Source organism: Dasypus novemcinctus, chromosome 15, assembly GCF_030445035.2.
Source record: "Dasypus novemcinctus isolate mDasNov1 chromosome 15, mDasNov1.1.hap2, whole genome shotgun sequence".
Classification (NCBI taxonomy): Eukaryota; Metazoa; Chordata; class Mammalia; order Cingulata; family Dasypodidae; genus Dasypus; species Dasypus novemcinctus.
The window spans coordinates 18,735,700-18,796,552 of NC_080687.1; the positions used below are offsets into that span (position 1 = coordinate 18,735,700).

Here is a 60,853-nt window from a genome sequence, read left to right on the forward strand (position 1 = left end):
TGCAATGCTGTTACTTTCTAGATTTAAAGGGCTGTTTGTATCCACACGAGAATTCTTTAAATTCTCACTTTCTGTGCTCCAGTTTTAATATCTAATGGGCACACACCGCCAAACTACAAATTAGCTACGTGAGAAAAGATGACTATTTTTTGAGGGAATTCTGACATCTTTATCTTCGCCTTATGAAATACTGTGGCAGATTGCTTCTTTTTTTCTTTACTAAGTCACATCGAGCCAAAGCGGAAAACAAAGAGCACAAAACCAAACGAAAACAAACGAAAGCACCGCCAAAAGAGAAGGTAAGCAGCCAAAAATCGCCTCTATAAAAGTATTAGTCTCTAGCTTGCGAGTTTTCAGTCTCTACACTTTCGGCTTTGCGAGGAACAAGGAAACCTATTTCTCGCGTCTAGGTGGTACCTCAGCTCTGAAGAGTGCTGATTGTTTTAGCCAGGCGACTTTACGGTTTATTCCCAGGGACGGTTTCCCTGGGGCACAGCGGCCCAGGCGGGAGGTGCCGCGCAGTCGCGCCTTGGGTAACGACCGCCTCTGGCGTGTCGCCGGGAGTTGTAGTTGCATGATCTGAACGGCACATGCGCTCCAGCGAGGCAGGGAGCGCTGTGAACTACATGTCCGAAGAGGCCTCGGGCCGGGGCGGGCTAGGGGCAGGGCTCTGGCCGGAGGAGGCGGCCGAGGCGGCTGGTTCGTAAATGCGGCGGGACGCGGCGGCGCTAGAGTGTGGTTCGAGCGGCCGCTGCGGCGAGCCGGTCTCGAACCGGAGGCTTGCGGTAATTTTGTGGGCTTGGCGGGCGAGCGGGCAGGCGGGGCGGAGGAGCTGTTCTGGTGGGCCATCTCCGCACCGAGGGGGCCGACCGGCGCGGCAGAGTCGGCCCTCGGTCTCTTAGGGACAGCTTCGGCGCCGGGAGCTGGGCGACCGCGGCCTGCCGCCTCGGGGGGCGGACCGGGCTCTGGGCCCGGGGACACCGGAGCGATGACCAAGTCAGGCTAACTCCTGGGCAGCCTGCCTGCTTCTCGGCTGGGCTTTCCTCTTCGTTGTTTTGGCCCGACTTTAAGCTCGAGCAGGGCGGCGTTGCTTTCCGTCCTCTGTAAGGGCCCATCTCCTCATCTTGTAAGGTGCTTTTTAATTAAATTTTTTTTAATTTTAAATTTTTAAAGAAGCTTTAAAATACATAAATATTACATAAAAAATATAGGGGATTCCCACCACTTCTCCCCCTTCCACACTTTCACACATTAACAAAATCTTTTCATTAGTGTGGTTCATTTGTTACAATCGATGAATACAAATTGAAGGATTGCTAATAAACATGGACTATAGTTTACATTATAGTTTACACTTTGCACCGCACAGTTTTACAGGTTTTGTCAAAATGTGTAATGGCCTTGTCCGTCGTTGCAGTGTCATGCAGAACGATTCCTATGTCCCCCAAATGCCCGACGTTAACACCTTTTCTAAGGTGCTTCTGTTTTAAGCTTAGCCTTGGATTCGTGACATTTGACAGGGCGATAAAGGCTATCAAGGAAGTGGTTTTATTTTGCGGAACTGATTAGTCATTTCCCAAAACAACTAGTTACTTTTCAGGGTATAAGAGTGGCTTTCAATTAAGTTTTTATTTCTTTTATTGTGCGACGTAAATGAAACTTTCAGTTTTAACCATTTTTAAAGGTACAACTCAATGGGAATGGCATTAATCAATTTACAGTGTTGTGGCTTTGCGTTTGTTCTCTGTATTCACTTTTTCCTTTCACGATGCAGGAAATTTATCTTTCCAGTTCATTAAAGAACGTTTAAATAGCGCTCTTTAGAGGTTTTGAGTCTGTCAGTTTGTTTCAGATGTTTGATATCTGTAAAATCTGAAGTCCTCATACTAATCTTGTCCAGACGTTTTTTTGCAGTAAATACTTCTTTTACCAAGTGCTTAGATCAGGAATATCAGAATAGCAGATTCAGGTGAATTAGTACTTTTATACTTCGTGCTGATATTGAATACACGTATAGGATAATAGTTATGAAATTGAAGTGAAGATAGATTTTTTTTTAAAGTGGAGGAAAGATGCAGATTCCTGAGTGCTGCTTCACCATGTCACAGCACATGTAAAAAATGTACTACATTTTTGTAGTCTTTGATGTTATAAAATGACCTTGTGACTGGTTTCCTTTCTAAATTTGGATTTTAAAAGGTTTCCTGCCAAGGTCATTGAAGTTACCTGTTTGATTTTGATGAAAAATTGTTAAGCCAAAAAGCACTTTTAAATTATTTACAGTCAATTTGTATGGCGCTTTTTATTACAATGAATATCTTCTGTATATTGATTTCTGTTAGAAAAATGTATAAAATTGTGACTGTGGATTTCTCTTAAAAACTTTTTCAATTTTAATAATTTTTGTACGTGTCCAGTCAGGTCCCAAATAAGCTTTTTGTTTCCTTGGAGCTTCAAATTTAAATCATTCATATGCAATGTGGTAACTGAGCAAACGTAAATCATACTGCCATTTTTTTCATTGATTAATAGTGGCAAGAATTCCTTTCGTTTTAAAAGTCTTTAATTTGAAGTACTAGTATGGTAAAACTCAAGTCAATCAAGGAGTGTTGGCAAAGAACAGAATATTATTAAGTTTACTGTCTTTTTTGTTGGACAGTTTTATAGACTGGCATTTCATAGAATTTTGCACAAGGGTAATGAACAATTATAACAAGTATGTTCATGTCACTATTTGTGGATTCTGTTTTAGAAAACTGAGCACAAGTATTTTCAATGCGTATCATACAGTGGAATGAAAGCAAGAAGAGAATCAGCATTCTTGTTTTTAAATTCCATTAAATCCAGATTTTTGAACTTAACGTATATATCATGATAGAACCTTTTTTTTTTCATCTCTCGCAGGAATTCTTTGACAGATATAAAAAGGTTAGAAAATATCTGTCCACAAGTTTGATTTTTTTTAGGCTATGAATTGGTAGTATTTCTTTGTAAATCTGGGTTATCTTTGACATAAAACGTACCTAAATTAACAATAAGTCAGTGTCTTTTATATTGTTCCACTCATCTGACGCTAAATAAAGGTACTTGCAATTTTTCAAATTTTGAATCATTAGTAGAAGGGTTTTGTATTCTGTGGACACTTGTCTGGTGATCTAATTAAACATCTTTCACTTCTTGTAAAGTATCTTCCTTAATAATTTCCTCATAATTTTCTAACATAATTTTCAGAACTGAAATAATTTACTTACCTCCTCTCCATCTTAAAATGGTATTATTTGCGTATGTATGTGTATATCCATGTGTGTGCAAGAATCCAAGCTCTTTTATAGCTTGTCAAAGTTACAGATCATTCAATTATGATATAGGTGACAAATTTCATTTTTTATTATTGAGAATAAACATATCAAAGTTAATTTGATTTTGCTGAAATTGTCTCTGTTACCCACTTACTATCTTAATTTTTTTTTTACACATCGAACAGCTTTTTAAAATTTGCTCCTCCACAGCAAGTTGCAGTTGCCATTTGATTTGTTACATAACTTTTACCAAGTCTTTTTTGCTTCACTGTTTTGTTTGTAGTACTAGCTTCTGCATCTTTACTTGATTCTTCAGTAGTATGTCTTTGTTTTAAATTGAAAACTTTATCCACAATTGTTTTTTGTTTTTTAAAGATTTATTTTATGTCTTTATTTTTCCCCCCTTCCCTTCCTCCCACCCTGCTGTTTTGCTGTTTGTTTTGTCCTCTCTTCTCATTTTTTCTCCTCTAGAATTCACCAGGATCCTGGAGACCCCTCATGTGGAGAGACGGTCCCTGTTAATTGCGCACCTCGGTTCCTGGTTTCTGCTGCCCTTCATCTTGACTCTCCCTTTGTCTCTCTTTTGATGCATCATCATCTTGCTGTGTGACTCACTTGCACAGACACTGGCTTGCCATGCAGGTGCTCACGTGGGCACTGGCTCGCCATGTGGGCACTTGTGCTCACCACATGGGCACTTGGCGCGGGCACTGGCTGACCGCATGGTCATGCTTACTCTTCTTTTTCACCAGGAGGCCCTGGGGATTGAACCTGGCTCCTCCCATATGGTTGGCAGAAGCGCTATCACTTGAGCCATATCTCCTTCTCAACACATTTGTTTTTTAAACTAGAAAAATAATTGAACTATATCATAATTAAAATAAAAATAAGTATTTCATTTAATTACTATTTGCAGTTTATACAGGGATCACTAACTCATACTATTAGTATATACTATTCAAATAAACACATGACATCCATGTGTTTCAAAAAAATCATTCAAACAATCAGTTTGTTGACAATGACTAAATTGGTGACATGTTTCTGTGAATAGGAGAAAGGATTCACAAGACACACACTTTAATACAACAATAATGTTGTGAAGTACTTTAATACAAAAATATTGTATGCAATGCAATGGTTAGAGATGTAGTCTTAACCAAAAGAATAAAGTTGTATTTAATAGAAATATATTTTGTACTAATTCAGTTTTAAAATTCAGTTTAAACTTCAAATTAAATTGAAATTCATCCCCTCTGTCAGGTTAGATACATTTCAAGTGCTCAATAGCCATATGTGATTAGTGGCTACTGTTTTGGGCAGCACAGGTCTATGTAACTCTTCCAGCCTCCTTTCCTTCTTTTTTTAATGATGTATGCTGCTCTGTACTTTGCCAGTTAACAGTATATCTTGGATATATATTCAGTGCTTCCATATTAGTACTCAAAAAGCTTACTTGTTCTCTAACAATTATATGATATGAATATATCATGATTGGCTAGTCCCCTGTGTTAATGGACATTTATTTTCATTTAATTGCAAATGTGAACTCATAATAATATAACTCGGGCAAAATGCCTAGATGTGAAACTGCTGTGTCAGAGTTTCTGTACATTTACATTTTGGATAGTTATTGTCAAATTGCCCTCTGAAAGAGTGTACTACTTTATATTCCTAAGTAACATTTTATGAAAGAGTTCTTTTCCACGTTGGATGTTAATGATTTTTAGTTTTTGCCAATCCAATATGTGAAAAAATGATATGTCATTACTGTTTTTTTTTTTTTAAGATTTATTTTATTTATTTCTCTCCCCTTCCCCCTGCTCCATTGTCTTCTCTGTGTCCATTCATTGTGTGTCCTTTTGTGTCCACTTGCATTCTCTGCGACACTGGGAATCTGTGTCTCTTTTCATTGCATCATCTTGCTGCACCACTCAGGACACCCCTGTGTGTCATAGCACTCCTTGCGTACCGCAGCGCTGCATGTGGACCAGCTCACCCCACGAGTCAGGAGGCCCTGGGGATTGAACCCTGGACCCTCCATATGGTAGACAGAAGCTCTGTCAGTTGAGCCACATCCGCTTCCCTCATTACTGTTTTAAGTTCTGTTTTTTCGAGCATATTTTAATGTTGGACATCTGTATTTCTTTCCTTTTACATCCTTTGTGTATTTTGTTTTATAGACACAGATATGAAGCAAAATGCTTTTGTTTCCAAATTTCCATTTTTCATTTTCCTTTGGTTACATAGATTTGCTCTATTATATTGATAAAGGATAGAATTATGCCTGAAAGAGAGTGTGGGTGTCATTTCAAAAAGCTACTAGATCCCCTCTCCTTCAAAGCCATAGCTAACAATTCTTCCTTCTCTCCATTCTCATCAGCCTACAAACATGCTGTAATTTCTCCCCAAAAAAATCCCTCTTCACTCTATATTTCTGTGCAGCTACTGTCCCATTTATTGCCTTCCCTCTATAGCAAAACTGGAAAGCATTATTTATGCTCCCTCTCTCCAGTTCCTTATTCTTTCATGTATATCCTCCATTCAGGCTTTTGCCCATGCCCAGTCTGCTACAGCGCTCATTGAAGTCATCATGACTTCTGCTTTGCTAGATTCAAAACTCCTTTCTCAGTTCTCTTTATACATTCATTGATTAATAGCATTTAACAGAACTAATCCCTATTTCTTCCTTGAAACACTTTATTCACTTGGCTTCAAGGACACTGCAGTTATTACCTATTCTCTTCTTTGTCTGTCCGCAGTCCCTTAGTGAAATCACTCAGTGTCAAGATTTTAAATACCATCTGTATGCTGAGGACACCCAAGTTAATGGTTCACAGCCTTGACCTCTTCCATAATTCCACTCTTGTGCATACAGCTGCCCATACAACATCACTACTTAGATATCTTATAGGCATAGTCACAAGTCCTAAATTCAGTTTTTGATTACTGACTCCCCCAAACCTGTTGCATCCCCAGTCTTGCCTATTTCTCCATTTCAATTAATAGCAACTCCATTCTTTCAGTTGCTCAGCCAGACATTTTTGAGGAATTAAGAGGAGGAGCCCAGTGACCTCTGGAGGTTGGTAGACATTAAAGGAGGGGTCATAGGTTATATAGTCTGATCAAATGAGATTCCAAATGGGATGTTTTGTTTGTTTGTTTGGTTTTGGTTTTAATGGTAGAGGAAGGGGGAATTGTCTTAAACCAGAGAAGAGGATGATGAACACATTCTACCCGTAAGCCACTAGGCTTATGGGGTGTGGACTTCCTGGGAAGAAGTGTTCTCAGGAATGTGAAGGGAATGCTCAGAGAAGAGGTTAAGTATAACAGGATTTTAATGATGGCAGATGTTGAATGTTTTGGATTTGGGGAGGCTTGTGAGATGGAGAGAGGATAAGTCATGTGTAGAGCTGCATGGGGATCAGAGTATAAAAGATAAAGGGTGACTTGGGAGTCTTGGGCTTCTTGTGGTGACATTAATAGATTTAAACCTTCAATGAGATTGTTCTTGGAGAACTCAAGGTTGATATTGGGGGTGGACTGAGAACTAGTGGGTGTCTGGAGGGATGGGGTATGGGTGGGAGGGCAGGTGTATTCTCCTTGATTCCTGCAGATGGAGGTTAGGAAGTCTGGTATGGCTGGGTATTATTCTACCCCTGCAATCTGTGCAGCTTGCTCCATCATCTCCCCTGTGTTTTTGTGTGTGTGTGTGTGTGTGTGTGTTTTTAATTTCTCTCCCTTTCCCCACCCCACCCCACCCCCCAGTTGTCTGCTCTCTGTGTCCATTTGCTGTGTGTTCTTCTGTGTCCGCTTGTATTCTTGTTAGTGGCACCCGGAATCTATGTCTTGTTTTGTTGCGTCATCTTGCTGTGTCAGCTCTGCATGTGTGTGGCGCCATTCCTGGGCAGGCTGCACTCTTTTTTTGCGCTGGGCAGCTCTCCTTATAGGGCGCACTCCTTGTGTGTGGGGCTCCCCTATGCAGGGGACACCCCTGCATGGCATAGCACTCCTTGCGCGTATCAGAACTGCGCGTGGGCCAGCTTATCACATGGATCAGGAGGCCTGGGGTTTGAACCTTGGACCTCCCAAGTGGTAGGTGGATGCCCTATCCGTTGGGCCAAATTCACTTCCCTCCCCTGTGTTTTTAATTTTACTTTTCAGTGAATCCTCCCAGCCACCCGATCCAAACAGACCTAACTAGTCACTGTCTCCTCCAACTTGGCCTTTACTTTCTCCTTAGCATTTTTTTTTTAAAGATTTATTTTATTTATTTCCCCTACTCCCCTTGTTCCCCCTTTGTCTGCTCTCCGTGTCCACTCGTGTATTCTCTGTCTGCTTGTATTCTCATTAGGCGGCTCCAGGAACCGATCCTGGGACCTTCTGAAGTGGGAGAGAGGCGATTACTCTCATGTGCCACCTCAGCTCCCTGTTATACTTCGTCTTTGTATTTTCTTTCCTCTGTGTCTTTTGTTGAGTCATCTTCTTGTGCTAGCTTTCCATGTCGGCTGACACTCCTGTGTGGGGCAGCTTTACTACACTGGGCAGCCTTCCCGTGCAGGGCTGCACTCCTGCATGGGGCTACATTCCCTCTTGGGCCGGCACTCCATGTAGGCCAGCTCACCATGTGGGCAGGCTTGCCCTCACCAGGAGGCCCTGGGCATTGAACCCTGGACCTCCTGTACGGTAGACCGGAGCCCAATTGGTTGAGCCACATCTGTTTCCCATACTTAGCATTCTTTGTTGTGTAACATACTGCATACTTTACTTACTTGTGTGTATATCTTTTACTCATTGAACTCTTGATTTATTACCTGCTATATACCCAGGACCTAGAATAGTATCTGGCATAGTGTAAGCGTAATAAATATTAGTTGAGTAAAACCACAGTCATACAAAGGGAGAAAAACTTATCTTCTCCCTTTTTAAGTCCAATTTAAGTATATGTATTGTACAATGACAAAATTACATTAGGAATTTGTTAAAAAAAACCTTTATTTTTATTAGAGAAATTGTAACAATCATGTAGAAAACATAGAGTTCTCATATACCCCTTCTCACACACAGTTTTTCCTATTATTAGTTTGGTACCTTTGTTACAATTGATCAAATAATATTATAATTGTACTATTAATTACAGTCCAGAGTTTACATTAGGGTTCACTGCTTATGTTAAACAGTCCTAAGGCTTGTTTTTGTTGTTTTTTAAATTTTTATTCTAGTAACAGGTACTATCTAAAAATTCCCCTTTTAATCACATTCAAATATATAATTCATTTAATTCAGTTAATGTTAATTACATTCATAAAGTTGTGCTACCATCATCACCATCCATTACCAGAACTTTCCATCACTCCAAACAGAAATTCTGTACTAATTAAGTATTAACTTCCCATTTCATACTCCCATTCCAGTCCCTGGTAATCTGTATTCTAATTTCTGACCATATGAATTTGCTTATTCTAATTATTTCGTATCAGTGAGATCATACAATACTTATCCTTTTGTGTTTGGCTTATTTCACATTTCTCTCAACATGATGTCTTTCAGGTTCATCCATGGTCATTGTATGTGTTGGAACTTCAAGGAATTTGGTTGAAGTATGATAATTCATACAGAGTAGCTATTTGAGTCAATATAATTTCTATTGGACATTGAGCACAAGTAATATATTATAATTCTGAATTTGTATCCAGTATAACTTTAGTTCTGATTTAATTTTAACTTAATTTTAGAAAGTATTTGTCAAGTTCCTCCTATCTGCCAGGCATGATGCTAGGCAGTAGAGAACAGATATCTTGAAGAAAGTCACAGTTTGGTGGGGTATGAACATGGAGAAAGTCACAGTTTGGTGGGGTATGAACATGGAAAGCAAAATACCTCTAATGATAAGATAAGTGCTAAAATAGGACTGCCTAGTGTGGGAAAGTGTGGCAGGGAGTTGGGGGAGTAAGGGAAAGGGGAAACAGTGCCAGTGCCAGGAAAAGCCATGAGATGCGTGTGTGTGACTTGTTCTGAAACTGTGGAGTATGCCAGCTCCCAGTTGGCAAAGAAGCAATGCCAGGTTAGGGACAGAAGCATGAGAGTGCTTAGTGTGGGCAATAGCTGATATTGATAGTGGTTTTTTTGTTGTTATTTCTGTTTTTATAATTTAATAATTTAGAGGGTGTTTTAGTTTCTGTAGTTTAGATCAACTGATCTAGCACTTGTAGAAAATCATCAGTAACTGAATGATTGGATCAGAGGGGATCTCAGGTTATTTGATGTACTCAATTTGGGTATTTTAAGACTTTTTTTTTTAATTTTTTTTAAAGATTTATTTTTATTTTTATTTAATTCCCCTCCCCTCCCCCGGTTGTCTGTTTTCTGTGTCTTTTTGCTGCGTCTTGTTTCTCTGTCCGCTTCTGTTGTCGTCAGCGGCACGGGAAGTGTGGGCGGCGCCATTCCTCGGCAGGCTGCGCCCTCCTTCGCGCTGGGCGGCTCTCCTTATGGGTGCACTCCTTGCGCATGGGGCTCCCCTACGCGGGGGACACCCCTGTGTGGCACGGCACTCCTTGCGCGCATCAGCACTGCGCATGGGCCAGCTCCACACGGGTCAAGGAGGCCCGGGGCTTGAACCGCGGACCTCCCATGTGGTAGACGGACGCCCTAACCACTGGGCCAAAGTCCGTTTCCCTAAGACTTTTAAAACACATGTAGCTTTTTTTTTTTTTCTTTAAAGATTTATTTATTTATTTATCCTCCCTGCCCCCAAGATGGTTCTCTTGTCTGTCTGCTCGTTGTTTGCATGCCTTCTCCAGGAAGCACTGCGAACCGAACCCAGGACCTCCCACATGGGAAGTGAGTGCCCAGGGCCTGAGCCAAATATACTCCCAAAACGTGGCGTAATACATAATTGTTTGTTAGCTAACATCTTTTATATATGAAATATTTAGTAAATTTTTGTGCTGGGTTGAGGTTTGGGCTAGTTTTAGGATTTCTAAGAACTTTTACTGATAATTTTTATTGACTGTCTTCTGTCTGCAGGTATTGGAAATCAATAGTTTTTCTAGTTTTTACATTATTTTAATAGTGTCATTGGACTAAAAATGTTCCTGATGCCAACCTCTTCGGAGTTCAACAGTGGGCAGAATTTCTTAACCCAGTGGATGGCCAATCCTTCTCGTGCTGGGGTCATAATAAATCGTGGATTTCCTATTTTGGAAGCAGAAGGGGAGAATCAAGCAGCTATGAACATTTCTACCAGCTTTCCTACTAAAGCCACTCATTTTTCAAATAGCTTCAGCTTTATAAGTGAAGATTCACTTCATGAAGAACAGAAATTGGAGTCTAACAGCCCTTACAAACTACTATCAGAGAACTCTGAAACACATACAATCTTTCCTTTAACTGAAAAGGGTCCACATGTAGTGGCACATCAGGATGCTCCTGGACATTGGGAAGATAACAAAAATGACTTTATACCCGATCTTGCAAGTGAATTCAAAGAAGCAGCTTGTAAAGACCCACTTTTTAAAAAACTTGAACAGGTAGAACAGGATTTGGCATAATATATATTTGAGTTACTGCAGGTTTCTGTTTATGTAGAAAATTTTGCCCTTTATCTAATGTGAGAAGCAGTAAAACATTTTTAATATATGGCATAAATATAACACTTAAGTAACTTTAAGTTGCTACCTAAGTTGATAAAAACTATTAGAAATGGTTGATCAAATATTAAGGTAAAAAAGTTGGTGATTGTCAATATATTGTACCCACACTAAGAATTAAAGAATTGATATGGCTGTTCTGTTTCTTAGTTGAGATAATTGGTAGTGTATCTTTAATGAAAAATTGGATTTTAGAGTTTCGATGATTTAGGGATCTTTCTTTGAAACTCTTTAATAGGGAAGATATGAGAAGAGAGATGGGAGAGATTAAGATTAAGATAAATTTAAGGAGCTAGGATCCATGAAGAAATCTAAAGTTAAATTAATGAAGCTAATTTTTTGTTTAACAAGCTGAAAGAAGTACAACAGAAGAAGCAGGAACAGCTAAAAAGACAACAATTAGAGCAACTACAAAGACTCATGGAAGAACAAGAAAAGCTGCTTACTCTGGTGTCTGGGCAACATGCCTTCCCAGGTATTTACTTATGTAGGATCTTCAGTTAGTACAATGAAAAGACAGTTACATTCTTATCATTGGTAGTTTGATAGGCTATTTCTACTGTTACTCTCATTTCTTTTCAGGGAGCAGCAGATAAATGTCTGACATGATGGTGGTAATAATATGATTGGGACACAAGGGGGATGTGATGTTCTAGAGGTCTGCGCCCTGTTTAAAGGCATGCATGTTTATTTGAAAATATCTAGAAGCCAGGTTTGACCTAGGTTTACATCCTCTGCCAGATGAATGAAAAACTGCTTGTGGTCATAAAGGTAAATAAGTGTAAAAGCCACTCTGCTCAACTGAAGAACCATATAAAAAAATGTCATCTGTGATAGTAGTTAGCAGTATTCTTCTGTCATATGCTAGATCAGTTAACAAGGAAAAACTTGAAACCTGATCTGGAGCAGTGGCATTAAAAGATATTTTTATTACACTCCATAGTAACAAAGATTTTAAATCATGACTCATAATGACACAGGAGTTTCACAAATCTGTCCTTGTTAGTGTGCCTGGTATGTAGTAAGGACATTTTCTATTTTATTCTTTTCTAAATCATTTTTGAAAATGCCAACTATGACCTATTGCATTGGGTAATAGAATTACTAATGAGTTGTGCCCCACAGTTTGAAAACATTGGCCTAGAGTAATGTATTTGCTTTTTGGTGCTCCCTTTTAAGAGACACACTACTGATTCAGGAAAGTGCCTATTCTTTTCAGAAATTGTGCAGGGCATTGAGAATACAAATGAAGAAAAGACATTAGCAAGTGAGTGTGCACAGTGTGACTGGGTTGGGAGTGGGAGGTGGTAGTTAGAAATTGCAGTATATGAAGAATGGTTTAGGGTATTTGGATATTTACCTTGGAGAAGGTACAGAACATGTGATATGGATCTTGAAGTATTTGAATGGTTCAGGTTTCCCTTATGGAATACATAACAAGAATAAGATTACTTAAATAACAGCTTGTGATGCTTTTTTTTGAGTTAAGAAGTTGTGAGCATAATGTTAAAAATTCCCATACGTCACCCCTCCACCAACACATTGTTATGGAACTTTTGTTACAGATTATGAAAGAACGTCATCAAAACATTGCAACTAACTATGGTCTATAGCTTATATTTGATATATATTTTTTGTATATCCTCCCCAATTATTAACACCATGTATTAGTATTGTACATTTGTTACAGTTTGTGAGAGAACACTCTCATATTTGTACTGTTAACAACATGATTCACCGTGTTAAACAGTCCTATGCCTTGTACAGTCCATCCAAAGTGTACACTCCGTGGCTCTCACTTTCATCACAGAGTTATGCAGTTGTTGCCTCAGTAAAATTTTAATGTTTTCCTTAGTCCAAAAGAAAAAATCCCATTCCTACCTATTAATTGACCCTTAGCATTGATATAGTACCTTCTTTGACATTGAGGCAAGAATATTACAATATTGCTATCAAGTATAATCCATAAGTTACCTTAATTGTACTTTTCCCATCCATCAACATATTTGTGATGCTTTTTAAGGTAGAAATAGCACTATGGCAGAGCAATAGAGAGGCAGATTTCAAAGTTTCAAAATTTAAGAACTAGCCTCATTCAGTCATAGAACAGTTTGTTTTAGGGCAGTTTTCAACCCTTTAAAACACTTAAATTATTGAGGATCCCGAAGAACTTTTGTTAATTGAGCTGTATCTATCAATATTTACTGTATTAGAAATTAAAACTGACAAGCAAAAATTTATTTAAAATAATATACCAATTCTATATTATCATAAATGACATTTTTAATGGAAAAAATTTTCTAAAACAAAATGAGAAGAGTGGCATTGGTTTATATCTTTGAAAAGATGGCTTAAAAAAACTCAACTGAATCTCATATCAACCTCTGCATTGAATCTATTGAGATTTAATGTTGGGTTGAAGACTGGAACAAATCCCATGTTGCATGGGCTTTTAACTGGGAACAGAGAAAAGTATTCTTATAGGCTTTTCAGATATTTGTGGGCATTCTTTGATATTGCACCACAACTCAACTTCTTTTAGCAGTATGGAATTTGAAAACATATTAAAGAACTTTACATTAAAAATATATGGGGATATCTCAGCATTCTGAATGGATCTTTCATCATTTTTGATTTGGTAATGGTCATTTGGAAAGTATTGGTTCATAGAGTTATAAAGTCTTCTAAATGTTGACATATTTCATTATATAATATAAAAATTACATTCATTCCTGTTACACCAATCTCAGCACTAAAGTCTTGAAGTATTATAAAATTTTCAAGCTTATGGTGGTGGATACAAGTTTTCCAAAATTCTAATTTTTATTTGAAAGCTCAATTTTTATCATTGGCAACAAATACTATCAGTTGTTTTCCTTGAACAAACTGGCTCACTTGTTTGATTGTTGAGATAATGTTTGCTTTGTACCCAGGTTTAAATAATCATCATTTGTCTGTTATTCATTCTTTTCCATGAAAATGGTGTTTCTTGGAAAAAGTGACTGGTTGAGCTTACAACTTAATTACACAAGTGTTTTTCCTTAAGACAACCACATTTTGGTATGCAGCAGAAATTTTGTCCCATAGACTATAAAAAGATGTTCTCAAAGGTTTAGACTTAATAAGATGTATATTTTTTGCTACTTCATCAGGGACATTTTTAGTGAACTGTAGTGTTTTGTTTTTCTTAACTGCATTTACATGCAGTGGAGAGTACAGTGACCGCAGTCGACTAAGTGTTGCTTTCCTGATCCGAGTGAAGGTGCAAGCCATTTCATACAGTGCTTTTGTGGCATCAGTGCAAATGTCAGCATGGGGAGAAAGGCAAATTCTATTTTAATATTATTATGAAAATAATTTTGCCCTTGTGGTCACCTTGAAAGAGTCTCAGAGACTTCCAGGGGTCTACAGACTGCATTTTGAGAACTGCTTAGAGTTTTGCTCTTTTAGCAAAGATGTCTCCAGGTTGCAGTGGGATGACCGTTTGTTAAAAATGTTGAGGAGGTGAGAGATAATGCTGTGAAGGAAGAGAGGTTAAACTTGATATTCAGTGACACCCTACTTAATTCTCTAATTTTATTTGTGGACTTGGGCAGAGGTATATGGTATGTGATAGGTGATAGTGGCTCTCTCATAAAACATTGTGTCTTTTTTTTTTTTAAAGATTTATTTATTTATTTAATTCCCCCTCCCCCCCCCGGTTTTCTGTTTTCTGTGTCATTTTGCTGCATCTTGTTTCTTTGTCCGCTTCTGTTGTCGTCAGCGGCACGGGAAGTGTGGGCAGCACCATTCCTGGGCAGGCTGTACTTTCTTTCCTTTCGCGCTGGGCAGCTCTCCTTACGGGTGCACTCCTTGCGCGTGGGGACGCGGGGGACACCCCTGCGTGGCGCGGCACTCCTTGCGCGCATCAGCACTGTGCATGGGCCAGCTCCACATGGGTCAAGGAGGCCCGGGGTTTGAACCGCGGACCTCCCATGTGGTAGCCGATGCCCTAACCACTGGGCCAAGTCCGTTTCCCAACATTGGGACTTAATTTCCAAATTAGATGAGATAAAATGGGGAAACAGAGGGATAGCAGCAAGATTTCAGGGGCCTTGGATGGCAGCAGAATGGCTAGTATGCCATCTGCCCCCTACATAGTGTATCACAACAATGGGCACCATTGTAGAAACTCTTCCCTCTGTTTATTAGGTTATTCCAAAAGCATATACTTAAAAAACAAAGCAAACAAAATGTTATGCAGGAAATTAAAAAATACAGAGAAATACAAAAAAAAGATATCACCTCTAATTCCTACCACCCAGGGATATCATAATGTTAACGGTCTAAAGAGAAGATATTTTATGTGCTATGACATAGAGAATTATTGGTTATTAAGGAACCAGTCGGGTCATTTATAACTGTCTGCCTTGGTGCTCTGTTTCTGGCTATGCCTGTCACAGGGATGCATCATTACACAATTCAGGGCTGCTTCTACCTTGATGGAGTGTGAATATGTCCCTGGGATAAGGCAGTGCTGTAGCTTGGTCTGTGTGTAAATTGCAGTATAAATACTCCTCACCAGAATATGAGTCGTTAACTATTGAAATTTCATGTTTTTGTTGAACAGTTTCCTAGTAAGGAAGAAAAAATACTGTGATATGATTACTTTCCTGTAGCGAAAATCTGTGGGGTGGAGGTCACCACTAGGCAGAAGAGAAAATATTGTAGAAAGTCATAAGTTTTGCTTATTTTTCTTAATTGCAAGGTTCAGCTCTACTGCCTGATGATCAGAGCCAAAAGTATAAATCTCCAGGTGATTCAACCACTGTAGATCAAACTATGCCCTTCTTACCATCATACACCTACCAGAATCAAACCCAAGAGAAAATGCTCGCTTCTAACATGTTACCTGATGAACAAAACAACTTCTGTAGAACTGCTAATCAAGCTTTTGTCTTAACTTCAAAAAGTGGTGCTTCTCCCAATTTGTTTTATGAGGCACATTATCAAGAAGCATTTGTGAACAAAAATGATTTGAAGGAAGAAAACCATGACCACCCTGCAGGTGAGTTACTTATATTTCTCTATTCTGTACTTGACTGATAGTGTGACCAAGTTGTCCTAAGACAGGAGAATCCCTTTCTGCACATTTTCCCTGTCATGGCTTTCATTGTAAGGTCCTTTGTGTTGCACAACACTGACCCTGAGCTGGACCCAGTGCAAGGAGTTGGGTTGGTGACTTCACTAACTTCAAACCTTGCACTGTAGCAGGGCGTCTCCAAAAAGGGAGGTATGTTCTGCATGTGTCATTTTTCTTTGAAAGCTTAGAAATAGTTTGAGGATGCTTTGAAATGTGTGTGTGGTGGTAAGGAGGCCATGATAGAAAATGTGAACTGTGAAAAATGGGGTGATGGGAGTTATTGCTCAGTCTTGGTCTGCTCTTCTTCTGTGCCTCTACATTCCTGGCAACTAGCACCCTCCAGGCATGTGGCTGATACTTGATGTTTGAGGTATCTACAGTTGAATTCTTGGCATTTTTAGTGTATTTTTTTCTAGTCTCTTTTTTTTAGTCTTATTCCTATTTGGGACACACCCTCCTTCTTTTTAAACATTGTTATAATCCACTCCCCCTCCCTTTTTTAACATTGTTGTAATCAAGGAGTGTTGTATAATAATGTGGGTTTTTTCCTTCGCTCAACATGGAAAATAGTTATGAAATACATACAAACATGAATGCGTTCTTTTGAGTAATTTTAAGTTTTAGAAGAATACAAATAATATAACAAAAAATGTCTGTACTCACTACTTAGAATTGGACCCCTTTGTGCCTAATAGCTTATTCCTAATTTAGAGTTAACTTCTTGCTATGGAAAGACAAATGTCTTTTTCATCTTTTTTAAAGAATACACTCCCTTAACCTTTTTTTTTTTTCTTTTTTCTTTTGAGGTACCAGGGTCGGGGATTGAACCTGGGACCTCATATGTGGGATTGACCTCATATGTGGGAAGCTGGCACTCAACCATTAAGCCACATTGGCTTCCCTGAGTTGGTTTTTTCATTTGTTTTGCTTGTTTGTTTTTGTTTTATCAGGAAGCACCCGGAACCAACCCGGAACCTCCCATAAGGGAGGTGGGTGCTCAACTGCTTGAGCCACATCCGCTCCCATGTTTGCTTGTTTTTGTTTTTAGGAGGTACTGGGGATTAAATCTGGGACTTTGTATATGGGATCCAAGCATTCAACCACTTGAGCTACATCTATTCTCCTCCCTTAAGCTTTTATTTTGAAAAGTTTTAAACATCCAGATAAGTTGAAAGATACTGCAATGATAACCCACAACCTAGATTCAACAATTAATATTTTGCCATATTTATGTTTTTTTATGTATGTATGTGTATATCTGTATATTCCTATACCTATATCGCTGTCTACATCTATATACATGCAGTTTGCTGAGCCATTTCATTGAAAGCAATTTTCGGACAATATGTTACTTCATTGCCAAAAACTTCAGTGTGCATCAAATAAAAATTAGGACAGTCCTCTGTGTGACAGATATATCATTATTAGACTTATGAAAGTTAGCAGTTCTTTTTATATCCAGTCTCCATTTTGAAATTTCCCCTGTTTTCCTTCAAATATTTTTATTGCTGTTTTTAAAAAAATCAGGATCCCATTAAATTGATGTATCACGTTTGGTGGTGTAACTCCGTAGTGGTTGTAATCTAGAAAAACCTCTTCCTTTTTTCCCATAACATTAACCTTTTAAAGAATATAAAGTGTCTTAAGTGGAGAATTGTAGTTTTTCTTTTATAAAATAAATCTTTGAGAGTTCTAAAATATTTTGCTTACATTACTTTTATTTATTTATTTATTTATTTATTTACACGCACAAATCGGCCTTTATTGATTACAGCGGGACTAAAGAGAGGAGGCCACTCCCGGCCCTGGGGCGTAGTCCAGAAACCCCGTCGCCGCCCGGGCTACATTACTTTTAAAATTTAGTTGGGAGCTTCTAAGACTTTATTCTTTTTGTACTAAAATATGTTCCTTATTTTTATCCTAGGAGAAGATATTTTACATTGGGAGAAAATGACTGAACAGATTCAGGAAGGCAATGATCTGAATCTGAACTTAAAAAAAACTGGCGATTCCTCAGAAGTGGTTAATATTGAAGAAAGGTATCATTCATGTGGGCAGGAATAAAAAATGTGATGGTTATATATAATAGCTAGTCTTCATTACTGAGCATTTGTTTTGTTTGAAAGCTCATAGTTTTCTTGTTTTCATTTGAATATGGTTATAAGTATAAGGTTGAAGATATAACCTAATATAGACTGGGCAACAGAAAGATGCTGGTGTAATAGATAAGTTAAAGTAGCTTTCACATTGTATTGGAAAGATTGAGGAAAGTTTTTTCACTTAAGAAAAACACCTGGATCAAATGAATTCTCTCTCAAATAGAGAAATCCCCTTTGGAGATGAGAAAAACAAGTATGGGAGCCTCACATTTGGTATCACTTATAAATTATAATTGCACAATTAGTTTAGTTATAAAGTTAAAAAATTTCATGGCAAAGGTAAAATATCTATATTAAGGTTATTTTCTTATATATTTTAATGTGTGTGACGGTATGGGCAAAATGACTTTCTAGATTATTGCTTTACTTGTGTTGTTGAGAATCTTTCTCAGCTTAAAAAAATATACATTTAATGAGCTATTGGAATATATTTTAAAGATACATAATGAATATGTTACTCCAAAAGTTTAATCTACAGTCAATAAGTGGACTTTAGAGGGGTTCTTTAATACTCCCAAATCATGGACAGAGTATATGTATTTTTGTTATTTTTGAGGAGTGGAGTAGGATTGTAACTTTCATTAGATTCTCAATGTCCTTCCCTGACTTAAAAATGTTGGTTCTAATTTGAGTCAGGGTTTTCTATATCAGGAACACTGAGTGTAAAATATTTACCACATCATGATTTGCATTTTAAATAACTTTATTCTTTACCTTTATGATAGACCTATTAAAGCTGTTTTTAGAGAAAGGAAACAGACATATGAAGACTACTTAGAAGAACAAATTCAACTGGAAGAACAAGAAATGAAGCAAAAACAGCTAAGGGTTAGTGTTTCAACTATTTCTATTAAATTATTACAAGACTTTAGAGATTAATTTACAATTTGCTTTAAAAATAATTTTAAGATTACTTGGTTATATCAGGTTTAATTCAAATATTGTTCTTTTATTTTAGGAAGCTGAAGGATCATTGTTAATCAAAACAAAACCAAAACAACCATTCTTAAAACGAGGAGAAGGTTTAGCTAGATTTACTAATGCTAAATCTAAGTGTCAGAAAGGGAAAGAAAGTAAGTTAGTGACTAACCAGAGCATCACAGAGGACCAACCTGTGTTTAAAGTAGATAGACAACAATTCCAGCGGAAAACTGCTCTTATAAATAAAGAACTATGTGTAGAGAACCCTACTGTTAAAAAGAATAATAAAGCTAGAACCAAGAGTGGGTCTGTCATACTTGGTCCGAAGCCAAAAGTGCTTAAGAGTAATAATGGAAAAAGCCTTTCTCCATCAGGATTGAAAATACAGACAGGGAAGAAATGTGATGGACTGTTTAGAGATCAAATCAAATTAGAAAAGAAAGTTGAATTTAATAATAAAGAAAATGTACTAGAGTGTATGAAACCTTGTGATACTGGTTGCAAAGTCTGGACTAAGACACAAGGTAAAGGAAAACTTCCTCTTTTGACAGGCATGGCTTCAAAGGGCCTAGTAGGTGAAACTGTGAAAGAGGCAGAATCTTCTCTTGACATTTCTCTTCAGAAAAAGTTAGAAAATTGGGAACGAGAAAAGGAAAAGGAAAATTTGGAGTTAGATGAATTTTTGTTTTTAGAAAAAGCTGCTGATGAAATATCATTTTCCAGTAATTCCTCATTTGTACTGAAAATCTTAGAAAGGGATCAACAGATTTGCAAAGGTCACAGGATGTCTTCTACCCCTGTCAAAGCTGTGCAGCAGAAGACAAATACAGTGGATCTCATTAGTCAGTATAACCAGAATGAGAATCCAGACAATATTGAACATGAAAATAAGAGTGAGTGTGAGGTCACACCCAAACAAATTGACTCAGTATCATTACCCAGTGGGTTGAAGGAGCAATCTTGTAAAATCACTAGGAAAGCATTTCAAATGAGTGCTTCAGAAAACCAAAATAGATGGAATGCAAGTGATGATGAAGGTGTTATGAACAGTGATAGTAGCACAGACTCTGAGGAACAACTTGATGCTACCATAAAACCATCAGGTGAAGATAAACAAAAGTGTTTCAGCAGCAGAGAAGATAGTCCACAAGTCTGTGATGGTCAGGGGCCTTTCAGGAACACTGGAACTCAAGAAGAAGATAAAAGTAGGGATGTTGATCTAGATTTGTCTGATAAAGATTATAATAGTGATGAGTCTATAGTAATAGAAAGCATGAAAAATAAAGTTCCTGACTGCTCAAGAAGAACTTCATCTACAAGTATGAGTAACATTGACTTTGATGATGAAAGAACTTGGACTGACCTTGAAGAGAATTCATGTAAACATGATGTTATTCTTGGGCATGAAGCAGTTTATGGGACTCCCCAGACAAGCTACCCTAGTAAGAGTGAAATATGTATACTGGACAAAACAATAAGAAGGAAGATTGCACCAGTCAAAAAGGGAGAAGACTTGAGCAAATCCAGTAGGAGCATGAGTCCTCCCCCTGCATCGGATCTGATGATGAAATTCTTCCCTTCTCTGAGACCAAAACCAAAATCAGGTTCACACTTGGGAAATGAACCCAATCTAAACATAAGTCAAAACCAACAACCTGGTAAGTCTGATCATTATAAACTACGTATCAGAATGTTATAAATTTAGCTTTTATCAATAGGCTGTCAAGAGGTCTTTAAAATCCTGATCTTTCTAGTTGTTCAGTAAAAGTCAAATTGGTGATTTTTAAAAATTCCATTTTATTTTGTGACTCTAAGTAATGTAATAGTCACTAGTATAAGGGATTCACATGAAATTATGCTTCAAATTTTTCATACTTAACCCTGTATCTTGACATTCCCAGGGCCTTACAATTAATTACATGATTTTAAAGGCAGATAACATTTAAGCTTCTTTTACAATGAGGGAGTACCCAGTTTATAGTTTGTGTTACTCTAGGTGGACCTTTGTGTGTTGATGTCAAACTTTAAACTTTTAAAAAATGATTCTTTTTAATCACATTTTTAACCACCTCATACATTAACTTATCAAACATGACCAAAAACGAATTTAGCAAACATTGTTTCTTTTCTTCCCTATACCTTGGCACCCAGCTTCCCTTTCTAAAGGCACCACCCTTACCATTTTATTTGTGTATCCTAAAATTTTTCCATGCATATAAAAGCATATGTGGACTCCTGGAAGATGTCATTGAAATAGGCAGGCAGGGCTCGACTCCCACAAAAACAAGAAAGCCAAAAGCTGTCTGAAGGACTTGCTTTGGGGGTCAGCAGATTGGGTCAGTGCTGCACAACTCCCAGGAGGACAGAGAGATGAAGAATTTGAAACAGCAAGGTGAGTTACCAACCCCATGGGGCAGTTGGGAAGGGCTTCCATCTCCCACCACAAGACATTAAGCTGGGATAAAACCCCTGGCTTATTGTGGCTGATTAAGAGGGGAACAGGTATTCTCCCTCCCTGTGAGCTGTAACAAAGGACAAGGGAAAGGGAGTCGGGGGGCTTCTCTTCAGTGAATTCGGCCAGCAGAGCCTGCTTTGAATCTCAGCTCCGGCCAGACCAGAAATATTGGGAAGCGGTTGTTGAAGGAGATACCTCTGTGGAAAGGTTCGCCGAAAGTGCCATGTGCTGGTCAGTCTGTAAATTGCATGGAGATAAACTGCTTTTAGGGCTCTGTCTTTAGCCTCCTGGGAGAAAATCTGTGCTCCATTAGTAAGTCCCTGGCCAGAGTTTGATAGCTTAAGGTCGGAAATTTAAAAACCCAGTAGGAAAGAGAAATTGACCATCAGACCAACATCAGAAATTGACCAAATATTCAGATGCCTAAACAGAAGGAAAAATTACAAGCCATACTAGGAAATAGGAAGAGATGGCACAGCCAAAGGAACAAACAAAATATTCTGAAGAGACACAGGATTTAAGACAGTCAATCAATGACAATCACACAAATCTAAATAAATTCAAAGAATTGAAAGAAAATATGGCTTAAGAGATGAGGGATATTAAGAAGACACTGGATGAGCATAAAGAACAATTTGAAAGCCTGCAAAGAAAAGTAACAGACCCTATGGGAATGAAAGACATGATGGTTGAGATTAAAACTACATTAGAGGGAGCAGGTGTAGCTCTGTTTTGAGTGCCAGCTTCCTGTGTACGAGGTACTGGGTTCAATCTCTGGTACCTCCTAAAAAGGAAAAAACATTAGTGGCACATAAAAGAAGATTTGGATTGTTTGAAGACACAGTTAATGATTTCAAGGATAAAACATATGAACTGGAAAAGACAGGAGAACAGAAAGAGAAGAGAATGGAAAACATGGAACTGGGTCTCAGAGAATTGAATGACAATGTGAAATGCACAAACATATACAGTTATCAGTATCCCAGAAGGAGAAGAGAATGGAAAAGGGATAGAAAAATATTTGAGGAAATAATGATGAAAAACTTTCCAACCCTTATGAAAGATATAAAAAAAATCAATATCTAAGGACAATGTACCTCAAACAGAATAAATCCAAATAGACCTACCCTGAGACACTACTATTCAGAATGACAAATATCAGACGGGATTCTGAAAGCAAGAGAAAAGCAAAGCATCACATACAAGGGAACCTCAATAAGTTTAAGTGCTGACCTCATCAGAAACCATGAAGGTGAGAAGAAAGTGGTATGATATATTTAAAGTATTGAAAGAGAAAATTGTCAGCCAAGATTTCTTTATCTGGCAAAACTGTTCTTCAAAAATGAGGATGAGCTCAGAGCCTTCACAGACAAACAAAAAGTGATAGAATATGTTATCAAAAGACTAGAATTACAAGAGATACTGTGAATGCTGCAGCCTGAAAGGAAAAAACAAGGGCGAGAGACTTAGAGAAGAGTATAGAAATGAAGATTATTAGGAAGTGTAAATTAAAGGATAAAAAGACAGGCAATAGTACAATATGACAACAGAAAGCCAAAGGACAAAATGGATGAAGTAAGTAATGCCTTTGGAGTAATAACATTAAGGGTTAATGGATTGAACTCCCCAATCAAAAGGCATGGACTGATAGAATGGATTAAAAAAATGAGTATCTATATGCTCTCTACAAGGGACTCACCTCAGACATAAGGACATAACAAGGTTAAAAGTGAAAGGTTGGAAAAAGATAGTCCATGCAAATAGTAACCAAAAAAGAGTTGGAGTGTAGTGATACTAATAATGGACAAAATAGTGCTCGCTCTGGCAGCATGTATACTAAAATTGAAACGATACAGAGAAGATTAGTGTGGCCCCTGTGCAAGGATGACATGCAAATTTGTGAAGCTTTCCATATTTTTGTAACTTTTTTTGTGTGATGTATATATCTTCAAAAAAATACAATTTACAAAAATGATGTGGTGGGGGGTGGGGAGTGGGTTATGTGGGAACCTCTTATGTTTCTTGTTTTTTTATGTTTTTTAAGGTAACATTCCTTGTGATCTATTGACTTTTAAAAAATTAAAAAAAAGACAAAATAGATTTTATTTTTATTTTATTTTTTACTTATTTCTCTCCCCTACCCTGCCCCCCCCTCCAGTTGTCTGCTCTCTGTGTCCATTCCCTGCACATTCCTCTGTGACTGCTTCTGTCCTTATCAGCGGCACTGGGAATCTGTGTTTCTTTTTTTGTTGCGTCATCTTGTTGTGTCAGCTCTCCGTGTGGGCGGCACCATTCTTGGGCAGGCTGCACTTTCTTTCACGCTGGGTGGCTCTCCTTAGGGGCGCACTCCTTGCGCGTGGGGCTCCCCTACGTGGGGGACACCCCTGCATGGCAGGGCACTCCTGCGCGCATTGGAACTGCACATGGGCCAGCTCCACATGGGTCAGGGAGGCCCAGGGTTTGAACCCTGGACCTCCCGTGTGGTAGGCGGATGCCCTATCCATTGGGCCAAGTCAGCTTCCAAAAATAGATTTTAAGTGCAAAACTATTACAAGGGATAAAGAAGGTCATTATTTATAATAAAAGGGACAATTCACCAGGAAGAAATAACTATAATAAATATTTATGTACCTAACCTGGGTGTCCCAAGGTATGTGAGACATACACTGGCAAAACTGAGGGGAGAAATAGATATCTCTACAATAATAGTTGGAGACTTCAGTACACTACTCTCAGGGAAGTGGATGTGGCTCAAGTGATAGGGCCTCTGCCTACCATATGGAGGGACCTGGGTTTGATCCCTGGGGTCTCCTGGTGAAAAAAAAAGAAGAGAAAGCGTGCCTGTGCAGTAAGCCACTGCATGGCGAGCTGAGTGCCTGCATAGTGAGCCAAGTGCCTGTGTGGGTGCCTGTGTGGTGAGCCAAGTACCTATGTGGTGAGCCGAGTGCCTGTGTGAGTGCCCACGTGGCGAACCAGTGTCTGTGTGGCAAGCTGAGTGCCTGCGTGGTGAGCCAGTGCCCACACAAGGGAGTCACACAGCAAGATGATGATGCAGCAAAAGAGAGGCGAAGGGGAGAAGCATAGAGAGACCAGGAACTGAGGTGGTGCAAGTGACAGGGAACCTCTCTCCACATCAGAGGTCCCCAGGATCAAATCCTGGTGAGGGGAGAAAGATGAGAAGAGAAGACAAAAAGAGAAACAGATACAGAAGATCACACAGTGAGTGGACACAACAAAAACAGCAGAGTGGAGGATGGGGAGGGGAAGAAAAAATATATACTACTCTCAGTATTGGATGGAACATCTGGATGGAGGATAAATAAATAGCTTGAAAAATATAAACGAACTAGATCTAACACACTTTATAGAGCATTGCACCTTAAAACATCAGAATATATTTTTATTCATGCGCTCATGGATATTTCTCCAAATAGACCATATGTTGTGTCACAAGATAGGACTCAATAAATTTAAAAAGATTGAAATTATACAAAACATGTTCTCTGATCATAAGGGAATGAAACTGGAAATCAATGGGTGGGGGAAAAGGGAAAAAAATCATACTATATGAAGCTTAACATATATTTTAAAAATTTATTTCTCTCCCCCACCCCTCCCGCCGTTGTCTGCTCTCTGTGTCCATTTGCTGTGCTTCTGTGTCCGCTTGTATTCTTGTCAGTGGCACCAGGAATGTGTGTCTCTTTGTTGTGTTGTCTTGCTCTGCCAGCTCTCCTTGTGTGCAGAGCCACTCCTGGGCAGGCTGCACTTTTTTTGTTCTGGGCGGCTCTCCTTACAGGGTGCACTCCTTGTGTGTGGGGCTCCCCTAAGCGGGGGGACACCCCTGCGTGGCATGGCATCCCATGCATGCATTAGCACTGCATGTGGGCAAGCTCATCACATGTGTCAGAAGGCCCTGAGTTCGAACTCTGGACCTCCCTGTGGTAGGTGGGTGCTCTATCCATTGGGCCAAATCTGCTTCCCAACATATTCTTAAACAGTCAGTGGGTAAAAAAGAGAATTCAGCAAAAATCTTGAGACAAATGAAAATGAGAACACAACATACTGAAATCTATGGGACACTGCAAAGGTGGTGCTGATAGGGAAGTTTATAGCCTTAATACTTACTTTAAAAAAGAAATAGTTAAAATTGAAGATCTAACTGTACCCTTGGAGGAACTAGAAAAAGAACAGCAAACGAATCTCAAACTGAGTCAAAGGAAAGAAATAGTAAAGATCAGAGCAGAAGTAAACTGAGAACAAAAAACCCTGACAAACCTTAGACTGACAAAAAAAGAAGAAAAATCAGAAATTAGAGAGGGGACTTTACTACTGACCTTGCAGAAATAAGAGAGATCATGAGGATATGATGAACAACAACTGTATGCCAGAAAAGACAATGTAGATGAGATGGACAAATGCCTAGAAACACAAACCACCTACACTGACTTGGAGAAAGAGAAGATCTCAACAAACCAATCACAAATGAAGAGATTGAAACAGTCACCAAGCCCCCCCGCCCCCAAAAAGGAAAGCTACCAGTCATTCAAAGATGATCTAATACCAGTCTTGCTTAAGCTCTTCAAGAAAAATTGAACAGTAAAGAATGCTACCAAACTCATTCTATGAAGCCAACACTGTCCTAATACCAAAACTAGATAAAAGTACTAGGAAAAAAGAACATTACAGACCAATAACTAATGAATATAGATGCAGATATCCTTAACAAAATACTTGCAAACGGAATCCAAAAACACATTAAAAGAATTATACACTACAATCAAGTCGGTTTTATTCCAGGTATGCAATGGTGGTTCAACACGGGGACATCAATTAGTGTAATAAACTCCATTAATAAATTGAAGAAGAACAATCAATCCTCTCAATGCAGAAAAGACATTTGACAAAACACAGCATCCTTTCTTGATAAAAAACACTTAAAAAGATAGGAATAGAGGAAAGCTTTTGCAATACGGTAAAGTGCCAATATGAAAAACCTACAGCTAGAATTGTATTCAAGGATGAAAGACTGAAAACTTTCTTGTTGAGATCAGGAACAACACATGGATGCCCATTGTCACCACTGTTCAATATTGTGCTAGAACTTACAGCTAGAGCAATTAGGCAAAAAAAAAAAAAAAAAAAAAAAAAAGGCACCCGAATAGGAAAGAAGTAAAACATTCACTATTTGCTGATGATAGGTTCCTATATCTAGAAAATCCTGAAAAATTCACAACAAAGCTAGAACCAATAGATGAGTTCAGTGAAGTGGTTGATAAAAGATTAATATGCAAAAATCAGTAGTGTTTCTATATACTATAATAAGCAACCTTAGAAGGAGCTCAGAAAAAGTTCCTTTTGAATAAAAATAACAAATATTTAGGAATAAACTTAACCAAGGACATAAAGGACCTATATTCAGAAAACTATAAAACATTGCTTAAAAAAGGCAGATAGATAGATGGAAATTATGTGTTCATAAATCCATCCAAAGGGTATTCAGTGTAATCACATAGTTGTGCATTCATCACTTCAATCATTTTTAGAGCATTTTCATTATTACAGTATTAATAAAAAGCAAAGAAACTCATCACCTTTTAATCTTTCTATGCTACCCCGGCCTAGTAACAGCTGCTATTGTTTGTCTCTAGTCGATTTGTATTTATATTTTGTAAAAACAGTCTTATATATGCAACATCACCCATATTTGTAGTTCACATGAGGTTTTACCATGTTACACAGTCCTATGTTACATTTTTTAGCTTTCCTTTTAGTAATATACATGACCTTAAACTTAACCCTTTCCACCACTGTTATACCCACATAATAGTGCTGCTAGTTACAAACACTATGATATGCTTTCACCTTTTCATTCCCAAAGATTAACAAACAATTTTTTGCCAATTCTGCACAAGTTAAGCCTCAGCTTTCCATTCTCTACCCTCATTATATTTCCTGGTGACCTATATTCTAATTATTATCTCCATGGGTTTACACAATATATTTAGTTCATAATACCACAATCATACAGTATTTGTCCTTTTATGTCTGCCTTGCTTGATTCAACATAATGTCCTCTAGGTTCATCCATGTTTTCATGTTTCACAACTTCATTTCTTCTTACAGCTACATAATATTCTATTGTGTGTATGCACCACAATTTGTTTATCCATTCATCAGTTGATGGAGACCTGGTTTGTTTTCAACTTTTGACTGTCATGAATAATGCCACTATAAACACCAGTGTGCAGATGTCTGTTCATGTCATTGCTGTCTTTCTTCTGGGTACATACATGATAATGGTATTGACAGGTCACATGTCAAGTCTATATTCAGCTTCCCTAGGAATTGCCAAACAGTCCTCCATATTGACTGTACCATTCCACATTCCCACCAACAGTGAATAAGTGTTCCTATCTCTTCACATTCTTTTTACCACTTAACATCTTTCTAACTTTTTACTAGTGGCCAGCCTCAGGTGTGAAATAAACCTCATTGTAGTTTAATTGGCATTTCCCTAATGTTATTGATGTTGAACCTTTTTTCCTGTGTTTTTTTCACCATTTGTATTTCTTCTTTGGACAATTGTTTTTTCAAGTATTTCGCCCATTTTTTAATCCTGTCATTTGTCTTTATTGTTGAGTTGTATCTCTGTATATATCATGGATAGTAAACTCTTACCACGTATGTGATTTCCAAATATTTTCTCCCATTGAGTCGGCTGCATTTTCACTCTTTTGACAGAGTACTCTGATGTGCAAAAGTGTTTAATTTTGAGAAGCTCCGATTTATCTATTTTTTCTTTTGTTGCTCATGCTTTGGATGTGCTTCATTCCTTGTAAGAGCCATATATTCTTTGATGTAATGGACTTTTTTACTTACGTTATTAAGTAAGTGTGTGTGTGTTTTTAAGATATTTTTTCTTTTTTATTTGTTTCTCTCCCCTTCCCCACCCCAGTTGTCTGCTCTCTTGGTGCATTTGCTGCGTGTTCTTCAGTGGGAATCTGTGTCTCTTTTTGTTGTGTCATCTTGCTGTGTCAGCTCGCCATGTGTGCGGTGCCATTCCGGGGCAGGCTGCACTTTTCTCGCACTGGGTGGCTCTCCTTACGGGTGCATCCCCTGCACATGGGGCTCCCCTACAAGGGGGACACCCCTGCGTGGCACAGCACTCCCTGTGTGCTTTAGCACTGCGCAGCACACGGGTCAGGAGGCCCTGGATTTGAACCCTGGACCTCTCCTGTGGCAGGCGGACACCCCATCCATTGGACCAAATTCTCTTCCCTAAATGTGTTTTTTTTTGTTTTGTTTTTTTAAGGTGTTTTATTTATTTCTCTCCCCTCACCCCTGACCCCAGTTGTCTGTTTTCTGTCTCTTTGCTGCGTCTTCTTTGTCCGCTTCTGTTGTTGTCAGCGGCATGGGAATCTCTTTCTTTTTGGTGTGTCATCTTGTTGGGTCAGCTCTCCGTGTGGGCGGTGCCATTCCTGGGCAGGCTGCACTTTCACACTGGGCGGCTCTCCTTACCGGGCGCACTCCTTGCGCTTGGGGCTCCCCTACGCGGGGGACACCCCTGCGTGGCAGGGCACTCCTTGCGCGCATCAGCACTGCTCATGGGCCAGCTTCACACGGGTCAAGGAGGCCCGGGGTTTGAACCACGGACCTCCCATGTGGTAGGCGGACGTTCTAACCACTGCGCCAAGTCCGCTTCCCTAAATGTGTTTTTTATTTTCCATTATTATGTCTCTGAATGCCTAGCAGAGTATAGGTACATTAAAATACAACTTAAGCTATTTAAAAAATATATATTTTGGTAACATATACAACATAAAATTACCCATTTTTTTTTTTTTACCACATTCAAGTATACAATTCATTGGTATTAATTATATTTACAGGGTTGTGCCACCATTCCCAAAACCTTTTCATCACCCCAAACAGAAACTTTGCATTCACTCAATATTATTCCCCTTTAAAAATATATTCTGATTTTACAAGTAATACTGTTTGTAGAAAGTTTGGAAGTTTAAAAGTATTGAAGCAAAAACTTGCTTCATTTAACATAATATCCTCCAGGTTCTTCCATGTTTATAACTAAAGCCAGTTGCAACTATTCTACCATTTTGGGATATTTCCTTCTAGTAATTTTTTTCTATGTATTTTATTATGGTAAAGACATATTTTATAACTTGCATCTTCCTTTTTGACCAAGTATGTTTTGCATGTGTCATTAAAACTCTTTGCATTCTTAAAAATGATTGCACAACTTTGTTATGTGAATGTAGTATAATTTTATTTAACTTTCTTAAATTGTTTTTCATTATTAGAAATAATGCTGCAATGTATTTTTTTTTCTTTCTTTCCCCTTCCCCCTCAGTTGTCTGTTCTCTGTGTCTATTTGCTGTGTGTTCTTCTTTGTCCGCTTCTGTTGTTGTCAGTGGCACAGGAATCTGCGTTTCTTTTTGTTATGTCATCTTGTTGTGTTAGCTCTCTGTGTGTGTGGCGCCATTCTTGGGCAGGCTGCACTTTCTTTCGCACTGGGCGGCTCTCCTTATGGGGCGCACTCCTTGCGCATGGGGCTCCCCTATGCGAGGACACCCCTGCGTGGCACGGCACTCCTTGGCGCGCATCAGCACTGCGCATGGGCCAGCTCCACACGGGTCAAGGAGGCCTGGGGTTTGAACTGCGGATCTCCCATGTGGTAGATGGACGCCCTAACCACTGGGCCAAGTCTGCTTCCCTGCAATGTATTTTTTTGTGCAAAAGTATTTGTATGATTTTGCAAGCTCTTTTAAGTAGATCTTTAGAAATGGTGTGAGTGGGTCAAAGAGGAGTTACTTATATTTTAGTCTTGTGAGATATATATTGGCTTTGTTTTCCAAAGGGGAAGTACCAATGGATAAATTGCTTGTTTCATTTGGCTAATTTACTTTTATAAATAGTGAATTTGATGGGGGAAAAATCTTAATTTGCATTTCTTTGATTAGTAGTTGGGGGAAAATTTGTTTTGGTGTTGATTAACACTTTAGTTGTCTTGTATTCTTAAGACATTTATATATTGGTCTTTTTAAAAAATGGTTTGAATGAGTTCTTTTTATATATAATGTCAGTTCATTGTTAGATTAATACCTTTTAAGATAGATAACTTTATTATTTCTTAAATTTATTATAGATTATTTTCCTCTGGAAAGTTAGGCCCATTAAATTTTTTTTTCTTTTTTTTATATGAAACATGGTTTCTCACATTTTAATGGCACAGATACCTTGTTTTAGGATCCTAATGTTTTGTTGCTGCAAGGCCTTTTGTGAAGCTCAATATTTATGGCCTAATTCTATAGGTGACAGTGCTCGATCCCAGGTTTTGAGAGAGAAAGTTATTGAATTGGAAACAGAAATAGAAAAATTCAAAGCTGAGAACGCATCTTTAGCTAAACTTCGCATTGAACGAGAAAGTGCCTTGGAAAAACTCAGGTAAGTTTGCAGTTATCTTTAAGTGAGGGGAAAAATATCCAAGAAATGTAAATGAAAAGAAGGTGAAATCTATACCACATTATTATCATTATTATTTTAAATAAGATGACCAGTGTGGTCAAAGATATGTTAAAGTCATGACCTGACCTGATTTTACTGGTTAGCAAAACTTAAACTGAACTTATCTGTAGCTATGTATAGCCTTTCCTGATTTTTATTTTACTTATTGTGTATAGTCATATATTTTGTAGCGGAAATACTAATGCATTTTATTATAGGGTATTGTCCTGGACTGTGCTGGGGATATTATAAAATTTATAGTGTACACACTGTATTTCTTCAAATTATTATTTAAGGATTTATTTATTTATTCCCCCCCCTTCCCTTCCTCCCACCCTGATGTTTTTGCTGTCTATGTTGTCTTCTCTTCTCATTTTCTCTCTAGGATTAACTGGGGACCTCTGATGTGAAGAGCGGTTCCTTGTCAATTGTGCCACCTCAGTTCCTGGTTTCTGCTACGCTTCACCTTGACTCTCCCCTTATCTCTGTTTCGTTGGGTCATCATCTGCTGCGTGACTCACTTATGCAGGCACTGGCTTACCACGCAGGCACTTGTGTGGGCACTGGCTCACCATGTGGGTACTTGTGCAGGTACTGGCTCACCACACAGGCACACTTTCTCTTCTTTTTCACCACGAGGCCCCAGGGATCAAACCTGGGTCCTTCCATATGGTAGGTGGAAGCTCTGTCACTTGAGCCACATCTACTTTCCTTTAAATTATTTTTAATTGCAGTGTCATTCAGATAACATTCAACCAACACTTTAAAGTATATAATTGACTAGCATTTAGTGCATTCACAATGTGGTGCAACCACAACCTTTCTGCAGAAGAACTACTGCAAATCCCCTAAGTAATCACTCCCCATTCCCTACTAGCCCCACCCCTGAGCAACCACTAATCTGTTTTCTATCTCTAAGGATTGCCTTTTCTGGATATTTCAGACAATATGTGTGGCTTCTTTCACTTAGCATAGTGTTTTCAAGGTTCATCTATATTGTGCTATGTATCACACCTTTATGCTTTTTATGGTAGAATAATAGTCTGTTGTCTGTATATACCACATTTTGTTTATCCATCCATCTATGGATGGATATTGAGTTATTTCAACTTTTTTGCTATTGTGAATAGTGTTGTTATGAATATTTTTGAACAACTATTTGAGTCCCTGCTCTGAGGAACCCCAAACTTTTATTATTTATTTTTGGAAGGTACTGGGGAAGCAGGTACTCTACCACTGAGCTACACCTGCCCCCCCATCCCAAAATCTTTTTTTTCAATAGTGTTGGTACCATTTTGCATTCCTATCAGCAGTGCATTATGGCTCCTATTTTTCCACATTCTTGCCAACACTTGTTATTTTCTGGTTTTTTATTTTGCTGTATTTTGTTTTTATATTCACCATCCTAGTGGGTGTAAAGTATTTTTTCATTGTTTTGTTTTGCACTTCCCTAATACCAGTGAAGTAGACCATCTCTTCATGTACTTGTTTTCCACTTGAAGATTTTCATTGCAGAAATGTCTATTCAGATCCTTTGCCCATTTTTAAATTGGTTGTTTGTCCTTTTGTTGTTGAATTGTAACATTTCTTTATATAATCTAGATACTAAACCCTTATCAGATAAATGATTTGCAAACATTTTCTTCCAGTTCTTGATAATGTCCTTTGATGCACAAAGGTTTTTCATTTTGGCGAAGTTCTATTTACCTATTTTTTCCTTTTGCTGCATATACTCTTGGTGCCATATCTAAGAATCCATGGCTAGATCTGAGGTTATGAGCACTTCCTCCTAATGGCTTTATAGTTTTAGCGCTAATATTTAGGTTGATCCATTTTCAGTTAATTGTTGTATGTGGTGTGAAGTAGGAGATCAGCTTCATTCTTTTGCCTGGTTATCCAGTTGCCCCACCACCATTTGTTAAAGAGACGGTTGTTACCCCTTTGATTGGTCCTGGCACCCTTGCTGAAAATCAATTGACCATAGATGTTTGGGTTTATTTTGGACTCAAAGTTCTATTCCATTGGTCTGTATGTCTGTCCTTATGCCAATACCACAGTTTTGATGACTGTGCCTTTGTAGTAAGTGTTGAAATTGGGAAGTGTGCCCTTGAAGTTTGTTTTTCTTTTTCAGTATTTGTGTATTCATTGCTCCTTTCAGTTGTATATTAATTTGAGTATTGGCTTTTCTATTTCTGGAAAACAGGCCATTAGAATTTTAAAGTCTTTGTCTATTAAGTCCGCTGTTTGGGTTTTCTCAGGAGTAGTTAATTTTTTCCTGTGAATGGGCCATTCTTTCCTGTTTCTTTGTATGTTTTGTAGCTTTTGTTGAACTGGACATTTTGAATATTATGAAGTAAATCTGTAAACCAGATTCTTCTCCTTCCCAAAGATTCCTGTTGTTGAAGGCTGCAGTTGTTTACTTAGTGACTTTTCCAAATTATTTTTGCAAAAACTACATTCCCTTTTGTGTGTGATCACTGAGCCTTTGTTGCATTATTTTCCTGGTTTGCCAGTGGCCTGACTGGTATTTCCTTAAATGCCTGGATCAAATAAGAAAAGAAATAAAAAGTTGTTCTCTCTCTTTAAACTATTTCTGTAGCCTCTGCTAGAAAGCAGCTTTAGTCCAAAGGGGTCGAAACAGTGGACAGCCTCTGTGCTGGCCCCTCAGTCCACCACCAGGCTGATCCACATACAGAACCATGTATTTTGGAGGACCAGGTCCTTATTACCCACTCTGACATTAACAAGACGCTCCAGGAACCAGGGCTACTATCCCCATAGTTCCCTGTTCTGGGGGTGGGCAGGGAATAGCTGCTATTCAGAATGTCAAAAATTCCCTGATATTTGCCAGTGTGTTTTTTCATCAGGCATTTTCCTGGATGCTATAGTTGTTCAGCTTGACTCTGGAGTTCTGAGATAGTTGATTCTGACTGTTCTTGCCAGCCAGTGGTTGTTTTGATGGAAGGATCAATTCCTGGAACACTTTATTCTGTCATCTTCTAAGATATCACTCCCTTATTTCTTTTCTAAAATCTCAATAATTATGAATTTTAAAACACATCTGGCCCCAGAAATTCCATATAATGATTGTAGACCTGTATCAATCCATTCAAAAAGGAAATTTAATTACTGTATTTATTCTGAGGGAAGTGTGTTTTAAAAGCCACATTCTAAAGAGTAGAAGTTATTATTATTTTTTAAGGAAGTATCTTTTTCTGCTGCTATATATTGGAAATATTTACTTATAAACAAACAGTCGTGAAGGCTAGAAGTGAAAACTTACTGCAGATCCCTCCGCACTTGGTGTTCCCTCTGCTGAGATTTTTTTTGCCCGCATATTCTCATGGCTTGTTTTCTCACTTTCTTTCTATTTATTTATTTATTTATTTATTTATTTATTTATTTATTTATTCCTCCCCCGCCCCCCCGGTTGTTTCTTCTCTGTGTCTATTTGCTGCGTCTTCTTCTTTGCCCACTTCTGTTGTTGTCAGCGGCACGGGAATCTGCGTTTCTTTTTGTTGCATCATCTTGTTGTGTCAGCTCTCTCTGTGTGCGGCACCATTCCTGGGCAGGCTGCACTTTCTTTCGCACTGGGCAGCTCTCCTTACGGGGCGCGCTCCTTGCGCGTGGAGCTCCCCTACGCGGGGGACACCCCTGCGTGGCATGGCACTCCTTGCGCGCATCAGCACTGCGCATGGGCCAGCTGCACACGGGTCAAGGAGGCCCGGGGTTTGAACCGCGGACCTCCCATGTGGTAGATGAACGCTCTAACCACTGGGCCAAGTCCGCGTCCCCCTCACTTTCTTTAGCATTTCCTCAAATGTTATCTCAGCAGGGTGACTACATTAAACATTCAGCTTCCCACTCTGATATTTCCTCACCTCCTTTCTTGCTTAATTTTTCTCAATATTTCGAATAGTTTTTATACGTATTTATCTTGTTTATTGTCTCTCTCTTCCATTAGAATGTAAGAAGCTTCTCCAAGAAGCTTGTTGTTTTTGCTGTGGTTTTTCCAGTACCTAGTATCATGCCAGATTCACAGTATGTGCTAACTAAATGCTTTTGGAATGAATTTGTTGGATGAACTGGCTAGTATGTCTGTTATATGTATTGGAGAATGATTACCAAGACTAACAATTCTTTGATTCCAGGTGTCTCCAGTGTGTTCCATTTTGGTAGCACATGTGGATCACTATTATTGAAATGGTCCGCCTTAGATGGTAACATGATTTTGTCACTTTAGGAATGAAATTGCAGACTTTGAACAACAGAAAGCAAAAGAATTGACTCGAATAGAAGAGTTTAAAAAGGAGGAAATGAGAAAACTACAGAAAGAACGCAAAGTTTTTGAAAAGTACACTACAGCTGCAAGAGCTTTTCCAGATAAAAAGGAGCGTGAAGAAATCCAGGTATGTCAGTTCCTTACATTACACTCATATACATTATTAATGGTAACAATCTTGTAAAAAATCTTATTAGAGTGATTTAAGCATCAAAGAAATACCGAGTATTCCATTAATCATTCAACAAATAATATGTCTGAGATACTGCATCAGGAACATCTTTTGTAGTCTGAGTTTTTAAGAATGAAGTATATAAATTTTGTTTTTACTAAAGGCTTGCTAAAGGCTTCTGTAAAAGACCATGAAAATGACATGGCTAAATTAACAAGCTAGGAGTTGAAAATTTAACACTTAAATGTTGTGTTCATCTTTTTGACCCAGTGCACACCAAATACTGATTATTCTGTTCATTTATAATATAATCATTTAAAACACATATACAAATTGGTTTTTAATTCTAAAACTTATAACCAATCAGCCAAATTATCGGTCCTATTTATCTCAGTTAGAAATGAACACAATCAGTGGATTGGAGTAGTTAAGAAAGAACTAATGTATTCCTAGCTAGAACTATAAAGCTTCTGGAAAAAAAAAAGTAAATACATTTGTCACATTGGTATATGCTAATGAAGTCACAAGAACTAACTATAAAAGAAAAGCTGATACATTGAACTTCATCACAATTAAAACTTCAAATTATCAAAAGAAAAATTTTAAATGGCTCTCCATTGCTTGTAGCATAAAATGCTAACTCATCTGGTTTCCATATTTTACATAGTGTATTTGAGTTCCACCTTTGCCTTCTTTTCTCGTGTAAGCATGCCATCCTTGAGCAAACTCATCTGCACATAGTAGTTATCAATACTATGTCGATTAATCTTTAATTCTGTTTATTTTATGGAGAGAAACGTACCATTTTCTTTGCTTAATGTTCTGTTTATTAGATGTAATAGATTAGACTTTGAATTCTATATTAGTCAGCCAAAGGGGTGCTGATGCAAAGAACCAGAAATCTGTTGGCTTTTATAAAGGGTATTTATTTGGGGTAAATGCTTACAGCTACAAGGCCCTAAAGAGTACAACTCAAGATACCATAAGAGGTCTCACCCAAAGTCTGTTGCCATGTGTTGATTCAAGATGGCTAGCCATGTCTGCAAGGGTTCAGCCTTCCTCTTTCCTTCTAAGGCTCCATGGGCCCAACTTCTCGTGTCTCAGCTGTAGGCTGGCATGGGGCTTAGCTGCTCTGTTCTCTTCAGGTACAAACTATGAGGCAAATGGCTCATTTCTCTTCCTGGGGCTGCAGGATCCTCTTCTGTGTCTATGGAGCTTCCTTCCTCTTGTCTCATGTGTTTTCTTCTGTCTCCTTGATTGTCCATTTATATAGCCCACAAAAGGGGAGGGGACTCAAACTGAGTTGCCTTAATGATGTGATCAAATCAAAACCCTAATCTTAATTTAATCAACGGCATCTCAGCTGAATCTAACATAATCAAAGGGTATCATGCCCAGAGGAACAGACCACTTTACAGACATAATCAAATCTCTTTTTGGAATTCAAAAATATTATCAAACTGCCACAAAAATCAATTAAAACTTTTATTTCAAAAGGTATTGTAGTCCCTTTCATAAGGAACCAAAAAGATGTAAAGTGAAACCTCTCATCTTTTCCCTGGCCACCTAATTTACTTCTCTGGAGACAGCCAATGTTACCAGTGTCTTGTATGTTTCTAGAGAAATTTTATGGATATATAAACAAGTACATATATATATCCCTAGATTTTTTTTTTTACATTAATGGTAGCATACTGAAGTCATTGTATATCTTAACATAAAGAGCATTTTCATTTTGTATAATTGCATGGGATTACATTTTATAGATATGTATAATTTGTTGTATTGAATATATCAGCCTTGTACATACATCACCTCTCACAATCATTCTTCTATTTGTTCATTCAACACATGTTTATTTAGTACTACTATGTGTCAGGCACAGCTTATGTACTGAAAACCCAGTAGTGAACAAATCAAATAAACTTTTGCCCTTAGGTGGTTTACATACTTAAATATACCTTAAGATAAAAGTCCTAGAAGTGAAATTTATATGTTAAAGTGTATGCACACTGATAGATATTGGCCAGAGTATCCCTCCATAAACGTCATGCTAGCTTATAATTGTACTAGCTATCCTAACCATCATAGGGCTATCAGACATTTTGTTTTATGCCTACCTGATAGGTAAAAAGATTAAAAATTGATATTGAAGTTAACTAAAGTTCTTTTAAACAGTCTGGATTGTAGTTACAAATTTAGCATGACTTTTTTGTGACCTTCAAATACTTTAAACAATAGTTAAAGTAAAACCAAATTCAGCTGTTGTTTTAGTTTCCTGACTGCTAAAACAAATACCATACAATGAATGGGTAGGTTTAAATAACAGGAATAAGCTATTGGGTCATGGTTTTAGAGGCTAGACAGCTCACTTCCTCCTGAGGTTGGTATCTTTTGGCTGGCCAGCAATCTTTGGGGTTCGGCTTTTCTGTTGTTCATAGCGACACCTTTCTTTTCTGGGTTCTGTTGATTTCCAGCTTCTAGCTGTTTCCCATGGGTTCTCTCTGACTGAATTTCAATTCTGTTTATAAAGGACTCTGGTAATTGTAATCTGGATTAAAGCCCAACCTGATTCAGTTGTGCCACACATTAACTGAAGTAGTACCATCAAGAGATCCTCTTTATAGCGGGTCCACACCCACAGGGCCAGAAGTTGGAACCTGAACATGCCTTTTGTTTGTTTGTTTGTTTGTTTGTTTTTTGTTTTTTTTTCAAGATTTATTTATTTAATTCCCCACCCCCCGGTTGTCTGTTCTCTGTGTCTATTTGCTGCGTCTTGTTTCTTTGTCCGCTTCTGTTGTCGTCAGCGGCACGGGAAGTGTGGGCGGTGACATTCCTGGGCAGGCTGCACTTTCTTTCGCGCTGGGCGGCTCTCCTTACGGGTTCACTCCTTGCGCGTGGGGCTCCCCACCCCTGCGCGCGCATCAGCACTGCGCATGGGCCAGCTCCACAGGTCAAGGAGGCCGGGGGCTTGAACCGCGGACCTCCCATGTGGTAGACGGACGCCCTAACCACTGGGCCAAGTCCGTTTCCCTGAACATGCCTTTTGATGGGGACATGATTCAGGCTTCAACAGGTATCACAAAACTTTTCACTAAATTTAAAACCATAGCCTATTCTAAAATACCTACCCAATGGGTTTGTCATTTCATTTTTCTTGTTTTTAAATCACCTGAGATTAGAGCGATACTTAACTTTGATACCTTTGTATGTTATGAAAATTTTACCAGACACAAAAGTTTTAAAAAAGTTTCTCAGACCATCCAGGGTTTTAAGATTAAGATTGATTGTTTCTTCCAAGGTGATTCAGTCAGAGCAGATTGAACCTTCTTTCTATAGTTATACCTTATTATGTGCGTCACACATAGGTTTCACTTTCTTACAACCTGGTGCCTTCCTCTGAAATAATGTATTTTCTGAGTATGCTGTCCAGTAGAGTAAGCAGCCATGTGTGGCTGTTTAAATCTAAATTAAAAATACAGAAATTAAAAATTCAGTTGTCTGTGAAAGAGCCCTGTGAGCCTGGCTTGCTTCTCTGCCACCAGAGTGCAACCTGGGCACAATAACCTACTCTGCTGGCTGTGGAGAGACTTAAATGAGAAGGCATGTCAAATTTTACATGTAGGTGTTAATAAGGAGGTGTATGTCTCTCACTGCTGTGAGTCTGCTTTCAGAAAAGCTTTGAGGGAGAGGAGAATGCTACTTTGCTCTGTCTACACTCCCTCCCTCAGCTCTGTCACTCCCCTTAACTCACTGGCTTCTTGTAGGTGACTAGTCTCCTTAATTCTGACATCAATCTTGATTTCTATTTGTATAGCTAGAGATTGCTTTTAGACATTTCTAGCAGTTTCTCACTTATGGTCATTTAGTCTATCTGAACCAATACATTTTCTGAAAACCACTTTCTTCTCATGAATTTCAAATAAAGGGTGTTTTCAGGGCAGCTAGTTTTGACTTAGGCATTTTTCATTCTCCCTCTTAACTCCCCCTTTCCTTTAGTTAGTCATGGATTCCTGTTAATTTTTCTTCACCACAGGTCCCTTATTTAGCCCTTTCTCTTTCATTAACATCTTAGTTTAGACCTTTATTACCTCATGGCAGTATTACGGTAGTGATTTCTGAAGTGAATTCTGAAGTGGTTGTCTCACGGGTTGTCTGCTTTATCTTTTCCAACTTGTGGAATTTTGTTTATGATATGAGGTGAAACTCTCTTAGTTGGTCCCCTGTTCCCTCCTGAAACATGCAGTGTTACTGAAACGTCATTTGTTGATTACCTTTTCTCCTGTCTAGGATGCTTCTTTCGTCATATATAAAATTCTTATGATAGTATCTTTTGTGGCTAGCTTTTGACATCTCTGTTCTTGTGTTACATTATTTAATTTTAAACGCTCTTTTCTTTGTTTTTAAGGCTTTAAAACAACAGATAGCAGATTTACAGGAAGACTTGAAAAGAAAGGAAGCAAAATGGTTAAGCACACATGGCCGTCTTAGAAGCCAGATTGAAATGTTAGTCAGAGAGAACACGGACCTTCGGGAAGAAATAAAAGTGATGGAAAGATTTCGACTAGATGCCTGGAAGAAAGCAGAAGCTATCGAAAGCAATATAAAGGCTGATCAGTGCATAACTACTGTGAAAAAAGATGAATCCCCGGTAAGTATGGAGGGCTAGTGGGTTTTGTCAGGTCAGGGACAAATTTTAAAATAGTTGAGCACTGCTATACAAGTAGTTTTAAAATTCATTTTTATAATTTTCTAAAGGAGGTGTACCTTAATAGGTAAATAATCTCAAAACAGATTCAGGAAGCAGATGTGGCTCAAACAGTTGAGCACCTGCCTCTTGTGGGAGATCTGGGTTTGGCTCCTGGTACCTCTTGATAAAACAAAAACGAGCAAAACAAAAAACCACCTCCGGAAAGCCTGTGTGGCTCACCGGTGGCATGCCGGCTTTCCACATAATGAGGTCCTAGGTTCAATTCCCAGCTCTCGGTACCTAAAAAAAACAAAAACAAAAACAGATCCTGTGAAGTTTTTGTAGAGAGCCACATGCATATGATCCTTTTGAATCAAAAAAGGTCTTTCTGTTACCTATAGGAACAACTGTTATGTGTCAGGTACTGTTTTAGGCACAAGGGATAAGCAGTGAACAAAACAGACAAAATTCCTTGTGCTCACAAAACTGATAATCTAGTGGTCTGAAAGTAGAGACAGGTAAATATTTTTTGTGCGTGAGATTGTGACAAGAGCTAAGGAGAAAATCAAGGCGTGGGAAACTGTTGGGGTGAGTGCTATGGTAAGAGAGGAGGGCCTGGGAGGCCTTGCTGAGGTGCATTTTAGTAATGCCTGGGAAGAGGTGAGCAAGGGAGCTGTGTGCATATCTGCAGATAGAACACCAGGTGTGAAGCCTGGGAAGCTGTAGTCTCCTGGTGGGTCTGAGGAGTAGCGAGGAGGCTGAGCTAGCTGGAGGGGAGAAGGAAGGAAGGACTGCAGGAGAGGAGGTCAGAGAGTAATGGAGGGTGGAAGGGTGCCGATCGTGTCGGGTCTTCACAGACGCTGTAAGCGCTCCGAGATGGGGAGCTTTTGGAGAATGGAGTGGCCTGATCCTTTCTTTTAGCAAGTTCATTCTATATCTTTATAGATATATATTTTATATCTATCTATATATATAGATATATATAATAGACTTGAGAATAGACTTAAAGGGGGTATGGGCAGAACCAGGGACACCAGTTAGGGGGCTCTTTTAAAAATATAGACGCGAGATGGTAGTGGCCTAGGCCAGGGTAGCAGCAGAGGTTTTGAAAAGTGGACAGCGTATGCTGATGAACTGGATGTGGGGAGGAGGAGGAGGTGACAGCAAGGAGTCAAGGAAGGCTTCTAGGTCAGTTTAATTTTTGACCTAAAGGAGATTCCATTTATTATAATGAGTGGCCATAGTGAGAGAGCATGTTATTAGGGGATGTGACTATTGGGAGCTAAAGGCTGGTTTGTGCCTGGCAGGGATCAGGTAGAGATGTTAACCAGGCAGTTGTACAAATATCAGCATAGAGATAAACATTAAGGGGTCATGAGAATATGTGGTAAAGCATGAGACTGTGAGTTTGGAGGAGACAAGGAGCAACCAGAGAGGTCTGAAGAAACTTAGGCGAGTACGGGGTCCTGAAAGTAAGTAAAGTATATCAAGGAGGTGAGAGATACCACAGTGTGTCAAGTGCTGCTAAGTAAGATAAGGACTGAAAACTGGCCATAGGATTTACCAAGCACAAATATTTATGACCTTGATAAGATCCATTTCTTTGGAGTGTTGAAGATGAAAGCTTGATAGGAAGAGGAGAAATCAGAGTATAACAGCTGGTTGGAATAGTTTTGCAGTAAATGAGGGAGTGGCTGGAAAGGGGAAGTATTTTATTTTTTGGATGGGAAAATGGTGAACAGTATGTTTGTGTATTGATAGAATTGATTCTGTAGAGAGGAAAATATTGGTGCAGGAGGAAGTGTGGAGAATTGTTGAAGCAGTGTCCTTGAGTAAGTGAGAGGGAGTGGGAGCTAGTAAATAAATGAAGGGGTTGGTTTTGGCAAGGAGCTCGGAAACGTAATCCCTAGTTATAGAAATTAGATTTCATATGCATAGATTCAGATGCAGTGGCAGCTTTTGGGAAGTTAAAGCAGTTTTGGGAATTGCTTTATTTTTTATTATTATTTATTTATTTCTCTCCCCTTCTTCCCCCACCCCCGGTTGTCTGCTCTCTGTGTCCATTCGCTGTGTGTTCTTCTGTGTCTGCTTGGAGTCTTGTCAGAGGCCACTGGGAATCTGTGTCTCTCTCTTTGTTGCGTCATCTTGCTCCATCAGCTCTCCGTGTGTGTGGTGCCACTCCTGAGCAGGTTATGCTTTTTTCATGGGGAGCAGCTCTCTTTAGGGGGCACACTTCTTTTGTGTGGGGCTCCCCTATGCAGGGGACACCCCTGCGAGGCACGGCATTCCTTACGCACATCAGCACTGTGCGTGGGCCATCTCACCCCACGGGCCAGGAGGCCCTGGGTTTGAACCCTGGACCCCCATGTGGTAGGTCGATGCTCTATCAATTGAGCCAAATCCGCTTCCTGGGAATTGCTTTAGCTTTCTCAGTGACCTAGGAAGCACAGTCATCAGCTGAGAGTAAGGATAGCGTTTGAGGAGATGGGAGAAAGTATGAAAAAGATGGTAAAAAAGCAAATAGACTGGGGAAATGGAATCTGATTCTTGCCTGTGTTAGGAGCCTACCTGAGGTTAGAGATCATAAATTTAATATGAGAATTGCTCACATTGTTTTTCTCTTGTTCAGCTTTTGGATGTTGGCCCAGAAATGGGAGAGTTATATTTTAGCAGGGATGTGATTATCCAAGTGAATACCAGAGTGAGGGAGGGGCATGGAAGGTGACAAAATCCAACAAGAGTACTGCAATGAACCAGGAATTCAAATTGCTTAAGAAAGGCATAAGGATTCAAGGGTTTGAGGGACACAGAAAACAACTGGATCAATGAACTCTAGGATCCGGAGCTGAGGCTGTTAGGTATTGTTGGAGATAGGGTACTAGAGGCTGGGCTAGAATTATAGAGATGGTAGTCATAAAGTGGGATTCTTCCCTTAACCCAAACATTGAAAGAATAGTATGGTGGACACCTGCATACCTATGACATTGATTCAACCAACTTTTAACATTTTGCCATATTTTTGTATGTATTTTGCTAAATCATTTGAAGGGTAATTGCAAAACCCATGACTTCTTGTAAATACTTTGTTTTAATAAATGGCATTGACTTTTTTTTGAGGTACTGGGGCCGGAGATTGAACCCCCGAACTTTTATGTGGGACTACTGACCACATCAGCTCCCCTGAGTTGTTTTTTTCTTTTGTTTACTTGTTGTTTGTTTTTTTGTTTTCAGGAGGCACCAGGTGCTGAACCAGGGACCTTCCATGTGGGAAGCAGGCGCTCAACCATTTGAGCCACATCCGCTCCCCTTGCATTGACTTTTTGAAGGGAATAGACTCTTTATTTTGTATATTGCCCCACACTCTAGATTTTTCTAAATGGAATGTTTTGAAGTTGAGATTTTTGTGGCATTGCAGTTATACATAATGACAAGATGTAGGGTATGCCCACTGGGGTGTAGAGCTGTGTTGGGATAGAGTAGAAAATCATTAGGAGGAGAGTAGGTCAAGAAACTGAAGAGCTAAGGTATCAGAGGTATTATCTTGAGGTAGAAATAATGACAGTAATGGAGTAGGAAGAGAATGACAGAGCAAGCCAGGATTTAAGTATCTGAAAGGAGTGAGGGGAAACTGGGATGATGGGTGAGTATGAATACCTGAGGTACAAAGCTGAGGCAGGGGCACATATAGGGTGAAGGGAAAAAAATTTGGCTGGAAGGGTTGATAGAGAATAAGGAGGACATCTGTTCTACCTTTAGAGTGGTATGAGCTCTATAGGAGAAAAACCTAAACTTCCATTGCTTAAAAGGGATACAGTGGTACTGTATTCTCAGAGGAGAGCTATGGTCCAGTTAAACTGTGTTAGAGCAAGAATATGAAGGAAACGTTCACAGAAGAGGTTGCAGATTAAGGGGGTTTGGCTGATGTGGGCCCATGCGTTCTCTAGAGGCCTGGTGACCGGAAGACCTGGGTCTGTACTTTGGCTATTACCTGTTATGTCCTAACTTGAAGAATGAATATACTTCAAAAGGAGTATGTGTATTTATGTATACGTATATATGTATATATGTGTGTGTGTGTATATATGGAGAGAGAATTCACTCCTAGAAAATAGCTTATTCACTTTGCCCTATGATAGGATTAGAACTTTTGGTAGTATTTAATAGTGATAAATAAAAACATCAATAAACAAACTGAACATGTTTTCATCATTAGCCAAGATCTTTTAAATTTTTATTCAATGTACTAATATGTAAACTAACACTGATTTTATATTCAGAATTTTCTCTCTCACTACAGAACCCATCAGTTCGATTTCAAAAGAGTCAAATTTCTTCAGGAACACAGGTAGAAAAATGCAACAAAAATTATTTGCACACACAAGGTAAGAGGTTGTTCGTGATTTTTTGGATGAAATATTTGAACAATACAAAGAGTAGAAAGTTTACACCCATCTCAAGAAGTAAAACCTTGTAAATATAATTGAAGCTCCCTGTGTATAATATTCTCCTTACAATTAATTTCTACCCTGTAGCATTCCCATGCATATTTTTTATTCTTTTATTTACATTGTGTCCATAAATCAGTATTGTTCCATGCTATATTTTTCTGCAATTTGCCTTTTTTCTCTCAATATTTTAAGATTTACATTAATACAGGTAAATGATAGTTTATTCATTTTTAATAGCCTGATAGATTCCATTGTATGTCATTTTAGTGTTCCTGTTGATGGACATTTTCAGGTTTTCCCAGTTTTTCGCAGTAATGAATAGAGCTGCAGAATATGTCTTTGATCATTTGCGTTTTTTCTAGGATACATAGCTAGAGTAGGATGCTGGGTCATAATAGGTTTGTGCAGCTTTAGAAGGTTTTGCCTTTGTTCTGCCAAGTGAAGTGGTTGTATCAGTTTGTTATAATCAGCAGACTATGCTCCTTGTACTTGCCAATATTTGGTGTGGTCGGTCATTAAAATTTTGGCCAATCAGATGGGTGTGCAGTACTGGATTGGTGCAGTTTTAGTACACATTTTCCTGATCATTGATAAGGTTGTGTGAGCATCTTTTGTATATTTTTATTGTCCATTTGGGTTTCTTCTTTTGTGAATTGCCTGTTCATATCCTTTGCCCATTTAGGATTTTGGAGTATGTATGCGTGTTTTTTCTTACTGAAGTTAATTGTTCTAGATACTGATTCCTTTGTCAGTTACAAGCACTGCCAATATCTTCTCTCAAGTTGGGTTTAGGTTTTCAGTTTGTGTTTTTTTAGTACATGTTTTTCATTTTAGTATTGAATTTATTAATTTTTTCCTTTATTATTTTGCTTTTCATGCCTTTTGCTTTCACATTTACCTGGAATTTTTTAAAAAATTATTTTCATGAAATTAACTTAGTGAGATGTTGATATAATATGCAATTTGACAAATATAAAGCAAATACTTAGGTAATCACCACTTAAAGAAATGGATTACCAGCACTCCAAAACTGCCTGCTCCTCTAATGTCATATTTACATTGCTTCTTTATATTTTAAACTCATAAATCCATCCCTAAAAAAATACTATGTTTACTAGCTTTTAAGCTTATTCTGTGTATTTTTTTTTAAATCAGGAATTTGTTTGCTTTGTGTAAAAACACGGAAGTAGATGGCTGCTGACATCAGCTACTCAACACCATCAGGGACCCAGGTTCTTGACTCATCACCTATTTTTTCTTGTAGCCTTCTCACCTAGACATCCCATCTCTTTAACATTGTCTGGAACAGTTTTTTAAGGTGCCTTGGCTTGTATCTCTGCCTCATATCAAATGGTGATATTCTCTCCTCTCTTTCTGGTTCTGTTATCTCTAGCTTTCTGCTCCTCCCTGAGGAGCTAGCACCTTCTTCTGTCTTCTTTCACTAAATACTGTTTTTGAGATTGTCATTTTGATGAGTGCTACTGTAGCTAGTAATTTTCAATGCAATATAGTATTCCATTTATGAATATATTACAATTTACTACTCTGTTGATAGATTTAGAATCTTTTTTTTTAGTTTTGGGATGTTAAACAATGATGCTATGAACATTCTTGTACTTTTTTGGTCTATACACATTCATTTTATTAGGGCATATACGTAAGAGTAGAATTACTTGGTAATTGGTATGAATTGTCTTTAACACTTAATAGATTTTGCCAAAATATTTTCCAGATTTTACTCTCTTCAGTCATGTAAGTTTTTGCTTTACTCTACACCTTGCCAATATGTGGTATCATCAGATTTGAATTCTTGGCAGCTTGGTAGGGCTGTAATGATATCTTGTAGTTTTGATTTGCATTTACTAAATATGTTGAATGGCTTTGCTTATTGTTTTTATTATTTACATTTCCTCTTTCGAGAAAAGCCTATTCAGACCTTTTGCCATTATTATTCTGTAGGGTTGTCTATCTTCTTTACTGATTTATGAGAGGGTGTCTTCCTCCTACCTCTGCCAAAATAGGCCTTTAAGAATTAAATGTATTGCAAATGTCTTCTCCCATTCTGTGGTTTGTCTTCAAACTATATATTTTTTGATGTACCAGGGGCCAGCCAGGGATTTAACCTGAGACCATGTATGTGGGAAGCTGGTGCTCAACCACAGAGCCACATTGGCTTCTCTGAGTTGGTTTTTTCTTTTGTTTTGCTTGTTATTCTTTTTTTTTCAGGAGTCACTGGGAACTGAACCCGGGACCTCCCATGTAGGAGGCAGGAGGTCAACTGCTTAAGCCACATCCACTTCCCAAAGTATCTTTTTTCAATATTTCTTCTCATATAACTTTTTTTTTTTTAATTTTTTTATTTTTTATTGACTTTGTAATAATATTACATTAAAAATATATATGTGAGGTCCCATTCAACCCCACCCCCCCACCCCCCCTCTCCCCCCCCCCCAACAACACTCGTTCCCATCATCATGACACATCCATTGGATTTGGTAAGTACATCTTTGGGCACCTCTGCACCTCATATACATTGGTTCACATCATGGCCCATACTCTCCTCTATTCCATCAAGTGGGCCCTGTGAGGATTTACAATGTCCGGTGATTACCTCTGAAGCACCATCCAGGGCATAACTTTTCTTTTTAAAATTTTATTTCCCCTCTCCCCTTGCAGGCTTGCTTGCTGTGTGCTCTCTGTGTCCATTCGCTGCATGCTCTTCTGTATTTTTGCTTGTCTCCCTTTTTGTTGTGTCACCTTGCTGAATCAGTTCTCTGTGGTGCTTGTGGGTTGGGCAGTGCTCCACAGCGCTTGCAGGTTGGGCAGCGCTCTGGGGTGTCTGTGGGCTGGGTGGCACTCTGTGGTGCTTGTGGATGGGCAGCGCTCTGCAGCATGCGGGCGAGCCTGCCTTCATAAGGAGGCCCCAGGATGTGAACCCAGGGCCTCCCGTATGGTAGACAGGAGCCCAACTGATTGAGCCACCGCTGCTACCCCCAAAGCATTTTTTTTTTTTTAAGACTTATTTATTTTTCTCCCCTTCCCCCCTACCCCGGTTGTCTGGTTGTCTGTTCTCTATGTCTGTTTGCTGTGTCTTCCTCTTTGTCCGCTTCTGTTGTTCTCAGCAGCACGGGAATCTGTGTTTCTTTTTGTTGTGTCATCTTGTTCTGTCAGCTCTCCGTGTGGGCAGTGCCATTCTTAGGCAGGCTGTACTTTCTTTCGTGTTGGGCAGCTCTCCTTATGGGGTGCACTCCTTGTGTGTGGGGCTCCCCTACGTGGGGACACCCCTGCGTGGCAGGGCACTCCTTGTGCGCATCAGCCCTGCACATGGGCCAGCTGCACACGGGTCAAGGAGGCCTGGGGTTTGAACCGCAGACCTCCCATGTGGTAGATGGATGCCCTAACCACGGGGCCAAGTCCGCTTCCCCTAAAGTATCTTTTGATGCACCAAAATTCTTATTTTAATACAGTTAAATTTTAGTTTTTTCCTTTATGAGTTGTGCTTCTTGTAATTCTTTCCCTATCCCAAGGTCAAAGATATCCTCACGTATTATCTCCTAAAATTTTTAGTCCTTTTGGATGAACTTATGCTTTATTATGTATCAATAAAATTGATGTTAAAAAAAGTTTTGGTCTTGCTTTTGAACTGTCAGGAATTGATTATTTAAAAAAAACATACAACTTGAAGTTGGGATCCATTGTATATATATATTTTTAAGATTTATTCATATCTCCCCACCCCCTTGTTTCGCACTTGCTGTGTCTGTTCGTCTTCCTTCTTTGGGAGGCACCGGTAACCAAACTCAGGGCTTCTGATGTAGGAGGAAGGTGCGTAATTGCTTGAGCCACCTCTACCCCCTGCTTTGTTGTGTCTCTCATTATGTTTTCTTCTTGTGTCTCTTGTTGCATCAGCTTGCTGTGCCTGCCCATTGTGCTAGCTTGCTGTTTTCTTTTTTTTGTTTGTTTGTTTGTTTGTATTTTTTAATAATAATTTACATTGTATATTTTTGTACATGTTGTTATTAGGGTCTGCGGTTTTTTTTTTTTTTTAAATATTTATTTATTATTATTTTTTTAATTACATTAAAAAAAAATATATGAGGTCCCATTCAACCCCACCGCCCCCGCCCCCCACTCCCCCCACAGCAGCACTCTCTCCCATCATCGTGATACATCCATTGCACCTGGTAAGTTCATCTCTGAGCATCACTGCACCCCATAGTCAATGGTCCACATCATAGCCCAGACTCTCTCATGTTCCATCCAGTGGGCCCTGGGGGGATCTACAGTGTCCCATAATTGTCCGTGAAGCACTATCCAGGACAACTCCACGTCCCGAAAACGCCTCCACATCTCATCTCTTCCTCCCGTTCCCCACACCCAGCAGCCCCCATGGCTACCATTCCCACACCCATTCCACATTTTCTCTGTGGACATTGGATTGGTTGTGTCCATTGCACACCTATGTCAAGTGAGGGCTTAGATTCCACATGGGTACTGGATGCACTCTTCCCGCTTCTAGTTGTAGACACTCTAGGCTCCATGTTGTGGTGGTTGACCTTCTTCAACTCCATGTTAGCTGAGTGGAGTAAGTCCAATAAGTCAAAGTGTAGGAGCTGAAGTCTGTTGAGGCTCTGGGCCTGGGTGTCATATTATCAGTCCAGAGATTCAAATCCCCTACATATATCTTAAACCCAGCACCAACTACAATTCCATTAAAGTAGCATGCAAGTCTTGTGAGAAGAGATCCCCTCTGAGTCCATTTCCATCACGCAGAAACACCAGCTCCAAAGAAGGGCCATCTGTCATGGCAGTGAACCCCTTCTGCCATGACCGTAGAACCTGTGGGTCTCTTTATCCCTCAAAAGAACCAATACCTGGGGTTGTATCTACCTTATCTGTCTCTTAGACTCTGTTGAGTTGTACATAGGGGTATTCCTTCTGACAACCTCCAGACTCTTTTTTAGAGACTCACAGCCTTATAATCTCATTTCTCCTTTCCATTTCCCCCTTACATTAGGTCAAACCGCTTCCCGAAGTCATGTTATTATATGTAGACAGGTATATTCTGCTGTTCCGCATTGAATCTTTAATTCAAGGTCATTTTCTAGTTGCTTCTTCAGCTGGTATGTGGTAGTGATCCCTCGGTGCCAGGGAGGCTCATCCCCGGGTGTCGTGTCCCACTTTAGGAGGCACCAGGAACCAAACCAGGGACCTCCCATATGGTAGGCAGGAGCTCAATCACTTCAGCCACATCTGCTTCCCCATTGTATTTTTAAAATGTATATCCAGCTATTCTAAGCATTATTAATTTATTCCTTTCCAACTTCTGTGTTATATATAGTTTTATAAAGTATGTGCTCATAATGGTGAGGTATAATGAAAAAACATGGATGTAGTCAGAACTGAGCTCCCTGACCTTGTTTCTCTCTCCTTTTTCTGCCCAGAATGGTTTATACTTAGAGAGTTCAAGTTAATATTAGGCTGAACAAGAATTAAGCTTTATTGTATACTGGGTTTGAATCCTAATTCTGCCTTTTATTAGCTGACAATATTGGCAGGTTATTTAACCTTTCAGTCTTGGTTTCCTCACTTATAAAATGGGCATATTAGTCTTTTTTATAGAGGATGGTTGTAAGCTTCAGAAATCATGTAACAGCTCAAACTGTGGTAGTTTAGAGGATAATGTTCTTCTGTATCACACCCAAAACAGAGTCCATGATTTATCCCCAGTACATTGCTACTGGATGATCCTTTGTGTACTCCTCGACTCCTTTCCTCTTTTCTCCTTACCTTAACTCCCTTTAATCCCTTAAACGAACCCTTCTCATTTTGATGTCTTCTGCATCCATTAATTGGGCTGAACTATATGAAATTGCTGATACTTGACAGTTTGGGGCCTATGAAGCAGTGATCTCATAATCTAAAAATTGCCCAGCAGCCTCAAGGGACTTCTGCCTCTGTCATCATCTACAATCTGCTTTTCCTACAGCATCCAATATAATTTTTAACATCTAATTCAGATTCTGGCCTTACTTGAAACCCTATGAGCAAGTGGTTGAACTTGTTCTTAGAAAAGAAACTCCTTATCATGGCCTCTGTGAACACAGGCATATAGGATAAGAAAATATTACAACTTCAATATATTTTTGAAAAATTCACTTCAGGTTTTTTTTGTTTTTGTTTTTTAGTAGTGTGTGCTTATTTGATAATGTCTATATTGTTAATACATTAATATACTGCATGGTTGGCATGTTGGTCATGATCTCAAGTTTAGACTACAGCCATTTTAGCACTTATGCTTTAGTTAAATACCCAGCTTTGGTCAAGCCAAATCCTATATGTATTCTTGGATATGTCTTTTAACCTCACTCCTACATCCAGTCCTTAACAAGTCCTTGTGATTGTTTCCAAAATAAATTTGGATCCATCTATTAGGTTATTTGAGCACCAGTCTCTTCCTCTAGATTGTAAAGTCTTTGAGAACCTATATTATCTTTGTCTTTCTTGGTTACCCCAGGAGTTGGATAGGCACCTGAATAAATTCTTGAATTTATGTAATAAAGAACTTAAAATTTTTGAATTTATATAATGAAGAACTCCTAAAATTAGTGTTACAAAAAAAAAAAAAGAATATACTAAGACTTACTTAAATAATGGGTAAAGGACATCAGTTCTCAAAAGAAGGATTTGAACTAAGGGAATGTTTACACATCGGTAAACTAAAATTTTTGAATTAAATATTAAAACTAACTCTGACAATTATATTCTAACAGGTAATCCATCTCGAAGATACAGGCCTGTACCTCCTCCTGATTTAGGCAATTTGGATAAGGGACAGGTAAATCTCTTTATATTTTTATATATTCAAAGACAGATTATCAGGTTTGAAATTGAATAATTTCTAAACCATGTATAATGGAGGCCTTTTATTTAACATTGTAATGATTTTATATGTAATACCAAACACTAACAATGGAATCATATTATGTTAGAATCTGACTTTTGGAAATAAGTTTTAGTTGCATCAAATTTTATTAAATGTCCTTTAGGACAGCTGAGAGAAGTCTTGTCTTTATAGGCTATCACACCCAGGGAGCCATTCGAAGCAATGAACTTCCCAGATCCTGAATATAAAGAAGAAAAAGAAGAAATTCAAGGAGAAATCAGTCATCCTGATGGAAAGGTTAAAAAAAAATTTTTTTTATAAAGAATGGTATAAAAATAATCATGAGTTAAAACAGAGTTGAAACATTTAGATTCTAAAGTCACTGATCTTTAAGACTGTTGATGGCGGCTTAAGAACTTCCTGATCTTTCAGTGCCTTGGGGCATGATTTAGGCTTGAACTTTCAGAGTCCTCTAAAAATGCACAATATACAACATGCATGTAGTTGCCATTTCCAGTTTAGAGATTGAGCACAGGAAGGAATACCTTTGTTTAAACTCTTTGTTCTTGCTGTAAATTTAGTTAGAAAGCCTTTTGTAATTACTGGAATTAGCTATATTGAGATTAAGGGGACAGTCCTCCAGACTGTCAAGCCAATCCAGGGAGTAAGGGTTCAACTTCAGAGTTAGAAGGAAGAGTCCACACAAGACCACTGTAATTTTCTGACCCCCCACTGCAAGTTTAGGGGTTTCCCAAAATCACTCTCAGGTTCAATAATTGCTAGAAAGAATTGTAGAACTCACTGAAAGCTATTATAATAAATAAAGTTACCTTTATTACAGGGAAAAGATGCAGAAAAGCAGCAAAATGGAAAGAGGCATATAGCAATCTGTGAGGATTCCGCATTAGCCAAAAGGGGTGCTTATGCAAAGTACCAGAAATCTGTTGGCTTTTTAATGGGTATTTATTTGGGGTAGAAGCTTACAGTTATAAGGCCCTAAAGAGTCCAACTCTAAGTTACTTCCTCACCAAACTCTGTTGCCATGTGCTGAAGCAAGATGGCAGGTGATGTCTGTGTGGGTTCAGCCTTGCTCTTCCTCTTAAGGCTCCATGGGCCCAGCTTCTGATCATAGCTGTTAGCTGGAGGACTTGTTTCTGGGCTCAACTGCTCAGTTCTCTTTATAAGGTTAGCTGTAGACTATCAGGCTCATTTCTCTTCCTGGGGCCTCCAGGATCAAAGTTCATTCCTCTTCCATGTCTGTGGTGCTCTCTTCCTCTCTTTGTATCTTATTCTGTGTTCTCCTTGAATGACTGTCCATTTATATAGCCCACAAATGGGGCGGGGACTCAAACTGAATGGCCCTAATGATGTGGTCAAATCAAAGCCCTAATTTTGATTTAATAAAGTAAAAGTGAAGCCTCTGAATTTAATACAATCAAGGGGTACCATGCCCCAAGGAATAGACCAGTTTACAAACTGCCACACATTCCAAACTCAAAGGTTCTTTTGTTCTCAGAGTTGTGGCGTCCTCCTGGGATCAATATGTGGCAGTCCATGCTGAGTATTGCCAACCAGGGAAGCTCACCCAAGCTTTGGTGTCCAGAATTTTTATTGGTGTTGGGGTTTAATTAGGTAGCTGATTGAACTCAATCTCCAGATGCTTCCCCACTCTCTACCCCAGGCTGAATATGTTAAATGGCACCATAGGAAAGCAGTTAGCCACATCCAGAATATGAGAAATCCTACAGGTCCAAAGACCCAATTCTTTCAACAGTTGGCATTAAAAAGGGCTGGGGGATAGAACAAACTGTTAAAAATTGCAATTTAAGAGATATCAATCAAGTATTGTGTATCAATCAAGTAATGTGATTCAAAACAATCAATTGTAAAAAGCCATTTTTGAGGGAGAACCAGCAAGATGGCGGTGGAGTAAGGAGCTCCTAGAGTCAGCTCCTGCTGCAGGGCAGTTAGTAAACACCCAGGAGCTGGCTGAAGCACCTGTTTGGGGCTCCAGGAGACCAGAAGAGCATCCTGCAACATCCTTGAAGGAATGGAAGGAGGAGACTGCCCATCTGCAGAGACGACTCATAAGTAGAGTGCGCCACGCCCCGGAGGCCGGTGCCCATCCTCCACTGGAGGCACAAGCTGCCTCCGGAGCTGTTTAGCATCTGGAATTGAAAGCTCCACTTCCCCAAAATGGGGGAGGAAGAGACAGATGGGCACCAGTTTCAGCTAGTGATGAGTAAATTCAACGGGCTACAATATAATCCTGAGAACAGCTAAAGTTTGAGCCTGTCCAAGTCAGAAAGAGGCTGGGAGCTGCCATCTTTTTTATTTTTTTTTTAAGATTTATTTATTTCTCTTTCTTCTCCCCCTACTGCCCCAGTTGTGTGCTCTTTGTATCTATTTGCTGTGTGTTCTTCCATGTCCGCTTCCATTGTTGTATTGTTGTCAGCGGCACCAGGAGTCTGTCCATTCTTGTTGCATCATCTTGCTGCATCAGCTCTGTGTGTGTGTGTGGCCACCACTCCTGGGCAGGCTGAACTTTCTTTCGAGCTGGGCGGATCTCGTTACAGGGCGCACTCCTTGCACATGGGACTCCCCTATGTGGGGGACACCCCTGCGTGGCAGGGCACTCCTTGTGCAACATCAGCACTGCGCGTGGGGGCAGCTCCACACGGGTCAAGAAGGCCAGGGGTTTGAACCGCAGACCTCCCATGTGGTAGGCAGACGCTGTATCCGTTGGGCCAAGTCCACTTCCCTTTGGAGCCGCCATCTTAACTCCACACCTGGCACGAGGGGAAGTGGGGCAGACTGAAAATCCCAGTGCTGGTGGGGACCGGCTTCTACCGTCCAGATCAGATTGCAGCTCAAGCCTAGGCCTCAGTGCCACCTCCAGCAGGGTGGGAGCTGCGGGAACCTGTGCTAGCCTCTCCGGGAAATTACCAGCCAAGCTGCAGAGGCCAGTGATTATCCTACTCTGGCGGCATGAGCCACCCCAGGAGCTGTTCTGTGATGGGAATTGGAAGCTCCATTTCCCAGAAACAGGAGAGGAGACGATTGGCTGCCGATTGCAGCTACTGATAGACTTGGCTGGGTAAGATATAACCCTGGGAACAGCTGGGGTGTGAACCAGCCCAAATCAGAAAGAGGCCACTAGCCGCCATTCTGACTCTGCCCCCAGCCTGACGGTAGGTGGGGCTGACAAACTCTCAGTGTCAGCAGGAACCAGTTTCTTTAACGCAGATCAGCTTGCAGCCCCAGCCTAGGCTTTAACCCCGCCTCTGCCATGGAGGAGGCTGAGGAGCCCTGCACCAGCCTATACAGGTAACTGCAGGTAACTCTGGCTGGCACAGACTGAAAATCAGAAGTCTACCAGGGCAACTGCAGTGTGGATTGTAATTTTTGTTGGTGTCTTCACATCTGGCTTACTAGCATATTTTTTCTGGGTGCAGTTTTTCTCTTTAGTTTAGGGCTTCCTATCCTTTCTCCCTTGCTGGTTGTGCAGTAGGAGCGAAGCATGTAGTTGGTGCTGTACGCTGTGGAGGCTCAAGCTGCCCTCTTGTGCCTGGGACCAATGAAGCTTCTTCCAACTTTCTCCTTTGCCAGGTGTAGGGACAGTGTCACACTATACGGAATAATCCAAGTGCAGACCTAGACTATAGTTGCCCAGAGAGACTGATAAAGCTTCACATCCCTTTCTCCCCTGCATGGGAAAAATATAGCTGGAATAACCTATAGACTGTGGTTAGTTGTAATAATAGAATATTCTTGCATCTATGTGAAACGTACTGTGTTGATACTGAGGCAGTATGGAAAATGTGAGCCAGATGTACACTATGGACATGGTAACAATCAGATATTATTTTATCTGTAGCAAATGATACACCACAGCATGGTGTGATAGAGGGGTGTTGCTTCAGAATTCTGCACACATGCATGATTGTTTTATAAATTTACAACTTCTGTCATAAAAAATATATTTAAAAAAAAATAATAGGGTGGGTTGGGGGAAAAACACACCAAATGTAAGATAAGGACTATGATTAGTAAGAGTTTGACAATATTCTTTCATAATTTGTAACATGTCTCATGACAATGGCAAGGTGTTGGTGGAGGGTTGATGTTTGGGACTGCTGTATGATGTTATGCACGTTTGCTTTGTCAGTTCACAACTTTTACTATATGTTCATATATAAATGATACAAAGATAATAATAGGATTGGTTAGGGGAAAAATACTTTGTTTAGTAGTTATATTTTGACAATGCTCTTTAATCATTAGTTAAAAAGGTTTAAAAACAATGCAAGTTATTGGTGGTAGGATGAGATATTCTATATGTTAGTTTTGTTAAGTTCACAACTATTACACACTTATTGTTTGTGTGTTTATGTATAAGTCATACATTTCAATAAAATAAAAAGCCATTTTTGAGAATTTAGGGAGAATAACATGAATGGTTTAGTCACGCTTTTGGTTATGTTAAAAATACTTCCAGGGAGCGGATGCTGCTCAGTGCCTGAGCATATGCTTCACATGTATGAGGTTCAGGGGTCACTCAATCCCTGGTGCCTTAAAAAAACAACAACAAAAAAACCCCAATAGAGATATCTATCAAATATCAAAGTTTTTATAGGTGAACTCAGATCTACAATTTGTTTAAATCTCCAGCAAAAACTGAGTGTGGGAAATGGGTGACATAAGGATGATAATGTCTCGACACTTGATGGTGCTTCCTGGGAAAGTTTATTACATTAGTCTCTCCTTTTTAAGAGAATGTTGTAATTTCTATTTTGAAAAACTTTTGAAGTATGCAATTAGGAAGAGAATAGGGATACATTTTGCTACATGATCTCAGGAGGAAATCTTACATGTTGATAATCTTTGTTTTTTTTTCCTAGGTAGAAAGGGTTTTTAAGAATGGGTCCCATGTTATATTGTTCCCAAATGGAACTCGGAAAGAAGTGAGTGCAGATGGGAAGACAATCACTGTCACCTTCTTTAATGGTGATGTGAAGCAGATCATGCCAGATGAGAGAGTGGTATGTTTCCAGAGCAATACTTTCCTACATAGCATAAAACTCTCTCAAGAAGTGGCATATTGACTCTTTTTCTTTATAGATCTACTACTACGCAGCTGCCCAGACCACTCACACTACTTATCCAGAAGGACTAGAAGTTTTACATTTCTCAAGTGGACAAATAGGTAAAAACTTGCTCCATCCTCTACTTTTTAAATTCTTCTCTTCCTTTACAAATTATTTACAGTAAACTTTTTTAAACAGAAAAACATTTTCCAGATGGAAGAAAAGAAATCACATTTCCTGACCAGACTATTAAAAACTTATTTGCTGATGGACAAGAAGAAAGCATTTTCCCAGATGGTACAGTTGTCAGAGTACAGTGGTATGATACCTGTTCAATTTGTTTCTAGATTATCCAGTTTCGTGATTCAGCTTTTATTAATTTGATTTTTAAAAATCTAAAACATTCATTTGTCATCCAAAATTTCAATGACAAATGTGAAATGACCAAAAAACACTTAGAGGACAGGTAAAAAACTTACTGTGGAGTTTAGAACTAGTTTGATGTGTGTATGTATTTAGTTTTTATTTTTAAAGATGCTTTAGATTACGTTACATAAAAAATATAGGAGATTCCCATAGCCACCCCCTCCATGCACACACACACATTTTCTTTCCCTCATTGACAAAATCTTTCATTAGTGTGGTACTTTTTTTTTTTTTTTTTAAAGATTTATTTATTTCTCTCCTCTTCCCCCGTCCCACCCTGGTTGTCTGTTCTCTGTGTCTATTTGCTGCGTCTTCTTTTTTGTCGGCTTCTGTTGTCAGTGGCACAGGAATCTGTGTTTCTTTTTGTTGCGTCATCTTGTTGTGTCAGCTCTCCCGTGTGTGCGGCGCCATTCCTGGGCAGGCTGAACTTTCTTTCGTGCTGGGCGGCTCTCCTTACGGGGCATACTCCTTGCACGTGTGGCTCCGCTGCGCAGGGACACCCCTGCATGGCACGGCACTCCTTGCGCGCATCAGCACTGTGCATGGGCCAGCTCCACATGGGTCAAGGAGGCCCAGGGTTTGAACCGTGGACCTCCCATGTGGTAGACGGACGCCCTAACCACTGTGCCGAGTCCGCCGCCAGTGTGGTACATTTGTTAACAATTGATGAACACATACTGAAGCACTGCTACTAATCATGGACTAGTTTACATTATAGTTTACACTTTCACTGCACAATTTTATAGGTTTTGACAAAATTTATAGTGGCCTGTCGGTCACCGCAATCGTGCAGAACAATTCCAATGCCCCTAAAGTACCCATGTTGATATTAATATATGTATATTCTTGAGAAATATTTTGCACAAAATAGTCTTTAGCCTGTAGATTCAATGGGAGTCTACAGAGCATTCCAGAAAAGGAAAATGGCAAATATTTTAGGTTAGTGAAATTTGAAAACAGTGAATGAGACAGACAAAAGGAGGTTGCCCTGTCATTTTTTTTTTTTCATCCCCCCATGGCTTTTTTTATTAGGATTTATTTATTTATTTATTTCTCTCCCCTTCCCCCCTCCCCCACTGTCTGCTCTCTGTCCATTTGCTGTGTGTGTTCTGTGTCCGCTTGGATTCTTGTCAGTGGCCTTGGGAAACTTGTTGTTGTTGTTGTTGTTGTTGCGTCATCTTGCTGTGCCAGCTCTCCGTGTGTGCGGCGCCACTCCTGGGCAGGCTGTGCTTTTTTTGCACAGGGTGGCTCTCCTTACAGGTCACACTCCTTGTGTGTGGGGCTCCTTGACACAGGGGACACCCCGGTGTGGCATGGCACTCCTTGCGCACATCAGCACTGCACATGGGCTGGCTCACCACCTGGGTCAGGAGGCCCTGGGTTTGAACCCTGGACCTCCCAGTTGGTAGGCAGACGCTCTTATTAGTTGAGCCAAATCTGCTTCCACCCCATGGCTTTTTGCTTGCTGTCTGCTCTCTCTGTCCATTCACTGTGTGCTCTTCTATGTTTTTGCCTGTCTGCCTTTTTGTTGTGTCACTTTGCTGAGTCAGCTCTCCACGGTGCTGGTAGGCCGGCAGTTCTCCGCAGTGTGCAGGCAAGCCTGCCTTCACCAGGAGGCCCTGGGATGCAAACCCAAGGCCTCCCATATGGTAGACAGGAGCCCAAATCACTGAGCCACAGCTGCTGCCCTGCCCTGTCAGTTTTTGAGAATGACCAAGGGCAATAGGGTATTAGATTCTTCTCTTGCCTTTATTTTGAATGTCTGGGTCTCCTCCCTGCCTTAGCCTGATAAGTACTTGCAATCTCTTTCTTTATCCTTCTGAGTGATGCAGTTCTTGACAGTGGAAACTTTTCAACTGACTTGATAGTTTCTTATCCCTACCATTTTTAATTAAAATCAAGGTTAAGGTTTGCCACATTTGGTGGCTCATTTTCAGTTTTCATTCTCCTTTCCTTGAGTATGACAATGAAGCACTCATTACCTTGAATAGGACTAAAATATCATAGATCCATTTAACTTAATTGAATTGTGGTATAAAACTTGGCAAAACCAAAACAAAGGTAAAATGTTAAATAATGTAGGAACTACATTGGTCATCATAATGTTTTTCTTTTAACATGACCACTTTACCCAGTGCTCAACCAAATAACAATGTCTTCCAAAATTAGAAGAAAAACAGTGTGTACACTGTACTTTGAGTTAAGAAACTTCAAGGTTTTTTAAACTCGTTTCAAATTTTTTATAATTAAAAAGAATATGAAAATCCCCTTATAGTTCAATAATTAACTCATGGCCAATAATTATTAACTCTTTTTCATCTATATTCATGCAAATCCCAGATAATAATTCATTCAAGGATTGACATTCAGATTTTTTAGTATGCGTGAGAATCCCCTGGAGGGGTTGTTCAGAGGCAAATGCTGGGCCCCATCCCAATAATTTTAATTTCTCTTAAGTTCTCAAGTGAGGCTGGCACTGCTGGTCCAGGGACCTCACTTTATAAGGCCGTATTCTTAGAATGGCTTTGAGACTAACACATATGTAGTACAAAGTCATTATGTTCATAGAATATGAGAATTACCAAAGTAGGAAAAACACATCACTCAGTTGCAACACTTGAACCACCTCTATGTAGAAGTGGTGATTTTCCATCTTTAGTTCTACCCTTTGTTTCTAACTGCACATATTTATCCCATCATGTAATCAACTTAGTACCTTAACTTTTTTCAGTCTCTTAGTACACCTTTGCTTTACAAAAGATCTTAAAATCTGAGCCTGTCCCTTCCCAGGAACATGGGCCTCTTCCCCTATCTACAACAGCACAAGCACTTCAAATGGGTTTTAACTTAGTGCGGGGTCAAAACTGAAAAAGCTATATTTTACAGCAAGGGCAGATTTTTTAGAGGGAGACAAGGCAGAGCACATGTGAAGTTAATAAAAACCTAATCAATTTGATGAAAAGACAGGGTAAATTTATTAAAATAAGCTTTTCATGGGCATATAAAAGTGTTACCTCCTGATTGTAACTATCAATGTGAAAAGTATTTGCAAAGGAGGGAAGGTACAAAGGGACTAGGAGAAGTAACTGCCAGAATCAAAGGCTGCTTGTAAATTATTTTCTTGTTAAATATTTCACATATTTTAAGAAATTAAATTTTACTCTAAATTTACAGTGGTGGCAACAAAATCATAGAGTTTAATAATGGCCAACGAGAACTACATACTGCCCAGTTCAAGAGACGGGAATATCCAGATGGCACTGTGAAAACTGTATATACAAATGGTCATCAAGAAACAAAATACACATCTGGACGAATAAGAGTTAAAGATAAGGATGGTAATGTCCTTATGGACACAAAATTGTAATGATATTTGTGTGACTAATCATGAAATGACACTAGATTTTCTTGTTTAAAAATGTGTATTTATTGTGGATTCTGTTTAATTTATATGTATTATATAATTTCTGTGTGTATAAATGGGTTCTAAAATAAAAGTTTACTCTATAGCTGCTTTTTTTTTTCCTTAAAGATTTATTTATTTTCCCCCCTTCCCCTCCTCCCGCCCTGCTGTTTTTGCTGTGTTGTCTTCTTATTCTCTCTCCTCTAGGATTCACTGGGATTCAATCCTGGAGACCTCTGATGGGGAGAGAGGTCCCCTGCCAATTGTACCACCTTGGTTCCTGGTTTCTGCTGCACTTCGCCTTGACTCTCCCCTTGTCTCTCTTTTGATGC

General features: G+C 39.2%; 1 protein-coding gene and 1 non-coding gene across 3 annotated transcripts; both read left to right on the top strand.

The window, feature by feature from the left end:
• Window positions 1-588: 588 nt before the first annotated feature.
• On the top strand, window positions 589-60,627 carry CPAP (centrosome assembly and centriole elongation protein). 2 transcript variants are annotated; one of them, XM_004446704.3, is made up of 17 exons: window positions 589-785; window positions 10,326-10,828; window positions 11,300-11,423; window positions 15,696-15,995; window positions 17,995-18,109; window positions 18,955-19,057; window positions 19,188-20,808; window positions 30,935-31,067; window positions 35,371-35,536; window positions 39,990-40,232; window positions 44,569-44,653; window positions 51,493-51,557; window positions 51,798-51,902; window positions 56,507-56,647; window positions 56,727-56,811; window positions 56,891-57,011; window positions 60,293-60,627. In XM_004446704.3, exons 2-17 carry the CDS (start codon window positions 10,388-10,390, stop codon window positions 60,483-60,485), a joined length of 4,041 nt encoding a protein of 1,346 aa, XP_004446761.3. In that variant the 5' UTR covers window positions 589-785; window positions 10,326-10,387; the 3' UTR covers window positions 60,486-60,627. The 2 variants fall into 2 exon arrangements, 1 of the variants encoding a protein (XP_004446761.3); XR_009180596.2 differs by lacking the exons at window positions 56,891-57,011; window positions 60,293-60,627 and having other exon boundaries at window positions 56,511-56,647.
• LOC111759533 (U6 spliceosomal RNA) lies at window positions 23,418-23,524 on the top strand. The gene has a single exon (XR_002793494.2). It is a non-coding gene; the product is annotated as a U6 spliceosomal RNA (small nuclear RNA).
• Window positions 60,628-60,853: the final 226 nt, after the last annotated feature.

What these genes read in the sequence shown, in the direction of transcription:
- CPAP (XM_004446704.3), top strand. Translation starts at nt 10,388, where the DNA reads ATGTTCCTGATGCCAACCTCTTCGGAGTTCAACAGTGGGCAGAATTTC. An exon ending in GTGGTTAATATTGAAGAAAG is followed by an intron (nt 18,110 to 18,954) that starts GTATCATTCATG and finishes CCTTTATGATAG; the next exon opens with ACCTATTAAAGCTGTTTTTA. An exon ending in TGAAGCAAAAACAGCTAAGG is followed by an intron (nt 19,058 to 19,187) that starts GTTAGTGTTTCA and finishes CTTTTATTTTAG; the next exon opens with GAAGCTGAAGGATCATTGTT.